This window comes from Oncorhynchus nerka, linkage group LG26 (assembly GCF_034236695.1).
Source record: "Oncorhynchus nerka isolate Pitt River linkage group LG26, Oner_Uvic_2.0, whole genome shotgun sequence".
Lineage (NCBI taxonomy): Eukaryota > Metazoa > Chordata > Actinopteri > Salmoniformes > Salmonidae > Oncorhynchus > Oncorhynchus nerka.
The window spans coordinates 4,025,872-4,097,960 of record NC_088421.1 but is presented as its reverse complement, the minus strand read 5'-3'; the positions used below and the strand labels follow the sequence as shown (position 1 = coordinate 4,097,960).

Here is a 72,089-nt window from a genome sequence, read left to right as displayed (position 1 = left end):
CTCACACGTTTTGCTGGTCTTTTCTCACGGTTATCAAATCGTAGCATTCTTTGTGGTATTGAAAATCGCCCTTCCGCTCTCTGTATCCCAGAGACTACACGTATCCTCGTCTGGGGACCTATACACACCAGCTAAGATTATCAGCCCTATTTAGGCACACAGATCAATCTCATCCATCCTTTTCCAGTTGTCTCCATATTTACGGAAACCCTCCAAATTTGTCATTTCCAGGATGATTTTTTTTCGATGGCTGGTGTAATGAACATGTAGAATGTTGAGGTGGTGTCCTGGGCATGGGCAACTGCATGTCTAGTGGGCCCTGGGGTCGTCCTTATGACATTTTGTGCTGCCATCCTGCCCTGGTTGTCATATGGTGACAAGGACCATGTTATTTTACTATTCTTTGATAAAAATGTCTCTTTCAGCTTGGGGGAGGTCTTCTTCATCTGAAGATGATGCATCGTGCTCTGGGTTGTATTCTTCCCCATCTTCTTCTTCAGATACCTCCTCCTCTTCTAAATCATTGTTCTCTTGTTCCTCCTGGACATCGGAAAAAATCTGATCTCCAACCTGTTGAGTGCTGAAACGTGCACTCATGGCTTCAGCAGAGAGAGACCTGGGAGGACTGTCATCTGCAGCACCTTAATAGCTTCTGACTGTGTTCCCCATTAGTAAACAATGCTGTCAAGAAATGTTTATTTTGTCTGTGAACTTGAGTCTTGTGTGGGGTCGTGGAGGAGAGATGCTGCACATGCACAATACAGTTTTAGTTTTGTCTTGAGTTCAGTCAGTAGCACATAATCTCAATCTCTCACTGTGTGTGTGTGTGTGTGTGTGTGTCTGGGTTTTTTGTGGTGTGTAAATTATTTTATAACTGCCGGGTCAAAAATGACCCTAAGACAATCTTTGTACCCTGGTGGTGTACAGCTTTCATGGAAATATGAACAAAGGCGATGTTTCACTTTGTCTAATGTTGGGGTCAAATTTCAAGTTGAAAAAATATCATTTAATGGGTTTTCTCTGCTGTTAATCATAGTGGGCGGGTCAGTTTTACCCTTAAGACAACACAAGGGTTAAGTAGCAAAAGTAAATGTCATTGCTAAAATATACTTAAGTATCAAAAGTAAAAGTATATATAAATTCCTTATATAAAGCAAACCAGATGGCACCATTTTCTTGTATTTTTAATTTTCAGATGCTGCAACCCTCAGACATCATTTACAAATGAAGCATGTATTTAGTGCGTCATCAGATCAGAGGAAGTAGGGATGACCAGTGATGTTCTCTTGATAATTGTGCGAATTAAACAATTTTCCTGTCCTGCTAAGCATTCAAAATGTAACAAGTACTTTTGGGTGTCAGGGAACATGTATGGAGTAAAAAGTACATCATTTTCTTTAGGACTGTAGTGAAGTAAAAGTATAAAGTTGTCCAAAAAATAAATAATAAAGTAAAGTACAGATACCCCCTCAAAAAATGACTTAAGTCATATTTTCAAGTATTTATGCTTAAGTACTTTACATCACTGCTGAATACTTATGTAAATGTAATATTTTTGTTTTTTAATTTTTAATACATTTGCTAACATTTCTAAACCTGTTTTTGCTTTGTCATTATGGGACATTGTGTGTAGATTGGTGAGGGAAAAAAACAATTTAATACATTTTAGAATAACGCTGTAACGTAAAAGTGGAAAAAGTCAATCTGAATACACTATATGCAACCTAAAAGCTTTTGGACATCAAAGCAATGTTGAGGGAATCCTATTTGAGTTAGAAAAATATACGCATGTGAGACGTAAGATTTACAAAACCTTGCAGAGAGACTATCCGACTCACAATCTATGGAGAAAAAAAGATGAACTATTGGAACTAAGACTTAAAAATAACTGATATTGGCACAAGATGGAGAGTGTGTTGACTATAGACAGAAACAACATAACACAATTTGAAGTCATATGGGGTAGAGTTTCATAAGATTTAGAAACAACACTGGGTGTGGATACATTGGGTCTGAGGAAGTATGATGTCATACATTTTTGGGGAAATATATGTCTATCTGTCACACCTCCATTGTTACGCACACCGGGACTTCATCATCACCTTGATCACCTTTCCTTCATTTAGCCATCAGTAGCCTCAGACTTCAGGCAGTATTAGTTTGTTTTCCTGTTCAGTACATATCCCCTGTTTTGTTATTTTTGCCTTGCCCTCTCTTTCTGCACCTGCTTCTTGACTCGCTGCATATATGCGGCAGGATACTTCCTCTCAATATGGAAGCAGTAGAGAAGAAAAGCATCATCCAGACGGTCCGGGAACAGGGTCATCTACTCCACCGGAACACCACGACCAGCTGGTGCAACTGGGTACGGCCATGGAGGAGGTCCTCTACATTCTCCACTGCCTCGACACCACTAGCATGGCTCTCCATTCTTTTCCAGAGAGCCTGAACCCATGGAGGTACGGGCCACACACCTCTCCACGGCAGAACAGCAGTATTCCATCATCATCGTTTTCCACCAAACCTTTTCTGGTTCCAATTTTACTGGCTGGCTCTCCCTCTGGTGTTGTCTCTACAGCTCTAATGGACTCCAGGGCTGCAGGGAACTTCATCGACCAGGCCCTTGCTTCCTCCCTGACCATAACTTCGCACCCGCTCTCCTCTCCTTTTCCCATCCAAGCCCTGGAAAAGTAACCATTGGGATCTGGCACAATCACACACATTACAGCACCACTTACCTTCACCATAGGACCCATGCATCAGGAAAGCCTTCCCTTCCTTATCATCACTGCACAAAGTCATCATCACAAAGTCATCCTTGGCCCCCCTGTAGCTCCAATGTCATAACCCACCATCTCCTGGTCGAGGATGAAAATCACTGCCTGGGTACCAGGATGCCGGAAGACAAACTTTCCTGTAACCTGTGGTTCCACACTAGTTAAGAGTCTTGAAAGTGCCCTCCAGCCCATCAGTCAGTCCTCCCGTATCATTGGCCCTGTGATTTGGGATATAGATGTGGACATCCGCCAGGCTCTGGAGAAGAAACCCGCTTTTGCTACCTGCACTCTAGAACGCATCTACGTCACCACGGGGGTAAGAGATCGGCTGTTGACCTGGGCACACACATTCTTCACCGCTGGAAACCCAGGTATCACCCATGCTATCCAATCCTTCTCTGAAAAGTACTGGTGGCTCAGCTTGGTGCAGGACGTCGCCTGCTATGTCAACTCCTGCTCCATATGTGCCCGATCCAAATCCCCCGGGCACGCTCCAGCAGGGAAACTACTTTCCCTTCCCGTGCCTCAGCGGCCTTTGTCCCATCTGTCCATAGACTTCGTTACTGATCTCCCCCAGTCTGATGGTTTCACCACTGTTATGGTTGTTGTGTACAGATTCTCCAAATCCTGCCATTTTATCCCTCTTTCTGGTCTCCCTAACATCTCCAGGTCGCTGAGGCACTGTTCAAGCAGGTCTTTTGGCACTATGGCCTTCCAGAGGACATCGTCTCTGACCGTGGCCCCCAATTCATGTAGAGGGTATGGAGAGCCTTCATGGAGAAGATGGGGGCCACGGCCAATCTCACATCCGGGTACCGGCCTCAGTCCAACGGGCAGGTGGAAAGGACCAACCAGGAGCTGGGGTGGTTCCTAGGGAGTTACTGCCAGGACCAACAGGGGGAGTGGGTCCGGTTGTTTCCCTAGGACGAGTACAGCCAGAACTCACTTTATCACTCCTACACCAGGCTGACTCCCTTCCATTGCATCCTGAGAAACCAGTCGGCCCTGGCTCCGTGGACTCTGAGCCAGACCGGGGCCAACTGCAGTTGACGAGTGGTTCCGGCACGCAGTCCGCCATCAGAAGGATCAGGAAGACCACCACCACAGTGTGTGGCTCCTGCGTTCCATCCTGGTGATCCCATCTGGCTCTCCACAAGGAACTCCGCGCTCCGCCTTCCCTGCCGGAAGCTGAGCCCCGAGATTGTGGGGCCTGTCACAGTCCTCCGGAGGGTCAATGAGGTAACTTACCATTTTAAACTCCCCACCAACTACCGGATCTCACCCTGGTTGATGCATCCCCCGTGACACCCCTCCGCCTCGACACCCCTCCGCCTCAACTGAACATTGATGGGACCCCTACCTATGCCGTCAGGTCCCTACTGGACCCCCGACGTCAGCTTCAGTACCTGGTGGACTGGGAAGGGTATGGCCCAGAGGAGAGCTATTGGGTTTTGGCGGCCGACATCTTGGACCCCAACATTGTCCAGGATTTCCATCTCCGCCGTCTGGACCGGCCCGCTCTTCGTCCTAGGGTCGCCCTCCTGGCCGGTACTGTCGGGAGGGGTTATTGTCACTCCTACTCCCGCTCCCTCTCTCCTCCGCTCAACTTTGCTGGTCTACTAACCACGAGCCCTGGCAACCATTATTGCACACATCTATTTCCCATCATTACGCACACTTTCTCCCCATCATTACGCATACCTGGACTTCATCATCACCTTGATTACCTTCCCTTTATTTAGCCCTCAGTAGCCTCAGTCATTAGGCAGTATTGGTTTGTCTTCATGTTCAGTATGCATCCCCTATTTTGTTCATTTGCCTTGCATCATTGTTATTAAACTCTCCTTCTGCACCTGCTTCCTGACTCCCTGCGTAAACATGACAGTATGTAAATGTTACGTTTTTTTGTACATGTTTTTTTATATTAAAAAAAATACCTATAATATATACGATTACATGGACCGGGAGGACCTGATCCTATATCTGCACTCCTATTCTGACAACAGACTTGAAACATTTAAACGCCCTTAGGTTTGTCATAGCCTAGTATGGTAATCCAGTTGTTTGAGAACACAATCCCCTTTTTTCAAGTATGTAACCCAAAACCGGCTCTATAAGTCATAGCTACTATCTAGGTTTATTGTTTGTTAAAAAAATGATAGTGATGCTTCAAATAGGGGAAAGGGTTTTTGAACATAGAAAGCTTGAAGTGTGTGCTCTGCTCTCTGTTACTTTGACTAACTCTTAAACTGAACCTCACTTTATAGCCTAATGTTTTCATTATGAGTGCAAACAAAGTTTTGGAGACAATGAGACGAAGCCCTTTCAGACTTTTGGGAGTGACAGTCTTACTGTATGCTTAAACCGGTGTTGCAAAACATTTACATTACATTTAAGTCATTTAGCAGACGCTCTTATCCAGAGCGACTTACAAATTGGTGCGTTCACCTTATGACATCCAGTGGAGCAGCCACTTTACAATAGTGCATCTAAATCTTTTAAGGGGGGTGAGAAGGATTACTTTATCCTATCCTAGGTATTCCTTAAAGAGGTGGGGTTTCAGGTGTCTCCGGAAGGTGGTGATTGACTCCGCTGTCCTGGCGTCGTGAGGGAGTTTGTTCCACCATTGGGGGGCCAGAGCAGCGAACAGTTTTGACTGGGCTGAGCGGGAACTGTACTTCCTCAGTGGTAGGGAGGCGAGCAGGCCAGAGGTGGATGAACGCAGTGCCCTTGTTTGGGTGTAGGGCCTGATCAGAGCCTGGAGGTACTGAGGTGCCGTTCCCCTCACAGCTCCGTAGGCAAGCACCATGGTCTTGTAGCGGATGCGAGCCTCAACTGGAAGCCAGTGGAGAGAGCGGAGGAGCGGGGTGACGTGAGAGAACTTGGGAAGGTTGAACACCAGACGGGCTGCGGCGTTCTGGATGAGCTGTAGGGGTTTAATGGCACAGGCAGGGAGCCCAGCCAACAGCGAGTTGCAGTAATCCAGACGGGAGATGACAAGTGCCTGGATTAGGACCTGCGCCGCTTCCTGTGTGAGGCAGGGTCGTACTCTGCGGATGTTGTAGAGCATGAACCTACAGGAACGGGCCTGTGACAAAAGGCCTGTGACATAGCTAGCATTCCTTTTCTTTGCGATAAATGACATCACTTTTTGACTAAAGTATGTGTCATGCTTAGGAGAGATAGTATTCCATGATTCAGATCAGGAGGATTGAGATTTTGAGTCATTTTCATATTATCACAAAAGGACAAATGTTCCAGTAATTGCTGTCATCTCAACTGTTGCTCGTCAGCAGCAAACCTTATGAAGTGTTGTTAGTCAGCTGAAACCCTCACTCATTCAAAGTGACCTTGTTTTAGCAGAAGGGTCAACTTCAGGAGTGAACATTATTTATAATAAGGGTTACACACAGAGATAATCGGACATCTCTGAAATGAAAATGGATGTCTCTACCTTCAGCAAATTATATTTATTATTCAACAAATTATATTTGACCTAAACCTTCCCTGAACGCTTGAGAAAAAAACAAGTGACACTCCTCATGCCCCAACAATTATTAAAACAAAGTGGATTACAGAACATCCTTACAGTTTACCCTCACCTCTTGGAGACACCAGAGCCTTAGACATGTTGTTTTAGAAACTGTTCTTCGTCCTGTCAGCATTACATGGCAACGCAGGAATTTTGATAGCGCACAGGGCTGCGGGCCGGAAGGTTGTGTGTTCACAGACCCCTATGGACAAGAGTAAGGGTGGAAAGATCTAATTTCTAGTAAAAGCATTGCATGAATCTATCATTGTATTTGCAGGTCAGAGAAAAATGTGCCTTTATAAACATATCATGCAACTCTGTAATTTTACATATTAGCAGTATATTTTTTAATACTACACAAATTACTAAAATTACAGGCTAAGAATGGACATGGAGATAGCCCTATGTGTTCATCTTATCCAGTGATGACCTGTCATTCTAAGCAGCTTTGTTTTTCAGGTTTAGCTTTGTCTGAGCCTCACCTGTTTTGCATGTTATTTTGGCATTAATAATGTCACATATCAGTTTGCAAACAATGTACAAAAAAGAAAAATCATTAAGTTAATAAAGCCACATACAAACATGGTCTCTTTTTTGCTTTCTTGAGAAAGGCAGCTCCAAAATGCAGGTGTTTCAGCCTAACTCAGTGCTTTCTGTGGTGGTGGTGGGGCAGCCAGGAAATACAAAGCGTAGGGATTGGTAGTGTTCTCTTCTTGCACCGTGATTGGCTTAGTGTTCTGTTAGTCATGGGGACTCTCATGGAAATTCAAGCCCCTTGGGTGCTGCCATATAGTTACACTAGAAGTGCCCATCTAAGAAGGCTCAAGGTCATTGGCCACAGATAAAATGACGTAAAATCACATATCTACCGTAGCTTTGATTGGACTGATCATGTCAACATCAAAATTTCAACATTTTAGTTAGCGAACTAGCAGTCATCGTGAATCAAGTTGACAGTCTACTGGTAAATCCTTTTCATTCCTTGTCATATGAAGGAAATTCTGAGGAGAAATTATAGATAAAACGTATCGGTGCTAATCGGCCATTGGACATTGCACAACAAACATTGCACAACAAATTGGTAATCGCAAATTCAACAATGAGTGGTTTGGAAGGAATCAGTGGCCAACTGCAAGCATTGCAAAGCCATCACTAGCCTACTATTCAGTGGAGTTGGTGTGTGGTCCAAGTTTGTGTTTAAGGTTCTCTTTTCCAAGCTTAAAAGGATAAATATTTAACGTTGGTACACTTCAACTGTGAGAGATGGAATCTAAAACAACAATCCAGTAAATCACATTGTATGATTTTTAAGTAATTAATATGCATTTTATTGCATGACATAAGTATTTGATCACCTACCAAACAGTAAGAATTCCGGCTCTCACAGACCTGTTAGTTTTTCTTTAAGAAGCTCTCCTGTTCTCCACTCATTACCTATATTAACTGCACCTGTTTGAACTCGTTACCTGTATAAAAGACACCTGTCCACACACTCAATCAAACAGACTCCAACCTCTCCACAATGGCCAAGACCAGAGATCTGTGTAAGGACATCAGGGATAAAATTGTAGACCTGCACAAGGCTGGGATGGGCTACAGGACAATAGACAAGTAGCTTGGTGAGAAGGCAACAACTGTTGGCGCAATTATTAGAAAATGGAAGAGGTTCAAGATGACGGTCAATCAACCTCGGTCTGGGGCTCCATGCAAGATCTCACCTCGTGGGGCATCAATGATCATGAGGAAGGTGAGGGATCAGCCCAGAACTACACAACAGGACCTGGTCAATGACCTGAAGAGAGCTGGGACCACAGTCTCAAAGAAAACCATTAGTAACACACTACGCCATCATGGATTAAAATCCTGCAGTGCACGCAAGGTCCCCCTGCTCAAGCCAGAGCATGTTCAGGCCCGTCTGAAGTTTGCCAATGACCATCTGGATGATCCAGAGGAGGAATGGGAGAAGGTCATGTGGTCTGATGAAACAAAAATAGAGCTTTTTGGTCTAAACTCCACTCGCCGCGTTTGGAGAAAGAAGGATGAGTACAACCCCAAGAACACCATCCCAACCGTTAAACATGGAGGTGGAAACATCATTCATTGGGGATGCTTTTCTGCAAAGGGGACAGGACGACTGCACCGTTTTGAGGGGAGGATGGATGGGGCCATGTATCGCGAGATCTTGGCCAAGAACCTCCTTCCCTCAGTAAGAGCATTGAAGATGGGTCGTGGCTGGGTCTTCCAGCATGACAGCGACCCGAAACACACAATCAGGGCAACTAAGGAGTGGCTCCGTAAGAAGCATCTCAAGGTCCTGGAGTGGCCTAGCCAGTCTCCAGACCTGAACCCAATAGAAAATCTTTGGAGGGAGCTGAAAGTCCGTATTGCCCAGGGACAGCCCCGAAACCTGAAGGATCTGGAGAAGGTCTGTATGGAGGAGTGGGCCAAAATCCCTGCTGCAGTGTGTGCAAACCTGGTCAAGAACTACAGGAAACGTATGATCTCTGTAATTGCAAACAAAGGTTTCTGTACCAAATATTAAGTTCTGCTTTTCTGATGTACCAAATACTTATGTCATGCAATAAAATGCTAATTAATTACTTGCTAATCATACAATGTTATTTCTGTATTTTTGTTTAAGATTCTGTCTCTCACAGTTGAAGTGTACCTATGATAAAAATTACAGACCTCTACATGCTTTGTAAGTAGGAAAACCTGCTAAATCGGCGGTGTATCAAATACTTGTTCTCCCCACTGTATATATATATAAGGTTTAATATTGTTCCACAGTTTTTTTTCTAGTCTCTGCTTCTTATAAGAAACAGTCTGAGAGATGTGTGAGTTATGTGTGAGTTATTGCAGTAAAAACAGGGTGTCTGTGAGAAAGCGCCTCAAGGCTAAAAGAGATTCGTAGACACAGAACCCCGCAGGGAAGTGATAGAGATAAGAGACTAGTCAGACATACCACTATAAAGCAACTTGGGGAGTGGAAAGTTACTGCTGAGCCCTTAGAAAACACTGGAACTATGTCTCTCCTGATGCATGGGATTGGTCTCGTGAGTAGAAGGTGTTGATGTAGGCAGTTACATCAGTAGGGGTTGGCTACAAGCATATTAAAGCAACTTAGATCCTTTCCTATTTTACAGAACTTCCTCGGAAACATGTTCCCGTTGTCAACTTCTGTCTGCAATTGTATTAATAAATGAATGATTGATTAACTTAAAGATATTGTCTGATTGCTGATTTCGCAAATAAGCGTATGATTGATAAGGAACCTACCTCAACAAACCACAAATCTATGGATATAGCAGCGTAATTCTGTCTGTCAAACAGGTAGAGCTACCTCTTATTTCTTCAACAGAAATGAAGAAATAGGCTCCAACACAAAGCCCTCTTGTTGTTAGTAAAGTCTAATTAAAATGAAGACGGTTGAAATGAATGATTCCTTCTCCAATTTGCCTATTTTCAGCACCATCAGCTGTCCATTTCCAATTGATTTCCAACTGCTTCAAGTTTCAGCACCACAATGTAAGTAACTCAAATCTGGCTTATTGTGATGTCAATAACTTGGATAAATACATCATGGGCAAGAAACATATGGTTTTTCTTCAATTCAATTATAGTAGTAGCAAGCTATCAAAGTTAAACTCCAGTCCTCCACTTCACGCTCTCCTTCTCAAACTGAACAGAACATAGGCTAGTCTACGGGCAAGATATTGCAATTTTTGGACAATGCCTAATCCAAAATATTTTTCTGAGGAATTCTTTGACTCTCCTCCTGCCACTGTAGGCCTACACAACACAGCATTGTTTAGGCAGCAAAAACGGAAGAGGAAGCGAAAGACGGAAGAGGAAGTGAAATGTTCCACTCCCTCAATGGTTCTGTTTCAATGAAAGTCAAGGACTAAGCAGATCGCTATCGTATTGGTGTCTATGGAGAACCCCACTATCACCATGACAATGGTGGAAGGAGACTAGGTCTCATGACTATTGAAACAGACTTGAGCGGTGATGAGGGCGAAAACGTCCTGAGACCAGGAAAAAAAGGGAAGAAGTAGAGGACAGTAGTAACATACTATGTAACTTACTAAGGCATTTTAAACAAATAGCTGTAATATGGTTGTTTCTGATGAATGATGGAAGGAAAATACACCAAAAACTTTCCTGATCATTTGGCCAATATACCCCAATCACAACTCAAGTAACAATATTTTACAATATTACTTTAAACTGTTGGTTTAACTAACAGTTTAGAATATCACCACCAAAGCACTTGGTTTTTCACACTCAATAGTTTCCTGCGTGTATCAAGAATGATCCACCTCACATAGGGACATACAGTCAATTTAACACAACTGTGGGAAGCATTGTAGTCAACATGAACCAGCATCCCTGTAGAACGCTGTCGACACCCTGTAGATCGAGTCCTTGCCCCAACGAATTGAGGCTGTTCTGAGGGGGAAAAGGGGAGTTTGCAATTCAATATTAGGAAGTTGTTCTTAATGTTTTATACACTCAGTGTATATATACAGTACTGTTAAAAAAGTAAAAATACAGTTTTCAGATTTTCTCTATTTTTGCATGTTTTGTAACTGAATTTGATCAGATCTTCAACCAAAACCTAATATTAGATAAAGGGAACATGAGTTTACAAATCACAAAAAAATGGATACTCATTTATTTATTTAATTAGCCAAGTTACACAACACCCAATTCCTCTGTGTGAAAAAGTATAGGAAATCTTGTACCAGTCCTAACAGGCGGGAAAAATCTGTTATGAATGTTTTATTTTACCTTTATTTAACTAGGCAAGTCAGTTAAGAACAAATTCTTATTTTCAATGACGGCCTAGGAACAGTGGGTTAACTGCCTGTTCAGGGGCAGAATGACAGAACCTTGTCAGCTCGGGGGTTTGAACTTGCAACCTTCCGGTTACTAGTCCAACGCTCTAACCACTAGGCTACCCTGCCACCCCAGAATAAAAGTATTGCGTTGGTCTAGCTGGAAGCAGAGAGAATAATTACTTTGGACTTTTCAGACTGATTTAATTCTCCAAAATGAATTAATATAAAATCATGCTGACACCAACTAAAATAAAATGTTCCCTTCTAAGAAATGAGCCCAATACCATATCGGTCCATATTATCAGACAGGTGTGTTATTTAGCAATAAGATAGATCATAAACTCAAAACATTATTTGTTACTAGCAACATAGACTATTGCTGACTTGACAGTCCCAAACTTTCCACTGGTACTCAGCCAAGGATGTATATACACTGAATAATGTAGGCCTATCTGTTACAACGGACTCCTGTTACTGCCTACCATGCTATGTTGTTGTCTTTAGGTCTCTCTTTATGTAGTGTTGTCTCTCTTGTCTTGATGTGTGTTTTGTCCTATATTTTATTTTAATTAACTTGTAATGAATAATGTGGAAATGTGGATAAGTATCAAGTCGAAACTAAACTTCTGTCATGGTTAAAACATATTGATACAACAGTAGCTAAGATGGGGATAGATCTGTCCATGATAAAGCACTGCTCTGCCTTCTTAACAACGCTATCAACAAGGTAGGTCCTACAGGCCCTTGTTTTGTCGCACCTGGACTACTGTCCAGTCATGTGGTCAGGTGCCACAAAAAGGGACTTTTTAATTTTTTTTTTTTTTACAATTGCCCCAGAACTGGGCAGCACGGCTCACCCTTAAATGTACACAGAAAGCTAACAATATGATGCATGTCAATATCTCATGGCTCAAAGTAGAGGAGATTTATTGACATGTTGAATGCACCCAGCTGTCAGTTTAAACTACTAGCACACAACTCAGACACCACTGCATACCCCACAAGACATGCCACCAGGTCTCTTCACAGTCCCCAAGTCCAGGACAGACTATGGGAGGTGCACAGTACTACAGAGAGCCATGACATGGCTGCTATTCCACATCAAGTAAATCATGATAGCAGTGAAATAAGATTTTTAAATAGATAAAAATACAACTTATGGGACAGCAGGGTTAGACACTTCTCATTAGGCCATTTTCCCCTTTAACGAAATGGCCTACCCGCTAGAAACTCATTTACTATATGGACACCTTAAAATTGTCTAGCAATATTTTCAGTTAAAAGTATTAAAGTTAAGCTTGCCTGTCAATTACCAAAATGAACGACTTCAGTAAATTACCAGTAGCTTTGCAACCATATGACAGCTCCAATAAGCGCCTTATGGTGAACAAGAGGCTTGTAGATGTACTATTTTGAGTATTCAGTTCATAGTTTGCTGTAGCGGACCTTTTGGGTATTACCTGAAGTAAAGACGTGTCAGTAAGAGACGAACTTAATCACTAGCGAAATGCACCATAACTTGCTAACTGATTTACCGAGCAGGACACAAGTGTTTGATTGACCTCTAGGCTGTATAATAACACACTTGTGATGCTCAGATTAAAGGTCTACATCAACTATAGTTACCCATTTCACTCCTATGGACCTAGAGTTAACAGTTGGCTCCTTCATTGACATGGCACTATTACAAGATACGGTAAAGGACACCCTCTGTGGTGAGAGGTAACATCCTTTATAAAACCTCATGTTAAACTTCTATTGTTATGACCCTCAGTCAGTAGGTCTACAATTGTCAGTATTCATCACTGGTATGAAGATGCTCAGTAAAAGAGCAAAGCACCTCAATAGACTGATACAACATCCATTACTACAGGTCAACACTTAGAAAACAGCAACAAACTTGTGATATTTTTTAATTGTTTTACAAGAAGCCTTGCCTCCAAAATACAGTAGTGTTGTCAACAGAAAAACCAATGTTACAGCTGTGTTGCACTGCACCAGTTTAACACTCTCCCCTCCCTATAAATGTAAAGCCAGGAGGATCTATCAGAGAAGCCAGGAGTCCTGGTCTGAGGCTGGAGGCCGTAGCCTGGGGATGGAAGTGGTTTAGCTCTGGCCTCCCAGGGTGTGCTTGTCAAACAGGTACTCTGCCATCTTGTTTTTGACAGCATCCATCTTGGTGAGGTTGGTGATGTGGTCTCCCAGCTTCTTAATGGCCTCCACCTGCTCATTCAGGTAATGGGTCTCCAGGAAGTCACACAGCTAAAGAGGGAAAACATAATGAATACAGACTATTGTAGATAGAGTAACACACAAGAGCCTGGTGGTAATGGCAGATAATGAGGTGCCTGCAGTTTATTTTTTAACTAGACAAGTCAGATAACAAATTCCTATTTACAATGACATTCTAACATGGCACAGTGGGTTAATCAGGGGCAGAACAGATTTTTTACCTTGTCAGCTCAGGGATTCCAGCCAGCAACCTTCTGGCCCAAAGCTCTAACCACTAGATGACCTGCCACCCCCTATGCATTAGCTGCATTGTGTGTGTATTGTGCATCTGTGGACTATTGTGTGCGTGTTAAGAAACAGGTCACCCAATCCTGTCATTAGTTATCAGAGCTACAACAACCTGATCATCTCCTGGGACAGTACCTGTATTCTATGTGATACATACATGTGATTCCACCATAACTTACATGGGGGTCAACCTTTCCAGAGGCAATCTTATGCAGGTCCAGCAGGGCCTGGTTCACATTCTTCTCCAGCTGCAGAGCACACTGCATGGCCTCCAGCCCATTGCCCCACTCATCACGTTCTGGCTTCTACACAGGACAGAGTGAACACAGGAGGGTTAGGGACAACTAGCAAACGTTAAGGTTTGGAGAAAGTGAACGGAGTTACATCCCTCACTGTTTCGGTTCAGTGGTTAGAGGCAGTATGTTTAGGACTACTCTAGGTTCTCTATATCAACACTCCATGGAGTAAAGACATTTATCAGTCTACAATCTACATGTGTTCCTCGATGCTCAGGTGCTCACCTTGATGTCCTGGAGTAAAATGCGTCCACCTCTCTTGTTCTGGAAGGAGAGTAGCTTGTCGGCGTGCTCTCGCTCCTCGTCGCTGTTCTCCTTGAAGAAATGCGCGAAGCCAGACAGAGCCACATCGTCACGGGAGAAATAGAAAGCCTGGGTGGACAAACAAAACAGTGTGGTTAAAATAAAATAAAAAGTGCCGGACGTGACTGGGCATTATGTTCTTGTTGTGGCAACTAAGCTTGATGATATAGGCATGAATCGGTCTAGTCTGTAGTCTGCTTGGTAATTAACCTGTCAAGGAGTTGTTACGCGCTCTGACCAAGGTAGGATAGATTCCCGGCTTCACTTGAATGCTTTACCAACCTGGAGGGTCTTAATAGCCTTGCCAAGTAAAACTCAAATATGTACTTAACGGAGTTGAGGTTATTGGCTACAGAAAAGTCAGGTGAAAAGTGGAATTTAGGCCCAGGCATAATAACAGGTAGCTCAACAAAACGGTCATCTTGGTAGACTCCTTACCATTGAAGTGTAGGTGTAGGAGGCAAACATCTCCAAGTTGATCATCCGGTTGATGGCAGCTTCGCAATCGTGGTGATAGTTCTGGCGGATCTGAGACTCCATTTTGGCAGATTTTCTTTAATATCTAAAGTAACGGTACAAAAATAGGGTTTATTCAACTATTTTGCTATTATAGTTCAGGTAAGTGTTATGTTATCAATCCAGAATGTTATATAATGCGGGACGAAGGCAGAGGAGTTCCGTTCAATCACTGTTGAAGCAAGAACTTCTTCATGCGTCTTCTCAGACTTGTGAACTGGAAGGAGCCTTGTTCTCTCTATTTATTGTTCCAAACGGAATGCGTCAGTGAAATCCACCCTCACAGAGCGTAGCCAATCACCTTTAGAAATTCAACAGGAACTAGGCGGATCATTTGATGACGATCCCATTCCTCAGGAGTGAATGTAACATTGTGTGTTCTCATGAATTCTTGATAATCGTATGGTTGACCGTCATTGTTCAATAATTGTTTAATCCAAATAAATGTTGTTGTCAAACCAGTCTTTTTGATATGGACCCTGATTTAACTTTCATTGTTCATTTGTTTATCTTTAATGGAAGATTCTTTATCCATGAAATGAAGTGGGCAGAGAACAAACCCCTCTTCACATCATTTAAGATATAATTTAAATATTATTTTGAAATTATCAGTAAATGTAAAAACAAAAAAGCAATATTCACCATAAAGAGACATATCTCCCTCACTAACTTTAAACATCAGCTGTCAGAGCAGGTCACATATCATTGCACCTGTACATAGCCAAATCAAAATCAAATCATAGCCCATCTGTAATTAGCCCATCCAACTACCTCATCCCCATATTGTTACTTATTGTTTTGCTCCTTTGCACCCCAGTATCTCTACTTGCACATTCATCTTCTGCACATCTATCACTCCAGTGTTTAATTGGTAAATTGTAATCACTTCGCCACTACGGCCAATTTATTGCCCTACCTCCCTAATCTTACCTCATTTGCACACACTGTATATAGATTTTTTAAAATTGTGTTATTGACTGTACGTTTGTTTATTCCATGTGTAACTCTGTGTTATTGTTTGTGTCGCACTGCTTTGCTTTATCTTGGCCAGGTCGCAGTTGTAAATGAGAACTTGTTCTCAACTGGCCTACCTGGTTAAATAAAGGTGAAGTTAAAAAAATGTAATGAAAAATGTTTAACAAATTGAAAAGGGATCTTGATATGTAATACGGGACGGGTCTGTTAGGTTTATGTACTCTTCTTTGTATATATTTTGTATTGTTGTGTTCATAATAATAAATAAAAATATATATATAAAAAATATAAATAAATGATGACCCCACTCATTCACATCACCTAAAGCAAACATATGTATTATATTGACAAGAGAGCCGAGTGACCCATCTAACAATGGAAATACATGTGCTCAACAATTGGAGACAGGCAAGAGCAGGTGGGACCATTCTAGCCAATGAGAGGGAAGGCACGGTGTGAACAACACACAGGAACTAGACATTTTTTCTCAAAGTTGCCGGAATGCCATGTGCATCCGCATATATTAGTACATTTGTTAAAGCTTAAACATTACGAAACCTCTATATGATCAAAATCCGCAAGTAATTTGACACTGTTATATACCTCCACACAAAAACGGTTTCATCTCACGCGGACTGATTGTGGGTGGAGTAAATGCTCTTGCCTCGACCTCATCTTAATCTGTTTAAAAAATGTTACTTTGTTTATTACGAGAGTGGATGAATTTACTTGTTTTGACTAATTATGACAAGAGTTAAGAAAATGTTGAGCGATGTAATGACTTTTCAAATAAGTTCCGTTACACGTTATGTCTGATGTTGGCTGACAATTTTTTAGCTACGCTATCCTTACGAACCGCATAGCATATCATTACAGCAGTATGTACCAGTATGTTAGCGTAAAGTTAGTTGGCTATTAATACATCAGGATTAGTTAAGTGGTATAGTCATTGTGCGTTCTCAATGGACACTGGAAGTAGCTAGAAAGCTAGCCAAAGTTAGCCAGTTAGCTTGGGTGCTTGACTGCCGTTGTGAGGTCAAAATGCTCGTATCAACCCTACTCCTCGGGCCAGAGCGGCCAGTGTGGGCTCTGAACGCTCCGAGGGCGAAACGCTTTAAATTTACGAATGGACAATCTGACAACGCTCTGAATTTACGAACGCCGAGAGCGTGCTCTGGCACACCAGATTTAATTTACAAACACACCCGAAATCGTACGATGTCTAGCTAGTAATTTGTTATGCTAACAAGCTAGCAAGACGTTGCATAGCAACACCATCTGGTAGACAGGCGAAGCACTAGTAAGCTCATCTAGAAGTTTACAGTTCTTTTACAGTATACTCAAATGTAACTTTATTTAACTAGGCAAGTCGGTTAAGAACAATTTCGGCCTACTCCAGCCAAACCCGGACGACGCTGGCCCAATCACAGCCAGATGTGATACAGCCTGGATTCAAACCAGGTACTAAAGTGATGCCGCTTGCACTGGGATGCGGTGCCTTAGACTGCTGCGCCACTCGGGAGCCCTATGAATTAATAGTATATAGTATGCAGTATGTATGTAGTATACAGTATGTTAGAATGGGTAATCGAACACTACTTAGGTCTTCTGGGGCAGTATGCATCAAGCCTCTCAGAGTAAGAGTGCCGATTTAGGATCAGTTTAGCCTTTTAGATCACATTGAATAACATTACATTGATGGGGAAGCTCCTCCCCCCAGCAGCAACCCAGCCCCTGATCTTTCCTGGCCTAGAATGTAAGGTAGTGCCTCTACTCCAATTGTTTTAGAACAGGACCCCCTTATTCCTAAAATGTAAGCCAAAACAGGCTCTATCTATCAGTTTGTCATAGCTACTATCTAGGTGCAGTGTTTGATGAACAATTATGAAGCTGCTTCAAATGTGGGTAAGGGTCTTCAACATAGATAATCCTTGAAGTATGTGCCCTGCTTTCTGTTACTTTGATCAACTGTTTTAGACTGAACCTCAGTTTATAGTGTAATGTTTTCATTATGAGCACAAACAACGTTTTGGAGACAATGAGACAAAGCTTCTTCAGACTGTTGGGAGTGACAGTAGACGTATGCTTAAACTGGTGTTACAAAAAGGGCTGTGACATACTTGGCATTCCTTCTTTTTTTTGCCAAAAGGGACATCACCTGTTGACTAAATGATGTGTCATGCTTAAAGGATAATTCAGGGTGAGCATATAACGCGAACGTCTAGCATCACAAAGGTTGCCCTTTAACCTAACTCCTAACCTTAACAGACCTAACCTTAACCCTTAACCCCTAGCCTAGCTAATTTCAGCCACCTAGCTAACGCTAGCACCTAGCCATCGAGCTAACGTTAGCCACAACAAATTGGAATTCGTAAGATATCATATATCAAATCGTAACATATTGTAAAAATTGCAATTAGTCAAATATAATACGAAATGTATGATGGACATCCACAAATTAATACATACCATACAAAACATATACTAATGGGAGTTTCCTGAATTTACTTTTACTATGTTACGTCTACCTCTGAGTCCAGATTGTTCTAAGTGACCATATTTTAGCAGAAGGGCAAACATGGCATTAAAAATGAAAATGACATAGAATTGTCTTCATTTTTTAATGCAATTATTTTCTGTAATGTTCAAAACCGACAACCTGTGTTAAGTTGTTAAAGTCATGACAGGGTCCATCATGTGACCAGCTGCACAAAGTTATAAACAGTAAGTCATAATGTAAATGATTAACCATTACATAACTCTTTCTATTTAAGTTCTGAAGGGTGACACAGTGTTTTTAGTCTGTACTCTTTCCCCCTTCCCCTCTCTCCCAATTGCTCCCTCCCACTATTTTTACCAGGGGCGCAAACATTGGTTTTAGATGTGGAGGAGACATATATATTTATATATTTTTTGGGTCGAATAAACACAGCAAACAGCCTACCCGACTGCTTGGAGGCATCCGCATGGTTCTAAAGCACACCGTTGCCTCGTTTTGTATCACAATCCAATGATAAAACTGGGGAGGGGACAAAAATACATGTCACCAGTGAAATTACCAGTGAAATTAGCACCCCTGCTTATTCCTGTCATAACCTTCTGTTGGTTCTACTACAGTATGGACTGACTCAGGCTCTGCCCTGGCTGTATTTCTGCCTTGTCATTGTGACTCAGCATTCTGGAGTCTCAAGCAGAGACAGAAGAGGAAGCAAGATGTTCCACTCCCTCAATGGTTCTGTTTAAATGGAAGTCAGGGACTAAGCAGATCGCTATCGCATTGGTGTCTATGGAGTACCCCCCCTTAAGCAGACAGTGGTAAATGGCCTGAGTGAACATCCTTCATTTATCCACCATCTTTAGCCTGAAAGCCATTCTTTTCCGCTATCACCGTGACAATGGTGGAAGGAGACTAGGTCTCATGACTATTGAAACAGACTTGAGCGGTGATGAGGGTGAAAACGTGCTGAGACCAGGAAAAAAGGGAAGAAGGAGAGAACAGCAGTAACATACTATGTAACTTACTAAGGCATTTTAAACAAATAGCTGTAATATGGTTGTTTCTGATGAATGTTGGAGGGAAAATACACCAACAACTTTCCTGATCATTTGACCAATGTACCCCAATCACAACTCAAGTAACAATATTTTTCAATATTACTTTAAAGTGTTGGTCTAACTAACAGTTTAGAAAATCACCACCAAACGCCTTGTTTTTTCACATTCAATAGTTTCCCGTGTGTATCAACAATGATCCACCTCATATAGGGACATCCAGCCAATTTAACACAACTGCAGGAAGCATTGGATTCAACATGGGCCAGCATCCCTGTAGAATGTTTCGACACCTTGTAGAGTCCTTGTCCCAATGAATTGAGGATGTTCTGAGGGAAAAAGGGGCGTTTGCAACTCAACATCAGGAAGTTGTTCTAAATGTTTTATACCCTCAGTGTACATATACAGTGCCGTACAACAGTATTTTCCACCATTCTGATTTTCACTATTTTTTGCATTTCCAGGTCCTGAGGCATCAAAGCATCTCCAATCCATCATACTACCACCACTATGCTTGACTGTTGGTATGATGGTCTTACTGTGCAATGCAGTGTTTGGTTTTCGCCAGACATAATGGGACCCATCCGTTGTATAGGAAATCATGTCCAGTCCTAATAGGCTGAAGATTATATTATGAATAAAAGTATTTTATTGGTCTACCTGGAAACAGAGAGGCTAATTTCTTTGGACTTTTCAGACTAATTTTATTACTCCAAAATGAATGAAAATAAAAGTATCCTGACACCATCTAAAATATAATTTTCCTTCTAAGAAATGAGCCCAATACCATATCAGTCCATATTATCAGGCAGGTGTGTTATTTAGCAATAAGCATGATAACCTGTTGCATGGGGTTGCCCATCTACATTTACCCCAGTATGCTAATCATTAGCTAGATCATGAACTCAAAACATTATCTTGTTGCTAGCAACACGGGCTATTGCTGACTTGACTGTCCCCAACTTTCCTCTGGTACTCAGCCAAGGATGTATAAACACTGAATAATGTAAGCCTATATGTTACAACAGAATTCTGTTACTGCCTACCATGCTATGTTGTTGTCTCTCTTGTCGTGATGTGTGTTTTGTCATATATTTCTATTCACTTTAGCCCCCGTCCCTGCCTGAGACCTTTTGACTTTTGGTAGACCGTCATTGTAAATAAGAATTTGTTCTTAACTGACTTGACTAGTCAAATTAAGGTAAAAAAAAAATATATATAAATAAAATAAAATACATTTAGCCCTCTGGGGGTGATTACCATTTTTGAACTGGTTGTTCAGATCAGTACCGTGTCCGTTGAATCCAATGCTGCCCACTGTTCCGCCTTACAGAACGAAACCATAGTTAATGCTAATACTTGGCAATATCATGGTGAGATTGACCAATAGAAGCTCTCTATAGTTTACAACCCCTACTGGATTGGCTGTTGAAACCTAACGTGCTGTCAGCTTGCTAACAAACACTTTTACAAGCCATTCTGGGCGATGCTAGCATGGCTAAGCGATGCATTGCTGTATACATATACCCCCTGTAACGTCTAAACCAAGCTGTTTCTAAAAACTCAGGTTTTAAAATGGTGCAGTTCACTTATTTTTAAGAGCAGAAATAAATGTAAGATTAATGGGAAGCTGGGATCTTCCTCTTAACTGTGGCCATCAAAGCTGCTTTCAAAGTGTGTTTCTCCCCTTATTGCATTAAGAATTGTGAAACGACTGCGCACAAGGGCCTCAGGTGGTATTTGTAGGATTTGGAATGTCAATTTTTATCTTTCCATTTAGTATGATACAGTGCATTCGGAAATAATTCAGACCCCTTGACTCTTTCCACATTTTCTTATGTTACAACCTTATTCTAAAATAGATACAACACATTTTCCCCTCATAAATCTACACCCAATAGGACCTAATGACAAAGTGAAAACAGGATTACAGATATTTTTGCAAAAATGAGAAATACCTTATTTACATAAGTATACAGAGCCTTTGCTATGAGACTCGAAATTGAGCTCAGGTGTTTCCATTGATCATCCTTGAGATATTTCTACAAGTTGATTGGAGTCCACCTGTGGTACATTCAATAGATTGGATGTGATTTGGAAAGGCACACACACCTGTCTATATAAGGTCCCACAGTTGCCAGTGCATGTCAGAGCAAAAAAACAAGACATGAGGTCCAAAAATCCGAGACAGGATTTTGTTGAGGCACAGATCTAGGGAAGTGTACCAAAAATGTCGGCAGCATTGAAGGTCCCCAAGAACACAGTGGCCTCCGTCATTCAAAAATGGAACCCTAACTGAGCAATCTGAGAAGATGGGCCTAGGTCCGGGAGGTGACCAAGAACCCGATGATCACTCTGACAGAGGTGTAGTGTTCCTCTGTGTTGATGGGGGAACCTTCCAGAAGGACAACCATCTCTGCAGCATGCCACCAATCAGAACTTTATGGTAGAGTGGCCAGACGGAGACACTCCTCCGTAAAAGTCACATGACAGCCCACTTGGATTTTACCAAAAGGCATCTAAAGACTCTCAGACCATGAGAAATAAGATTCTCTAGTCTGATGAAACTAAGACTGAACTCTTTGCTCTATTTAAAAAAAATGTTTTTTTATTATTTATTGAATATTCGAAACATACAATATACTTGCAGTGAAGCCGCTCAATAACTACATCATACCAGTCATCCAACAGAGTCCCATTCAGAGCGACACACAGAAGCATCCAGGATCAATGCCTTGCTCAAGGGCATGTTGACCGATCTACCTCCAGGCCAAAAAACAGTAACCTGAACCCTCCAATAACCCTCCAATACCCCCCCCCCCCCCACACACACACACACACAGTTCCCCAATAGCTGTCCCTCAACCATTCGTGACCCCTCCCACAGTCCCCCCAGGAAGAAATAAATAAAATAAAAAATACAATTAATTCCAATCCCCACCAATGCACCAACAACCAAAAGAATGAACTAAAGAGAAAAAGGAAAAGACAGAAGAAAACAACAATGAAAAAAAATACAAATAAATAATACATTTAAAACAAAGGACATTAAGGAAAACTAAAATCACAACTTCAATGCCAACTGTATATGTTTGTGTGCATGTCTTGCAATATTATTTGTATGTGTGTGTTCTTGTATATGTTGATTTGAATGATAGTGTGTGTATATGCATGTGAACAAACACCTGCACGGCATCAGCCTCAGCCAAACCGGCATTAGTTGTAAAAACACTGCCACTTAGTGTCATTCAAATGTACTGAATTCCTGAATGACAAGTGTCACGTCTGGAGCAAACCTGGCACCATCCCTATGGTGAATCGTGGTGATGGCAGTATCATGCTGTGGGGATGTTTTTCAGTGGCAGGGACTTGGAGACTAGTAAGGATCGAGGGAAAGATTAATGGAGAAAAGCACAGAGAGATCCTGGATGATAACCTGCTCCAGAGCATGCAGGACCTCAGACTGGGGCAAAGATTCACCTTCCAAAAGGACAATGACCCTAAGCACACAGCCAAGGCAACGCAGGAGTAGCTTTGGGACAAGTCTCTGAATGTCCTTGAGTGGCCCAGCCAGAGCCTGTACATGTACCTGATCGAATATCTCTGGAGAGACTTGAAAATAGCTGTGTAGCTCCCCATCCAACCTGACAGAGCTTGAGAGGATCTGCAGAGAAGAATGGGTCAAATACAGGTGTGCAATACATGTAGCGTCATACCCAAGAAAACTCGAGGCTGTAAACAAAGTTTGGAGTAAAGGGTCTGAATACTTATGAAAACGTAACATTACATTTAGTTCTGATGCATGGTCGTAGGGCTCGGGGGGGGGGGGGGGGGTGTAGCATAGAAAAGCATTCCACGCGATGCTGGTTGAGAGAATATTGATTTGTTTAACACTTTTTTGGGTACTACATGTTTCCATATGTGTTATTTCATAGTTTTGATGTCTTCACTATTATTCTACAATGTCAAATATAGAAAACCCCTTGAATGAATAGGTGTGTCCAAACTTTTGACTGGTCCTATATTCTGGAGACTGAGACAGGGGTGGTCGGGGGTCATTTCCTCACTAACAATCACCTCTTTCTGTTATCGGGTGTTAAGAGCTGCCATGTTCCCACAGATGAATTGAATTCCCAAATAATAATTGTTAGTTTGACCTCATGGCCACAATGAATTATACAGCAAGATGAATATGAGATCCTTTGGTGATGTGCGCCGAGCAACAAATGTCTGTCATATGGGTGTAGGCAAAATAGATCATTCTGCAGGCAGCATAGAGAAGAAAACTATATTGAATGCAATTAATTGATGATTGAATGTTATGATGGACACAGCTTTGTAGAACCAAAACATTAACAGCCTCTGCTCAACAAACTCGAGAACGAATCGTTTGGGGTGTTGCAGTTCAAACAATATTGTGCTGATCACCTTCACGGTAGTAAAGTAATGCATTCTGACAAGAGTTGTTCACAATCTAGTCCGGTTGAAGCCAAACAAGACCTCGTTTCAAATGTACCAAGAAATAATGGTATTTGTATGCCTACCAATCAACAAATGTACATGGTTTAAAGCATGCTTTTACAGTCTCAGTCAAAACTGACAGCTTAGGGTCGCAAAGGTAGGGATTCCTATGTTGAAGATGTAAAGAATATTTGCTGTTCTGTGGTGTGGAATGAGGAGCAACCAGATGCTGCACTTGACGCATTTATGAAATAACTTATTCCAGTTATTAATAAGCCTGCAGCCATTAAGAATATGACTGCAAAAAATGGTTAAATCCCCATGGATTGATGAGGAGTTGGAAAATGGAGGCAAAGGAATGGAAAATAAGCCTGGCTGCACAGCTGACTTGCACATGTACTGTACAGTAAATTGAGAAATCATGTGTAAATTGAGAAATCATGTGACTAAAGTGAATAAAAAGAAGAAAATGTACTATGAAACAAAGATAAATAATATGAAGAATGATAGTAAAAAAGCTTTGGAGCACCTTAAATGAAATGTTGGGCAAAAAGGCAAACTCAGCTCCATCATTCATTGAATCAGATGGCTCATTCACCACAAAACCCACTGATGTTGCCAACAACGTTAATGTTTTTTTCATTGGCAAGATTAGAAAACTTGGGTATGACATGCCAACAACTAATTCTGAACTTACACATCCGTGCATAACTGACCAAATTATAAAAGACAAGCATTGTTATTTTGAATTCCATAAAGTGAGTGTGGAAGAGGTGAAAAAATGGTCTGTCATCAATGACAAGCCACCTGGGACTGACAACTTGGATGGAAAATGACTGAGGCTAACAGCGGACGGACAATCCAATTTGTAAGTCGTTCTGGATAAGAGCGTCTGCTAAATGACTTAAATGTAAATGTAATATTGCAACTCCTATTTGCCCTCTCTTCAACCTAAGCCTACAGGAAAGTGTGCACCCTCAGCCCTGAAGGGAAGCAAAAATCATTCCATTACCCAAGAATAGCAAAGCACCCTTTACTGGCTCAAACAGCCGACCAATCAGGCTGTTACCAACCCTTATTAAACTTTTGAAAAAAATTTGTGATTGACCAGATACAATGCTATTTCACAGTAAATAAATTAACAACAGATTTTCAGCACGCTTAAAGGGAAGGGCATTCAACATGTACGGCAGGATTAGTAACTGAAAGGTTGCAACTTCAAACCCCCGAGCTGACAAGGTACAAATCTGTCGTTCTGCCCCTGACCCTGAACAGGCAGTTAACCCACTGTTCCTAGGCCGTCATTGAAAATAAGAATTTGTTCTTCTTCGAGATAGGGGGCGCTCTTTTAATTTTTGGATAAAAAACATTCCCGTTTTAAACAAGATATTTTGTCACGAAAAGATGCTCGACTATGCATGTAATTGACAGCTTTGGAAAGAAAAAACTCTGACGTTTCCAAAACTGCAAAGATATTATCTGTGAGTGCCCCAGAGCTAATGCTACAGGCGAAGCCAAGATGAAATTTCATACAGGAAATGGTCCAGATTTTGAATGCCCTGTGTTCCAATGTCTCCTTATATGGCTGTGAATACGCCAGGAATGAGCCTGCACTTTCTGTCATTTCCCCAAGGTGTCTGCAGCATTGTGACGTATTTGTAGGCATATCATTGGAAGTGTCTCCTCATTGAAAACATCTGAAGTTCTTCAAAGGTAAATGATTTTATTTGAATGCTTATCTTGTTTTTGTGAAAATGTTGCATGCTGAATGCTAGGCTTAATGCTATGCTAGGCTATCAATACTCTTACACAAATGCTTGTTTAGCTATGGTTCAAAAGCATATTTTGAAAATCTGAGATGACAGTGTTGTTAACAAAAGGCTAAGCTTGAGAGCAAATATATTTATTTCATTTCATTTGCGATTTTCATGAATAGTTAACGTTGCGTTATGGTAATGAGCTTGAGGCTATAAATAGGATCCCGGATACGGGATTGCTCGTCGCAACAGGTTTTAACTGACTTGCCTAGTTAAATAAAGGTAAAATAAATTAAAAATTAAAAAATGGACGCACTTACACAAAATACTGATGATTGGCTGAGAATGTATAATTAAAAGATTGTGGGAGATGTTCTGTTAGGGCTCCCAAGTGGCGCAGGGGTCTGAGGCACTGCATCTCAGTCCAAAAATTAAACTGAGTCCCTGGATCAAATCCAGACTATATTTACATCCAGCTGTGAATGGGAGTCCCATAGGGTGCTGCACAATTGGCACAGTGTTGTCTGGGGTAGGTGTCATTGTAAATCAGAATTTGTTCTTAACTGACTTGCCTAGTTAAATTAAGAGAAAAATAAATAAAGCACTTCTCTGCAGCGTTTGACATTATTGATCATAATCTGCTGCTGGAAAAAGTGTAAGTGTTATGGCTTTACATCCCCTAATATATTGTGGATCTAGAGTTACCTGTCTAACAGAACACAGAGGGTGTTCTTTAAGGTAATCCTCTCCAACATAGTCTAGGTAGAGTCAGGCATTCCCCAGAGAAGCTGTCTAGGCCCCTTACTTTTTCAATCTTTACTAATGACTTGCCACTGGCGCTGAGTGAAGCCTGTGTGTCTATGTATGCTGATGACTCAACACTACACACATCAGCTACCACAGCAGGTGATATCACTGCAACACTTAATAGCTGCAGTCAGTTTCAGAATGGGTGGCAAGAAATAAGTTAGTCCTAAATACATGAATTTCAAAACCTAAAGGCATTGTATTTGGGACATAAAATAAAAACACTAAACCTCAACTAAATCTTGTAATGAATAATGTGGAAATGAAACAAGTTGAGACTAAAATTCTGTCACGGTCAAAACATATTCTTAGCTACTGATACAACAGTAGCTTAGATTGGGATAGGTCTGTCCATATTAAAGCACTGCTTTGCCTTCTTAACAATGCTATCAACAAGGTAGGTTCTACAGGCCCTTGTTTTGTCGCACCTGGACTACTGTCCAGTCATGTGGTCAAATGCCAAAAAGAAGTACTTAGGAAAATGACAATTGGCCAAGAACTGGGCAGCACGACTCACCCTTAAATGTACACAGAGAGCTAACATTAATATTATAAATGTAAATCTCTCATGGCTCAAAGTAGAGAGATTTACTTCCTCACTACTTGTATTTGTGAGAATTATTATTGAATGCACCCAGCTGTCAGTTTAAACTACGAGCACACAACTCAGAAACCAATGCATACCCCACAAGACATGCCACCAGGTCTCTTCACAGTCCCCAAGTCCAGGACAGACTATGGGAGGTGCACAGTACTACAGAGCCATTCCACATCAAGTAACTCATGCAAGCAGTAAAATAAGATTTAAAATTAGATAAAAATACAATTTATGGGACAGCGGGGACTGTGAAGAGACACATATGCCTTGACATCAGCTAATAAGGATCCATAAATACAGATGTTGGTAAATTAAGGATTATGCAATTTAATCAGATGCCAACTAGTGGCCTTTTTGGTACGTCAGATTATCACACAACTCTGGCCCTCTGTATGGCCTTTTCACATGTTTTCAAATAGGATGACAAAGTTAAGAAACGTTGCCCTAAATAACCAACTAGGTGAATACCATTACCATAGAAATGTACTCAATTTTACCATGTCAATACTTAGTTGTAAATGTTGGCGGACGCTGTGAAAAGTAGCCATTATTGAAAATGCAATTTGCTGATTAGACACTTCTCATTAGGCTATTTTCCCCTTTAACCAAGTGGTCTAGACACTCATACTATATGGACACATTAACAATGTCTATCAACATCTTATCCAGTTTAAGCCTGCCTATCAATAATCAAAATGAAAGTCTTCAGTATATGACAGCTCCAATAAGCCCCTTTAGTCGAACGAGAGGCTTGAAGACTAATTACTATTTGAAGCATACAGTTCATAATTTGTTGTAGGGGAACTAGTGGGCATTCAACTGAAATAAACAGAATGAGTACATAATTGTTTTGTATCAGTAAAAGCCAAACTTCCCATCACTAGAAAAATGTGCCATAACAGCTGGCTAACAGTTTTGATTGACCTCTAGGCTGTCTAATAAACTTGTGATGCACAGTAAAGGTCTACATCAACTGTAGGTAACCATTTCAATCCTAAGGACCTAGAGTTCACATTTGGGCCCTTACTTGACATGGCACTATTACAAGGTACAGTAAAGGACACCCTCTGTGGTAAGAGGTTACATCCTTTATAAAACTCTTGTTAAACTTCTATTGTTATGACCCTCAGCCACTAGTAGGTCTACAATTGTCAGTATTTATCACTGGTATGAAGATGCTCAGTAAATGAGCAAAGAACCTCAGACTGATACACCATCCATTATTACAGGTCAACACTTAGAAAACAGCAACAAACTTTAGTGATCTTTTTTAATTGTTTTACAAGAAGCCTTGCCTCCAAAATACAGTATTGTGGTCAACAGAAACATCTCAATGTAACAGCAGTGTTGCACTAAACCAGTTCAACACTCTCCCCTCCCTATAAATGCGAAGCCAGTAGGTTCTAGCAGAGAAGTCAGGAGTCCTGGTCTGAGGCTGGAGACCATAGTCTTGAGATGGAAGTGGTTTAGCTCTGGCCTCCCAGGGTGTGCTTGTCAAACAGGTACTCTGCCATCTTGTTGTTGACAGCATCCATCTTGGTGAGGTTGGTGATGTGGTCTCCCAGCTTCTTAATGGCCTCCACCTGCTCTTTCAGGTAATGGGTCTCCAGGAAGTCACACAGCTAAAGAGGGAAATTTGCATCAAGCCTCTCACAGCAAGAGTGCCAGGTTAGGATCACTTTTGCCTTTTAGATCACATTGAATAACATTACATGGATGGGGAAGCTCCTCCCCCCAGCTTCCACTGATTTATACAGCCCCTGGCCTTTCCTGGTCTAGTATGTAAGGTATTGCCTCTACTCCAATTGTTTTAGAACAGGGACCCCTTTTTCCTAAAATGTAAGCCAAAACAGGCTCTATCTATCAGTTTGTCATAGCTACTATCTAGGTTCATTGTTTGTTGAAAAATTATGAAGCTGCTTCAAATGTGGGTAAGGGTCTTCAACATAGATAATCCTTGAAGTATGTGCCCTGCTTTCTGCTACTTTGATCAACTGTTCTAGGCTGAACCTCACTTTATAGCGTAATGCTTTCATTATGAGTGCAAACAAAGTTTTGGAGACAATGAGATGAAGCCTCTTCAGACTGTTGGAAGTGGCAGTAGACTCATGCTTAAACCGGTGTTACAACAAGGGCTGTGTCATACTTGGCATTCCTTCATTTTTTTGCGAAAATGGACATCACTTTTTGACTAAATTATGTGTCATGCCTAAAGTATAAGTTTGGGTGAGCATATCACGTGAACGTCTAGCATCCCAAAAGTTGCTTGCAACTCGTCACGGACAACTTCAGCTTTTTAGCTAATTATCAACTTTGCAACTATTTACTACTTTTTAGCTACTTTGCAACTACTTAGCATGTTAGCTAAGCCTTCCCCTGACCCTAACCGTAACCCTTTAACCTAACGCCTAACCTTATCTTAACCCTAAAGTAACCTTAACCTTTAACCCCTAGCCTAACTAACTTTAGCCACCTAGCTAACGTTAGCACCTAGCCACCGAGCCACAACAAATTGAAATTTGTAACATATCATATGTTTAGCAAATCGTAACATATTATAAAAATGGCAATTCGTAACATATTGTACGAATTACCATTAGTTTATTATAATACCAATTTGATGGACATCCACAAATTAATACATACCATACAAAACATATCATACTAATTGGAGTATTCCCGAATATACTTTCACTATGTTACGTCTACTCTTCCAGGTTGTTCTAAGTGACCATATTTTAGCAGAAGAGCAAACAGGATTAAAATTGAAATAGTCAAATAATTGTCTTAATTTCTCTATGCAAATCTCTTCTGTAATGTTCAACCCCGGGAACCTGTATTAAGTTGTTAAAGTCATGACCGGGTCCATCATGTGACCAGCCGCACAAAGTTATAAACAGTAAGTAATACTGTCAATGGTTAACCATTACATAACTATTTCTATTGAAGTTCTGAAGGATTACACAGTGTTTTTAGTCTGTAATCTTTCCCCCTTCCCCTCTCTCCCTATTGCTCCCTCCCACTATTTTTTACCAGGGGCGCAACATTGGTTTTAGATGTGGGGGGACATATATATATATTTTGGATGGGTTTAATAAACACTGCAAACAGCCTACCCGACTGCTCGGAGAGATCCGCATGGTCCAAAAGTACACCGTTGCCTCGTTTTGTATCACATTCCAATGATAAATCTGGGGAGGGGACAAAAATGAATGTCCCCCCTGTCCCCAGTGAAATTTGTTCCCCTGCTTATTCCTGTCATAACCTCATGTTGGCTCTACTACAGTATGGACTGACTCAGGCTCTGCCCTGGCTGTATTTCTGCCTTGTCATTGTGACTCAGCATTCTGGAGTCTCAAGCAGAGATGGAAGAGGAAGCAAGACAGCCCACTCCTTCTTTTCCCCCATTGGAAGTCAATTAACTAAGCAGACCACTATGGCATTGTTGTCTGCTTAAGGAGCCACTTCCTAAAGCAGACAGTGGTAAACGACCTGAGTTTAACTATCTTCATTTATCAACCATCATTGGTCTCGAGGTAGTTCTGTTCTGTTATCACAGTGACAATGGTGGAAGAAGGCGGAGTTTTGTGACTGCAGAAACAGACATGAGGGGTGATGAATGGGCGAAGACCGGCTGATACCAGATTTGAAGAAAAGGAAAAGGGGAAGGAGAGAACAGCAGGAACATATACTATACTATGCAACTTACATATCCTGTGTAACTTACTAAGGCATTTTTAAACAAATAGCCGTGAAGGGTTGTTTTTGGTTGAAATTAAGGGAAAATACATCAAATTTCCAGAAAATGTTGTCAATTTAGTCAATCAGAACTCAAATAGCAATATATTTCTTTATTACTTTAAACTGTTGGTCCAACTATAACAGCTCAGAAAGTCACCACCAATGTCAAAACCCATTATTCTATATATGTTCCCTTCACATGTTTGGGTAGTACATGGTCTGGAGATTACTACTTTCTTTATAAATATGAGTATTTTCTCTCTCTTTATTGAGTTATCAAGTCATGAATGAGAGGGGGTGACAGAAAGTTAGATGAATACAGATAGGAAGCATAGGCAGGGTTTGAATCCATTCCACCAAGGGTCATGTGTGGTCCAGAGTCAGCAGCATTACCACTAGACCAGAATATGGCACAAAATGTCTGTCTAATACTCAATTAACTTAATAGGAGTCGAGGAACTCAATGTCAAGAAGCTGCTGACTTGATGACACACTTTAATTGCACTATCAATTAATTAAGTATACATACATACGTACATACATACATACATGGTTGTGAAGGAAATCATGTTCTAATAAGCTGAAGATTCTATAATGAATAAATTTAAACAAGTAGTGTGTTAGTCTAGCTGAAAACAGAGAGGCTGATTACTTTGTTGTAGTCAAAGTTAACTGGGATAGAAATACATTATCAATCCAATTAAAGTGAGTGTCATGATGCCAACCCTGGACCAACTACATTATGTGTAAAGGCTTGGATACGCCTATGGCTCAGAATATGGAATAGAATGTGAATGGTGGGCTACTCTATTAATTTAAAAATGCAATACATTGTGTTGTAGAAGAGTAGTGGCCTGAGGGCAAGCCCTTAATGCGTTGTGAAATCTAATGTAATGTTATTGTATAGAACTGCCTTTATTTTGCTAGACACCATAAAGAGTAACTGCTACCTTGACAGCAGCTAATAGGGATCCATAAATTCAAATGTTGGAAAATGCAAATGACTCAGATGCCATCTAGTAGCCTTCTTGGGTACGTCAGATTATCACAAATATCTGGCCCGTGTGAATTTCACATGTAAAATATATTTTCAAATAGAATGACAAAGCTGCAAAACATTACCCTAAATATAAACCAACTCTGAACACCATTACCATCTTTTAATTAAATGTACTCTATTTACCATGTCAATACTTCCAGGTTGTTAATGTTGGCAGCAGTTGTGAAAAGGGAATAGTTAGTTATTGAAAATAACATTGCTGATTAGACACTTCTCATTAGGCCATTTTCCCCTTTAACCAAATGGTCTACCCGCTAGAAACTCATTTACTATATGGACACCTTAAAATTGTCAGTTCATTATTCAGGTCATAGTTTGCTGTAGGGGACCTATTGGGTATTACCTGAAATAAACAGAACGGGTAACGATGTATTGTGTGTCAGTAAGAGACGAACTTCATCACTAGAGAAATGCACCATAACTTCCTGATTTACCGAGCAGGACGCAAGTGTTTGATTGACCTCTAGGCTGTATAATAACACACTTGTGATGCTCAGATTAAAGGTCTACATCAACTATAGTTACCCATTTCACTCCTATGGACCTAGAGTTGACAGCTGGGCCCTTAATTGACATGGCACTATTACAAGATACAGTAAAGGACACCCTCTGTGGTGAGAGGTAACATCCTTTATAAAACCTCATGTTAAACTTCTATTGTTATGACCCTCAGTCAGTAAGTCTACAATTGTCAGTATTCATCACTGGTATGAAGATGCTCAATAAAAGAGCAAAGAACCTCAAGAGACTGATTCAACATCCATTACTACAGGTCAACACTTAGAAAACAGCAACAAACTTCAGTGATCTCTTTTTAATTGTTTTACAAGAAGCCTTGCCTCCAAAATACAGTAGTGTTGTCAACAGAAACACCAATGTTACAGCTGTGTTGCACTGCACCATTTTAACACTCCCCTCCCTATAAATGCAAAGCCAGGAGGATCTATCACAGAAGCCAGGACTCCTGGTCTGAGTCTGGAGGCCCGGGGATGGAAGTGGTTTAGCTCTGGCCTCCCAGAGTGTGCTTGTCAAACAGGTACTCTGCCATCTTGTTTTTGACAGCATCCATCTTGGCGAGGTTGGTGATGTGGTCTCCCAGCTTCTTAATGGCCTCCACCTGCTCATTCAGGTAATGGGTCTCCAGGAAGTCACACAGCTAAAGAGGGAAAACACAGGTCAGAAAAGATAATGAATACAGACTATTGTAACAGTAATTACAGTAACACACAAGAGCCTGGTGGTAATGACAAGGGCAGATAATGAGGTGTCTAAAGTTTATTTTTTAACTAGACAAGTCAGATAACAAATTCCTATTTACAACGACATCCTAACGTGGCACAGTGGGTTAAGCTCTAACCACTAGATGACCTGCCACCCCTTATGCATTAGCTGCATTGTGTGTGTGTAGTGTGCATCTGTGGACTATTGTGTGCGTGTTAAGAAACAGGTCACCCAATCCTGTCATTAGTTATCAGAGCTACAACAACCTGATCATCTCCTGAGACAGTACCTGTATTCTATGTGATACATACATGTGGTTCCACCATAACTTACATGGGGGTCAACCTTGTCAGAGGCAATCTTGTGCAGGTCCAGCAGGGCCTGGTTCACATTCTTCTCCAGCTGCAGAGCACACTGCATGGCCTCCAGCCCATTGCCCCACTCATCACGTTCTGGCTTCTACACAGGCCAGAGTGAACACAGGCGGGTTAGGGACTACTAGCAAACGTTAAGGTTTGGATAAAGTGAACGGAGTTACATCCCTCACACTGTTTCAGTTCAGTGGTTAGAGGCAGTATGTTTAGGACTACTCCAGGTTCTCTATATCAACTTAACGCTGGACACTCCATGGAGTAAAGACATTTTCTATCAGTCTACAATCTAAATGTGTACCTCGATGCTCAGGCGCTCACCTTGATGTCCTGGAGTAAATTGCGTCCACCTCTCTTGTTCTGGAAGGAGAGTAGCTTGTCGGCGTGCTCTCGCTCCTCGTCGCTGTTCTCCTTGAAGAAATGCGCGAAGCCAGACAGAGCCACATCGTCACGGGAGAAATAGAAAGCCTGGGTGGACAAACAAAACAGGGTGGTTAAAATAAAATAAAAAGTGCCGGACGTGACTGGGCATTATGTTCTTGTTGTGGCAACTAAGCTTGATGATATAGGCATGAATCAGTCTTGTCTGTCGTCTACTTGGTAACCTGACATTTAACCTGTCAAGGAGTTGTTACGCGCGCTGACCAAGGTAGGATAAATTCCCGGTTTCACTTGAATGCTTTTACCAACCTGGAGGGTCTTAATAGCCTTGCCAAGTAAAACTCAAATATGTACTTAACGGAGTTGAGGTTATTGGCTACAGAAAAGTCAGGTGAAAAGTGGAATTTAGGCCCAGGCATAATAACGGGTAGCTCAACAAAACGGTCATCTTGGTAGACTCACCATTGAAGTGTAGGTGTAGGAGGCAAACATCTCCAAGTTGATCATCCGGTTGATGGCAGCTTCGCAATCGTGGTGATAGTTCTGGCGGATCTGAGACTCCATTTTGGCAGATTTTCTTTTATATCAAAATTAACGGTACAAAAATAGAGTTTCTTCGACTATTTTTCTATTATACTTCAAGAAAGTACTATGTCAACAACCAGGAATGTTCTATGATGCGGGACGAAGGCAGATGAGTTCCGTTCAATCACTGTTGAAGCAAGAACTTCTTCATGCGTCTTCTCAGACTTGTGAACTGGAAGGAGCCTTGTTCGCTCTATTTATTGTTCCAAACGGAATGCGTCAGTGAAATCCACCCTCACAGAGCGTAGCCAATCACCTTTAGAAATTCAACAGGAACTATGCGGATCATTTGATGACGATCCCATTCCTCAGGAGTGAATGTAACATTGTGTGTTCTCATGAATTCTTGATAATCGTATAGTTGACCATCATTGTTCAATAATTGTTTAATCCAAATAATGTTGTTGTTAAACCAGTCTTTTTGATATGGACCCTGATTTAACTTTCATTGTTCATTTGTTTATCTTTAATGGAAGATTCTTTATCCATGAAATGAAGTGGGCAGAGAACAAACCCCTCTTCACATTATTTAAGATAGAATTTCAAATATTATTTTGAAATTATCAGTAAATGTAAAAAACATTAAAAATGAAAATGACATAGAATTGTCTTTATTTTTTTTATGCAATTCTTTTCTGTAATGTTCAAAACCGAGAACCTGTGTTATGTTGTTAAAGTCATGACAGGGTCCATCATGTGACCAGCTGCACAAAGTTATAAACAGTAAGTAATACTGTCAATGGTTAACCATTACATAACTCTTTCTATTTAAGTTCTGAAGGGTGACACAGTGTTTTTAGTCTGTACTCTTTCCCCCTTCCCCTCTCTCCCAATTGCTCCCTCCCACTATTTTTACCAGGGGCGCAACATTGGTTTTAGATGTGGAGGGGACATATATATATATTTATATATTTTTTGGGTCGAATAAACACAGCAAACAGCCTACCCGACTGCTCGGAGGCATCCGCATGGTTCTAAAGCACACCGTTGCCTCGTTTTGTATCACATTCCAATGATAAAACTGGGGAGGGGACAAAAATACATGTCACCAGTGAAATTACCAGTGAAATTAGCACCCCTGCTTATTCCTGTCATAACCTCCTGTTGGTTCTACTACAGTATGGAATGACTCAGGCTCTGCCCTGGCTGTATTTCTGCCTTGTCATTGTGACTCAGCATTCTACATTTACATTTAAGTCATTTAGCAGACGCTCTTATCCAGAGCGACTTACAAATTGGTGCATTCACCTTATGACATCCAGTGGAACAGTAGTGCATCTAAATCTTTTAAGGGGGGGGGGGGGTGAGAGGGATTACTTTATCCTATCCTAGGTATTCCTTAAAGAGGTGGGGTTTCAGGTGTCTCCGGAAGGTGGTGATTGACTCCGCTGTCCTGTCCGCTATTCTGGAATCTCAAGCAGAGACGGAAGAGGAAGCAAGACAGCCCACTCCTTCTTTTCCCCCAATGGAAGTCAATTAACTAAGCAGACCACTATCGCATTGATGTCTGCTTAAGGAGCCACCTCCTAAATCAGACAGTGGTAAACGTCCTGAGTTAACTATCTTCATTTATCAACCATCGTTGGTCTCGAGGTAGTTCTGTTCTGTTATCACAGTGACAATGGTGGAAGAAGGCAGAGTTTTGTGACTGCAGAAACAGACATGAGGGGTGATGAATGGGCGAAGACCGACTGATACCAGATTTGAAGAAAAGGAAAAAGGGAAGAAGGAGAGAACAGCAGGAACAAACACTATACTATGCAATTTACATATACTTTGTAACTTACTAAGGTATTTTAAAACAAATAGCCGTGAATGGTTGTTTTTGGTGAAATTAAGGGAAAATACAACACATTTCCAGAAAATGTTGTCAATTTAGTCAATCAGAACTCAAATAGCAATATTTTTCTGTATTACTTTAAATTGTTGGTCTAAGTATAACAGTTCAGAAAGTCACCACCAATGTCAAAACCCATTATTCTATATACACTGCTCAAAAGATTAAAGGGAACACTTAAACAACACAGTGTAACTCCAAGTCAATCACACTTCTGTGAAATCAAACTGTCCAATTAGGAAGCACCACTGATTGACAAATTTCAAATTTAATAGAAATTGCAAATTGAATAGACAACAGGTGGAAATTATCGGCAATTAGCAAGACACCCCCAATAAAGGAGTGGTTCTGCAGGTGGTGACCACAGACCACTTCTCAGTTCCTATGCTTCCTGGCTGATGTTTTGGTCATTTTGAATGCTGGCGGTGCTTTCACTCTAGTGGTAGCATGAGACAGAGTCTACAAACCACACAAGTGAATCAGGTAGTGCAGCTCATCCAGGATGGCACATCAATGCGAGCTGTGGCAAGAAGGTTTGCTGTGTCTGTCAGCGTAGTGTCCAGAGCATGGAGGCGCTACCAGGAGACAGGCCAGTATATCAGGAGACGTGGAGGAGGCCCGTAGGAGGGCAACAACCCAGCAGCGGGACCGCTACCTCCGCCTTTGTGCAAGGAGGAGCAGGAGGAGCACTGCCAGAGCCCTGCAAAATGACCTCCAACAGGCTACAAATGTGCATGTGTCTGCTCAAACGGTCAGAAACAGACTCCATGAGGGTGGTATGAGGGCCCGACGTCCACAGGTGGGGGTTGTGCTTACAGCCAAACACCGTGCAGGACGTTTGGCATTTGTCAGAGAACAGCAAGTTTGGCAAATTCGCCACTGGCGCCCTGTGCTCTTCACAGATGAAAGCAGGTTCACACTGAGCACGTGACAGCCGTGACAGTTTGGAGACGCCGTGGAGAACGTTCTGCTGCCTGAAACATCCTCCAGCATGACCGGTTTGGCGGTGGGTCAGTCATGGTGTGGGGTGGCATTTCTTTGGGGGGCCGCACAGCCCTCCATGTGCTCGTCAGAAGTAGCCTGACCGCCATTAGTTACCGAGACGAGATCCTCAGACCCCTTGTTAGACCATATGCTGGTGCGGTTGGCCCTGAGTTCCTCATAATGCAAGACAATGCTAGACCTCATGTGGCTGGAGTGTGTCAGCAGTTCCTGCAAGAGGAAGGCATTGATGCTATGGACTGGCCCACCCGTTCCCCAGACCTGAATCAAATCAAATCAAATCAAATTTATTTATATAGCCCTTCGTACATCAGCTGATATCTCAAAGTGCTGTACAGAAACCCAGCCTAAAACCCCAAACAGCAAACAATGCAGGTGTAAAAGCACAAATCCAATTAAGCACATCTGGGACATCATGTCTCTCTCCCTCCACCAACAGACTGCACCACAGACTGTCCAGGAGTTGGCGGATGCTTTAGTCCATTTCTGGGAGGAGATCCCTCAGGAGACCATCCGCCACCTCATCAGGAGCATGTCCAGGCGTTGTAGGGAGGTCATACAGGCACGTGGAGGCCACACACACCGAGCCTCATTTTGACTTGTTTTAAGGACATTTAAGTTGGATCAGCCTGTAGTGTGGTTTTCCACTTTAATTCTGAGTGTGACTCCAAATCCAGACCTCCATGGGTTGATCAATTTGATTTCCATTGATCATGTGTGATTTGTCAGCACATTCAACTATGTAATGAAATGTAAGAATATTTTCATTCAGATCTAGGATGTTATTTTAGTGTTCCCTTTATTCTTTTGAGCAGTGTATATACCAAGATATTCAATACCATACAAATGTACTCAATTTTACATGTCAATACTTGGTTGTATAATCAATAAAGTTGAAGAGTAATTGAAAATGCTATTGCTGATTAGACCATCTCACCCCTTTAACCAAGTGGTCTAGCCACCAGAAACTCCTTTACTATATCTTGAAAACAATATTTCTCAGGTCAAGTATTAAAGTTTGATTTGCCTGTTAATTACCAAAATGACAGCGTTCAGTAACTTAAGTAAATTAACAGTAGCGTTGCAACCATATGACAGCTCTAATAAGTCCCTTAAGAACGAGAGGCTTGTAGAATCATTCCTTTTTTGAGTGTTCAGTTCATAATTTGCTGTAGGGGAACTACTGGGCATTAAACTGAAATAAACAAAAAGTTCCCATCACTAGAGAAATGTGCCATAACAGCTGGCTAATGGTTTTGATTGACCTCTAGGCTGTCTAATAAACTTGTGCACAGCGTAAAGGTCTACATCAATTGTAGGTAACAATTTCACTCCTACGGAGCTAGAGTTGACAGCTGGGTCCTTAATTGACATGGCACTATTACAAGATACAGTAAAGGACACCCTGTGGTCAGAGGTAACATCCTTTATGAAACTCATGTTAAACTTCTATTGTTATGACCCTCAGCCACTAGTAGGTCTACAATTGTCAGTATTTATCACTGGTATGAAGACGCTCAGTAAAAGAGCAAAGCACCTCAATAGACTGATACAACATCCATTACTACAGGTCAACACTTAGAAAACAGCAACAAACTTCAGTGATCTCTTTTTAATTGTTTTACAAGAAGCCTTGCCTCCAATACAGTAGTGTTGTGAACAGAAAGATCAATGTCACAGCAGTGTTGGAATTCACCAGTTTAACACTCTCCCATCCCTATAAAAGCAAAGCCAGGAGGATCTATCAGAGAAGCCAGGAGTCCTGGTCTGAGGCTGGAGGCCGTAGCCTGGGGATGGAAGTGGTTTAGCTCTGGCCTCCCAGGGTGTGCTTGTCAAACAGGTACTCTGCCATCTTGTTTTTGACAGCATCCATCTTGATGAGGTTGGTGATGTGGTCTCCCAGCTTCTTAATGGCCTCCACCTGCTCATTCAGGTAATGGGTCTCCAGGAAGTCACAAAGCTAAAGAGGGAAAACACAGGTCAGACAAGAGAATGAAAACAGACTATTGTAACACACAAGAACCTGGTGGTAATGGCATAATTGTAGATAATTAGGTGTCTATTACCTAGACAAGTCCGTTAAACACTTCTTTACAATGGCATCCTAATGTGGAACAACAGGTTAACTGCCTTGTTCAGGGGCAGAACACATTTTTACCTTGTCAGCTCTGGGATTCACCCCAGCAACCTGTGTTACTGGCCCAAAGCTCTAACCACTAGACAACCTGCCGCCCCTTATGCATTAGCTGCATTGTGTGCATCTGTGGACTATTGTGCGCGTGTGAAGAAGCAGGTCAAACAATCCCGTGTCATTAGTTATCAGAGCTACAACAACCTGATCATCTCCTGGGACAGTACCTGTATTCTATGTGATACATACATGTGATGTGCAGTTTCACCATAACTTACATGGGGGTCAACCTTTCCAGAGGCAATCTTGTGCAGGTCCAGCAGGGTCTGGTTCACATTCTTCTCCAGCTGCAGAGCACACTGCATGGCCTCCAGCCCATTGCCCCACTCATCACGTTCTGGCTTCTACACAGGACAGAGTGAACACAGAAGTGTTAAGGACTACTAGCAGATGTTAAGGTAAAGTGAACAGAGTTACACCCCTCACAGTTTCAGTTCAGTGGTTAGAGGCAGTATGTTTAGGACTACTCCAGGTTCTCTCCATCAACTAAACTCTGTAGACACTTTCCTCCATGGAGGAAAGACATTTTCTATCAGTCTACAATCTAACTGTGTTTGATGCTCAGGCGCTCACCTTGATGTCCTGGAGTAAAATGCGTCCACCTCTCTTGTTCTGGAAGGAGAGTAGCTTCTCGGCGTGCTCCCGCTCCTCCTCGCTGTTCTCCTTGAAGAAATGCGAAGCCAGGCAAAGCCACATCGTCACGGGAGAAATAGAAAGCCTGGGTGGATAAACAAAACATTGTAGTTAGAAAAATTAAAAAAATGACAGCATTCTGTTCTTGTGGCAACTAGGCTTGATGATATAGGGATGAATCAGTTGTTGAATCTGTTGTCTTCTTGGTAACCTGACATTTAACCTGTCAATGAGTTGTTACGTGCTCTGACAGAGGTAGGATAGATTCCCAACTTCATTTGAATGCTATATCTTAATAGCCTTGCCAAGTAAAACTCAAATGTACTTCACGTAGTTGAGGTTATTTGCTATTAATTGTCTAGACCTACAGAAAAATCAAGTGAAAAAAAAGCCATTTAGGACCAGGCATAAAAATAATACACAGGTAGATCAACAACAGTCATCTTGGTAGACTCCTTACCATTGAGGTGTAGGTGTAGGAGGCAAACATCTCCAAGTTGATCATCCGGTTGATGGCAGCTTCGCAATTGTGGTGATAGTTCTGGCGGATCTGAGACTCCATTTTGGCAGATTTTCTTTTATATCAAAATTAACGGTACAAATATAGAGTTTCTTCGACTATTTTTCTATTATACTTCAAGAAAGTGTTATGTTATCAATCCGGAATGTTCGATAATGCGGGACGAAGGCAGAGGAGTTCCGTTCAATCACTGTTGAAGCAAGAACTTCTTCATGCGTCTTCTCAGACTTGTGAACTGGAAGGAGCCTTGGTCGCTCTATTTATTGTTCAAACGGAATGCGTCAGTGAAATCCACCCTCACCCCTCACAGAGCGTAGCCAATCAACTTTAGAATTTCAACAGCAACTAGGCGGGTCATTTGAAGACGTCTTCCCACTCATACACATGACCAGAGGCAAATATTATTTATTCTACTGACAAGAGAGCCGAGTGACCACTCTAACAATGGAAATACATGTGCTCAACGAATGAAGACAGTGAAAGGTCAGGTGGGACCATTGTAGCCAATGATAGGGCAGGTACGCGTGTAGCAACATGCACAACTCAACGTTGTTTTTCTCAAAGTTGCCGGAATTTGTAAAAGCTTAAACATTACGAAACTTATATTCTATCAAAATCCTCAAGTAATTAGAAAAAACGGGCTCATCTCACGCGGACAGATATTGGGCGGAGTAAATGCTCTAGCCTTGACCTCTTCATCTCAGACTGTTAATAAATAAAAAAACGTTGTTTATTACAAAGTAACATTCTATTGGAAACAACTATAGCAGTAGTATCAGCTAAAAGCTTAAGCAATGCTACAGTGCAGGTCTAACTACAGAAGTTATTGTTGTAAAATGTGTGTGTGTTATATCCTTAGAAGAAAATAGAAATAATTCTAATATTAGGCTAATTTAGAAATAGTCTACTTCTACGTTTGATTTAGGATATAAAAGGAATTGAACTTTGAGACGCAGTTCTGTAAACTTCTGTTTCATTCTCTAAGTGCACATGTTTCAATAACATATGTAGCTTAATTATTTACCTTTTCCAGAATAGAGCCAAAAGAAAAACTGTATGGTTTATCACACTTTTTTAAATATCAGCTCAATTTTCAATATGAGGTATGGGAATACAGTAGTGGACAGAAAAGAAAGGCTGGCTTTTGCAGAAATGGTATTTGAAGATACACCTTTTGGTTTCAAATTACATATTGAGGTTGACAAATGGTATGTCAGTTGATTACATTAGGCTATAAATAACTACACAAAATCAGTAGCTACATACATCTAACCATACATAGGTTATTAAGCTAAAACTGTGAAGTGGAAACCTTTTTACAGCTAATGAAAATAAAAGACTACAGTAATAAAGTAACCTTCCTAACAACTTCAGTTCACATGACCTGATCTTCCACAACTGTTGACAGGGTGCTTTCAGGGTGCTGGTGTAACAGTATAACTTTAGACCGTCCCCTCGCCCATACCCGGGTGCGAACCAGGGACCCTCTGCACACATCACCCCACAAGTGATCTTATCATATTTCTCCAATGCCAAATCAGTGTGTCTTGTTTGCAACGAAACGGTCCCTGTTAGGAATCTGACTATGGTACTTTCGTTCAAAAGTTAGGCCTACCTTTCCACCCCAGACAGTAGGCCTACCGACGCAGACAAAATGTAAGATTTAACAGACTTCTACTCTTCTTTAACAACAGAAGGTCACAAGGGTTTCCCTAAAAGCTGTCTGGGTTTAAACATCTGTTGTACAGAAAGTAAATAGCTTAATCAATCTAAAGGTACAGAATTAGATTACTTCAAAAGCAAATTACATTGTTTGCCTCCTCCACTATAGGAGATTGTAGCTCAGACTCTGAATGTCAAAGAAACTGAACAATGACATAACCATATGGATCGAAGTCATGTCTTTCCAGGGTATTTTCAAGTTGTTTTTTGCATAAAGCATAACGGACCAAAGTGCTGTTATAGATCACTGTATGTAATCGGATCTGTTTTATGGTAGCCATTTTCTTTTTGAAAATTTCTTCAATAAAAGGTAGGCCTATGTCATACCCTCTCATACCCCCTCAATTCCAGTACTGGTTTTAACTTAACAGTCCTTCACTGACTTGGAGGGAGGCTATTTAAAGAGTGCATGGTGGGTGGAGGAATTGAACGACAAATCTATGGATATAGCAGCCAATAGCCTAATTCTGTCTGTCAAACAGGTAGAGCTACCTCTTATTTCTTAAACAGAAATGAAGAAATAGGCTCCAACACAAAGCCCTCTTGTTGTTAGTAAAGTCTAATTAAAGGAAGACAGTTTAAATGAATTATTCCTTCTCCAATTTGCCTATTTTCAGCACTATCAGCTGTCCATTTCCAATTGATTGTGCTGCGATTGCTGCTTCAAGTTTCAGCACCACAATGTAAGTAACTAAAATCTGGCTTATTGTGATGTCAATAACTAGGATAAATACATCATGGGCAAGAAACATATGGTTTTTCTTCAAATCAATTATAGTAGTAGCAAGCTATCATAGTTGACCTCCGGTCCATAAATGCTCTCCTTCTCCAACTGAACAGAACATAGGCTATAGCCTAGTCTATGCGCAAGATATTGCATTTTTTGGACGAGGCCTAATTAAAAATACTTTTCTGAGGAATTCTTTGACTCTCCTCCTGAACTGCCACTGTAGGCCTACACAGCACAGCATTGGTTAGGCAGCAAAAAAGAAGGTTTTGATCAGCAAGGGCAGAGCAGGCCTCAGGGTTGGAATATCCGTTGCAGTGTGTAATGCAGTCTAGTTTTATTTACGCTATCCCAGCAGCTATCTTAGAAATATAACTTTGCTCTGTGCTTCTCTGAGGATGCACTTTGTAGCCTGTAGCTTATAGGCTATGAATCATTTGATTGAGACCACGCTAAATAACCTATAGGCACACTTAATATTTCACGCCCAACAGAGAATTTCAAATTACAAGACCCTCCCCTGCACTAGACTCCCCTCTTGACTGAAATTGAAAAAGCATGACCCTCCCCTTTTTTCCTCCAGGTACCCACCCTGTACATTTTTATCCATCTCTTAGCATTACAAATTAATCGTACTAAGAATGTTCTTAGGTTAAAGTTATAAACAGAAGTGATAGTAATACTATAAATGATTAACCGTTACAGAACTCTTCTGAAGGGTGACACAGCGTTTTTAGTCTGTACTCTTTCCCCCTCCCCCTCTATTCCTATTTGTCTCCCTCCTTCTCACTCTTTCTCCTGTCATAACCTCCTGTTGGTTCTACTACAGTATGGACTGACTCAGGCTCTGCCCTGGCTGTATTTCTGCCTTGTCATTATGACTCAGCATTCTGGAGACCCAAACAGAGACGGAAGAGGACGCAAGATGTTCACTCCCTCAATGGTTCTGTTTCAATGGATGTCAAGGACTATGCAGACCGCTATCGCATTGGTTTCTATGGAGTTCCCCACTATCACCGTGACAATGGTGGAAGGAGACTAGGTCTCATGACTATTGAAACAGACTTGAGCGGTGATGAGGGCGAAAACGTCCTGAGACTAGAAAAAAAGGGAAGAAATAGAGAACAGCAGTAACATACTATGTAACTTACTAAGGCATTTTAAACAAATAGCTGTAAAATGGTTGTTTCTGATGAATGTTGGAGGGGAAATACACCAACTTTCCTGATAATTTGGCCAATGTACCCCAATCACAACTCAAGTAACAATATTTTTCCATATTACTTTAAAGTGTTGGTCTACCTAACAGTTTAGAAAATCACCATCAAACCCCTTTGGTTTTTCACACTCAATAGTTTCCTGTGTGTATCAAGAATGATCCACCTCACATAGGGACATACAGCCAATTTAACACAACTGTGGGAAGCATTGTAGTCAACATGAACCAGCATCCCTTGCAAATGCTTTCGACACCCTGTAGAACGAGTTTTTGCCCCAACAAATTGAGGTTGTTCTGAGGGAAAAAGGGGAGTTTGCAACTTAATATTAGGAAGTTGTTCTTAATGTTTTATACACTCAATGTATATATACAGTGCCGTACAAAAGTGTTTCCCCCTTTCTGATGTTCTCTATTTTTGAAACTGAATGTTATCAGATCTTCACCCAAAACCTAATATAAGATAAAGGGAACATGAGTTTACAAATAACAAAAAAAATTATACTTATTTTATTTATTTAATTAACCAAGTTACGCAACACCTAATTCCCTGTGTAACAAAGTAATAACTGGTATTGCCACCTTAAGCTGCAATTACTAAAAACAAATGCCAAATACCATATCGGTCCATCATTTGAATCAGCTGTGTAGTGCTAGGGCAAAAACAAAAATGTGCACTTGTTTGGATCCCCAGGACTAGGTTTGAGAACCAGTGAGCAAGATCATAAACTCAAAACATTATCTTGCTGCTAGCAACATAGACTATTGCTGACTTGACTGTCCCAAACTTTCCACTGGTACTCAGCCAAGGATGTATATACACTGAATAATGTAGGCCTATCTGTTACAACGGACTCCTGTTACTGCTTACCATGCTATGTTGTTGTCTTTGGTCTCTTTTTATGTAGTGTTGTCTCTCTTGTCGTGAAAGGCCTTTTGCTTTTTGTAAGGCCGTCATTGTAAATAAGAATTTGTTCTTAACCGACTTAGTTAGCCTAGTTAAATAAATAAAGCACTTCTCTGCAGCTTTTGACATCATTGATCATAATCTGCTGCTGGAAAAAACGTAAGTGTTATGGCTTTACATCCCCTAATATATTGTGGATCTAGAGCTACCTGTCTAACAGAACACAGAGGTTGTTCTTAAATGGAATGCTCTCCAACATAATTTAGGAAGAGTCAGGCATTCCCCCGAGCAGCTGTCTAGGCCCCTTACTTTTTCAATCTTTACTCATGACTTGCACTGGTGCTGAGTGAAGCCTGTGTGTCTCTGACTCAACACTACACACATCAGTTACCATAGCAGGCAAAATCACTGTAACACTTAAGAGCTGCAGTCATTTTCAGAACGGGTGGCAAGAAATAAGTTAGTCCTAAATACATTAATTTCTAAAACTAAAGGCATTGTATTTGGGACATGAAATAAAAACACTAAACCCTGAACCTCAACTAAATCTTGTAATGGATAATGTGGAAATGTAACAAGTTGAGAATAAACTTCTGAAATGGTAAAAGCATATGGATACAACACTAGCTAAGATGGGGATAGATCTGTCCATAATAAAGCACTGCTCTGCCTTCTTAACAATGCTATCAACAAGGTAGGTTCTACAGGCCCTTGTTTTGTCGCACCTGGACTACTGTCCAGTCATGTGGTCAGGTGCCACAAAAAAGGACTTAGGAAAATTACAATTGGCCCAGAACTGGCCTGCACGGCTCACCCTTAAATGTACACAGAGAGCTACAAGACATACCGCCAGGTCTCTTCACAGTTCCCAAGTCCAGGACAGACTATGGGAGGTGCACAGTACTACAGAGAGCCATGACATGGCTGCTATTCCACATCAAGTAACTCATGCAAGTAGTAAAGTCATATTTAAAACCATAACACAATTACATATTCACTATAGATACACACATGGATTTTGTGTAGATATGTGGTGGAGTAGTGGCCTGAGTGGGAACCCTTAATGTTTTGTGAAATCTGTTTAATGTAAGGTTAGTTTTAATGTATCGAACTGCCTTTATTTTGCCAGACCCCATAAAGAGTAACTGCTGCCTTGACAGCAACTAATAGGGATCCATAAATACAAATGTTGGGAAATTAAGGAATATGCAATTTAATCAGAATTCATCTAGTGGCCTTTTTGGGTACATCAGATTACAAATATCTGGCCCTCTGTGGCTTTGTGTAAAATATGTTTTCAAATAGAATGACACAGCTGCGAATCTTTACCCTAAATATAAATCAAGATATTCAATACCATACAAATGTACTCAATTTTACCATGTCAATAATTGGTTGTATAAAGAATAAAGTTGAAGGGTAATTGAAAATTCCATTGCTGATTAGACCATCTTCCCCTTTAACCAAGTGGTCTAGCCACCAGAAACTCCTTTACTGTATCTTGAAAACAATATTTTTCAGTTCAAGTATTAAAGTTTGGCTTGCAGGTTAATTACCACAATGACAGTGTTCAGTAACTTATGTAAAGTAACAGTAGCGTTGCAACCATATGACAGCTCCAATAAGCCCCTTAAGAACGAGAGGCTTGTAGAATCATTACTTTTTTGAGTATTCAGTTCATAATTTGCTGTAGTGGAACTATTGGGCATTACCAACTGAAATAAACACAACGAGTGACGATTTGTCAGTCAGAGCCAAACTTCAGAGAAATGTTGCATAACAGCTGGCTAACGGTTTTGATTGACCTCTAGGCTGTTTAATAAACTTGTGATGCAGAGTAAAGGACTACATCAATTGTAGGTAACAATTTCACTCCTACGGAATTAGAGTTAACAACTGGGTCCTTTATTGACATGGCACTATTACAAGATACAGTAAAGGACACCCTGTGGTCAGAGGTAACATCCTTTATAAAACTCATGTTAAACTATTGTTATGACCCTCAGTCAGTAGGTCTACAATAGTCAGTATTTATCACTGGTATGAAGACGCTCAGTAAAAGAGCAAAGCACCTCAGACTGATACAACATCCATTACTACAGGTCAACACTTAAAAAAACAGCAACAAAATTCAGTGATTATTTTTTATTGTTTTACAAGAAGCCTTGCCTCAAATACAGTAGTGTTGTGAACAGAAACATCAATGTCACAGCAGTGTTGCAATTCACCAGTTTAACACTCTCCCATCCCTATAAAAGCAAAGCCAGGAGGATCTATCAGAGAACCAAGGAGTCCTGGGGATGGAAGTGGTTTAGCTCTGGCCTCCCAGGGTGTGCTTGTCAAACAGGTACTCTGCCATCTTGTTTTTGACAACATCCATCTTGGTGAGGTTGGTGATGTGGTCACCCAGCTTCTTAATGGCCTCCACCTGCTCATTCGGGTAATGGGTCTCCAGAAAGTCACACAGCTAAAGAGGGAAAACACAGGTCAGACAAGAGAATGAATAGACTATTGTAACTAACTACAGTAACACACAAGAGCCTGGTGGTAATGGCATAAGTGTAGATAATGAGGTGTCTATTTGTTAACTAGACAAGTCCGTTAACCAAAATGTATTTACAATGGCATCCTAATGTGGAACAATAGGTTAACTGCCTTGTTCAGGGGCAGAACACATTTTTACCTTGTCAGCTTTGGGATTCAACCCAGCAACCTTTGTTACTGGCCCAAAGCTCTAACAACTACACAACCTGCCACCCCTTATGCATTAGCTGCATTGTGTGCATCTGTGGACTATTGTGTGCATCTGTGGACTATTGTGTGCGTGTGAAGAAGCAGGTCAAGAAGCAGGTCATACAATCCTGTGTCATTAGTTATCAGAGCTACAACAACCTGATCATCTCCTGGGACAGTACCTGTATTCTATGTGATACATACATGTGGTGTGCAGTTTCACCATAACTTACATGGGGGTCAGCCTTGCCAGAGGCAATCTTGTGCAGGTCCAGCAGGGCCTGGTTCACATTCTTCTCCAGCTGCAGAGCACACTGCATGGCCTCCAGCCCATTGCCCCACTCATCACGTTCTGGCTTCTACACAGGCCAGAGTGAACACAGGAGGGTTAGGGACTACTAGCAAACGTTAAGGTTTGGATAAAGTGAACGGGGTTACATACCTCACACTCTGTTTCAGTTCAGTGGTTAGAGGCAGTATGTTTAGGACTATTCCAGGTTCTCTATATCAACTTAACGCTGGACACTCCATGGAGTAAAGACATTTTCTATCAGTCTACAATCTAAATGTGTTCCTCGATGCTCAGGCGCTCACCTTGATGTCCTGGAGTAAAATGCATCCACCTCTCTTGTTCTGGAAGGAGAGTAGCTTGTCGGCGTGCTCTCGCTCCTCGTCGCTGTTCTCCTTGAAGAAATGCGCGAAGCCAGGCAGAGCCACATCGTCACGGGAGAAATAGAAAGCCTGGGTGGACAAACAAAACAGTGTGGTTAAAAGAAGAAAAAAGTGCGTCAGTGAAACCCACCCTCACAGAGCGTAGCCAATCACCTTTAGAAATTCAACAGGAACTATGCGGATCATTTGATGACGATCCCATTCCTCAGGAGTGAATGTAACATTGTGTGTTCTCATGAATTCTTGATAATCGTATAGTTGACCATCATTATTCAATAATTGTTTAATCCAAATAATGTTGTTGTTAAACCAGTCTTTTTGATATGGACCCTGATTTAACTGTCATTGTTAATTTGTTTATCTTTAATTATCCCGTAGGTCACATCCTATTCTAGAACACTATTTACCCATCCCCCTTTTGTTACCTGGCTCTGCCCAGGTAACAAACTTGCCTTATTCTTATACAATGACTTAGATAAGATTTAGTGAATTATCCTTATGTCTGACATTATCATTTAGGAGTGTCCCTTTCATTTTCCACATGTCCAATTCTCACTTTTGTCTCCACTCAGTAACTTATCTACACACTATGTTATCTTTGCTCGTCCTGGCCCCCTTCTAAAACTTCTCTGCTCTCCAACCTTCAAGGTATCTGCAGTGCGGGGGAGGGCTCTTCTGCCTGCCCGTGGCTGTTTTTCACATTCCCAAATTTGAACTACATGCCTCACTGTTTGTCTTTCTAAACTCATGGATTTTCTTTTAGAAAGAACATGTCTATGAGCGGCTTTTCTCTAAAGTCCTTAATCAATCTATCTTAATCCTAACAATAATCCCAACTCCTCATAGATGTCCTATATTCCTGTTAAATATAATACTATTTAAAAACTTATAATCTTAGCAATTTCTTCTTAGCTAGCTACATAGCCGTCGTTGAATCAAAGATAATTGCGTAATTATCGTATTTCGCCGTCCTCCTATCTGCCTAGCAGCTAGCCAGCTAGCATACGTTCACCGGCTACCGTAGCACTGTAGTAACTATCACACTCAACTGAACAACTTGATTAGTGTAGTATTAGCTAGCTACATAGTTGTCTTTGCTGTCTTCGTATCCAAGATAATTGTGTAGTTTAGAGTGTGTAGTCTTAGAGTGATTATCTTAATTTACCGAGGTTAGCTAGCCAGCTATTTTGTCGTCCTTAACGTAGGAGACACTCCTAGCTAGCCAACAGCCAGCCAACGTCTACTGAATAGAACTTTCGCATTCCGGTCGCATTCCGCTTCGCTCCACAGGTAGTATCACATTTTCATTTCATTTCATTACAGTCCCAACGGTGTGATTTGTTTGATCGTAGCTAGCTACATAGCTAGCTACATAGCCGTCTTTGTTTCAAAGATAATTGTGTAGTCTAGAGCGATTTTCTAGGTTAGCTAGCCAGCTATTGTCGTTCTCCTAACGCAACGTAACGTAACCAACACTGCTAGCTAGCCAGCTAGCCCCGAATAGCAGCATTGTAGAAACTTCACTCAACGGAACGACTTGATTAGGGTAGTGTCAACAACGCAGCTAGCCTACCTCAGCAGTACTGTATCATTTTAATCATTTTAGTCAATTAGATTCTTGCTACGTAAGCTTAACTTTCTGAACATTCGAGACGTGTAGTCCACTTGTCATTCCAATCTCCTCTGCATTAGCGTAGCCTCTTCTCTAGCCTGTCAACTATGTGTCTGTCTATCCCTGTTCTCTCCTCTCTGCACAGACCATACAAACGCTCCACACCGCATGGCCGCGGCCACCCTAATCTGGTGGTCCCAGCGCGCACGACCCACGTGGAGTTCCAGGTCTCCGGTAGCCTCTGGAACTGCCGATCTGCGGCCAACAAGGCAGAGTTCATCTCAGCCTATGCCTCCCTCCAGTCCCTCGACTTCTTGGCACTGACGGAAACATGGATCACCACAGACAACACCGCTACTCCTACTGCTCTCTCTTCGTCCGCCCACGTGCTCTCGCACACCCCCCGAGCTTCTGGTCAGCGGGGTGGTGGCACCGGGATCCTCATCTCTCCCAAGTGGTCATTCTCTCTTTCTCCCCTTACCCATCTGTCTATCGCCTCCTTTGAATTCCATGCTGTCACAGTTACCAGCCCTTTCAAGCTTAACATCCTTATCATTTATCGCCCTCCAGGTTCCCTCGGAGAGTTCATCAATGAGCTTGATGCCTTGATAAGCTCCTTTCCTGAGGACGGCTCACCTCTCACAGTTCTGGGCGACTTTAACCTCCCCACGTCTACCTTTGACTCATTCCTCTCTGCCTCCTTCTTTCCACTCCTCTCCTCTTTTGACCTCACCCTCTCACCTTCCCCCCCTACTCACAAGGCAGGCAATACGCTCGACCTCATCTTTACTAGATGCTGTTCTTCCACTAACCTCATTGCAACTCCCCTCCAAGTCTCCGACCACTACCTTGTATCCTTTTCCCTCTCGCTCTCATCCAACACTTCCCACACTGCCCCTACTCGGATGGTATCGCGCCGTCCCAACCTTCGCTCTCTCTCCCCCGCTACTCTCTCCTCTTCCATCCTATCATCTCTTCCCTCTGCTCAAACCTTCTCCAACCTATCTCCTGATTCTGCCTCCTCAACCCTCCTCTCCTCCCTTTCTGCATCCTTTGACTCTCTATGTCCCCTATCCTCCAGGCCGGCTCGGTCCTCCCCTCCCGCTCCATCGGCTGCCTTCGATACTGTGAACCATCAGATCCTCCTCTCCACCCTCTCCGAGTTGGGCATCTCCGGCGCGGCCCATGCTTGGATTGCGTCCTACCTGACAGGTCGCTCCTACCAGGTGGCGTGGCGAGAATCTGTCTCCTCACCACGCGCTCTCACCACTGGTGTCCCCCAGGGCTCTGTTCTAGGCCCTCTCCTATTCTCGCTATACACCAAGTCACTTGGCTCTGTCATAACCTCACATGGTCTCTCCTATCATTGCTATGCAGACGACACACAATTAATCTTCTCCTTTCCCCCCTCTGATGACCAGGTGGCGAATCGCATCTCTGCATGTCTGGCAGACATATCAGTGTGGATGACGGATCACCACCTCAAGCTGAACCTCGGCAAGACGGAGCTGCTCTTCCTCCCGGGGAAGGACTGCCCGTTCCATGATCTCGCCATCACGGTTGACAACTCCATCGTGTCCTCCTCCCAGAGCGCTAAGAACCTTGGCGTGATCCTGGACAACACCCTGTCGTTCTCAACTAACATCAAGGCGGTGGCCCGTTCCTGTAGGTTCATGCTCTACAACATCAGCAGAGTACGACCCTGCCTCACACAGGAAGCGGCGCAGGTCCTAATCCAGGCACTTGTCATCTCCCGTCTGGATTACTGCAACTCGCTGTTGGCTGGGCTCCCTGCCTGTGCCATTAAACCCCTACAACTCATCCAGAACGCCGCAGCCCGTCTGGTGTTCAACCTTCCCAAGTTCTCTCACGTCACCCCGCTCCTCCGCTCTCTCCACTGGCTTCCAGTTGAAGCTTGCATCCGCTACAAGACCATGGTGCTTGCCTACGGAGCTGTGAGGGAACGGCACCTCAGTACCTCCAGGCTCTGATCAGGCCCTACACCCAAACAAGGGCACTGCGTTCATCCACCTCTGGCCTGCTCGCCTCCCTACCACTGAGGAAGTACAGTTCCCGCTCAGCCCAGTCAAAACTGTTCGCTGCTCTGGCCCCCCAATGGTGGAACAAACTCCCTCACGACGCCAGGACAGCGGAGTCAATCACCACCTTCCGGAGACACCTGAAACCCCACCTCTTTAAGGAATACCTAGGATAGGATAAAGTAATCCTTCTCCCCCCCCCTTAAAAGACCTAGATGCACTATTGTAAAGTGGCTGTTCCACTGGATGTCATAAGGTGAAAGCACCAATTTGTAAGTCGCTCTGGATAAGAGCGTCTGCTAAATGACTTAAATGTAATGTAAATGTAAATGTAAATAATCTAATAAATGCTAACCATATTAAAAATCCTTCCTACACTAACAAGCCCTCTCCTTGGGGACCCTCAGTATTCTATCTGACAATAACATGGATTTAATGTGTTGCAAAGTGTGGAATAAAACTTTGGTCCTGGAAAACAGAGTAAAGCAGAACAAAGCATTCTTATAACCCATCTGGTCCTCTCAGCTATTCTTATCCAGCACCAGGTGGGCACCATGCCACCCTTCACGACAGGGAGAACAAACATACATGGGTCATCCTCAGTCAGTCTTATCCTCCCCTGAAAGCATGCTTCACCTCAGCCTCTCCAACTGGAGCATCAAGCAAAGGCATCATGCCTGAAGCCTTCACCACATCTGTAACAGACTTCTTAAAACACGGTATGATGCAAGCAGCAAATCACATCAATAACAAATAATACAAGAATTAGGGTCAGAAATCCAGTAACCACCATACCAGTGTACTTACCTAACCAGGCTCCCAACTCATTTGAACAGCCAGACTCCTCCACCCCCGCCATGGTCCTCATCTTAGCAGATAGTGCATCAAGCCCATTAAGGGCCTTAGATATACTACCATCTGGACTGGTATTATTAGGAATATACGTACAACATTGTTCACCGAACATCTTGCAGGCGCCCCCCTGACTAGCAAGAAGCATATCCTAAGCAAGTATATTCTGTATAAGACAGCCACAAATTGTCCATACCATCAAAACCAGTCTCCGTGCCTAATTGATCAATAGCTGAATAGTCTAACATGAATTACCTGAATGAGATTTTTAACACAGTGGTGGCAGGTTCGGTCCAGGGGTGGTAGAGGAGTGTGTCTGGCCCTGGTTCGTCTGGGAAACACACCCACCGTGTCTGTCCCGGTCCTTTGTAGTCCGGGGGTGTAAGTGCCTGCATCAGAGAGCTTAATAGTTTTGATGGTTAGTAGGATTTCATCACCTTTACAAAGTTCAACAGTGCTCCCAGGTTTCCCCCATATCATGGAAAACCTATCCACCTTTGTGGGATTCCCTATGCCATAAGGATATCCTCTTCTCCAGTCCCAGAACTGTCCCAAGTTGGTTATCATGTAATCCCCATACGGACACCCTCCCCCATTACACAGGTAATGTCCTCCGTCTTTTGACACTCCTGTACACGGGTGTTAAAACCAAACAAAAATACCTCAATTTCTTCCCTGCCCTGTTGGCTCAAAATATGTTATCTTCCCCTATTTATTCTCAATGATGAATATGACTTTCTCTCTGTTACAATACCAACTCCCTAATAGCCCATTCAAAAAACTTCACAGCTCATGTTATAAGACGGAATCCTGAACCCCTTTCTCATTTGTGGCTCAAACAGTAATTCTAAACCCTCAACCAAAACTGCTTCATTTCTAATGAATTTACCTTAAAACTAGTAACTCAATATGACCACATTCATTATACAAATGACTCTCCCCTGAGGCTGATCAGACCTCAGAAGCCAGTCATGATAAGGTCAAAAGGCCATACCATATTAGACATAAAGATCCCTTTATCCTTACAATAAAAATAGTCACCTGTGTGAGCGTGCCTCTAAAACCTAATGATAATTCCCCTTTGACTCAAATCAATAATCATAAGTTTTAAACATCGTCTACGGATATGTTTACTTAAATGACCATGCTACCTTTAGATACAATTAACCCGATAACATTATTATTCAATGCATTACTTTTTCTCTCTGCCGCAAATGTCGTACATTTTGCAGTGTAAGGAATCCGTAATTTAATCCCCGATATTTAATAAATATGCATTCGCATTCTCTCATGGCTCCTTTAATTTACTTATTTTGGGTAACTTTCATCCGTTCCGGAACAAAGAGTTCTACCTAAACCCGCCAGAACACACTGTTCAACTAAGTTAAATCAAACCCTAAAATTGACCATAACCAATAAACAAAAAAACAAAACACTTTTATCTCAACTTCTGAAAGGTTACTCGAAGCCTCGATACACACACTAACAGCCATACAGTTTGCTCCGTTATCCCCAGTCCCTGGTGACAAAAGTGTCTCGCTAGTGACGTCATCATCAAGCGCTCAACCTGCCAATTCGTAGCGACTTCAAATGGATTGTAAATAATTCTTGTTCGATTAACCAAACCTAATTTATCACATCTGTTCAAATCCTGAATTATAATTTACCACCCCAACCAACATCTCTAAATTCGCCAATTTTATAAAAGCTTTTCGATGGGCATAAATCATAATTGTCTCTTTGTTATCATTTAGAATCCATTTTGCCCTAAATACCTGTCTCGTCTTTGACTTAGTATTTTAATTACAACTCTATTCCCAATACGTTATTCACTTGTCTAATTACAAACTCAGACCAGCATTAGTGAGTGCACGCCTTAAAAATGCCTTGTCTCTGGGAACAGGGAAATCCCCTTAACCCAAAATTTCACTCCTACAACGACACCCAATAATTCTTATGATCCCTTCACGTCGTTCGTTTTAAATCTCTTGATGTTTCATGTAACTTATTTTTCTCTCTTTGAATTGTCGTCCCACAATATTTTTTCCCACTGTCATACACTCAAACCACTGTGATTACCGTGCACTGTCCCTTTAAGATAAGACTTTTCATTTGTTCCCCGCAACGAGAACGGAAATCAGATCATTTTTAGAATACGTTACTTTTTGTTCAAATTCACTGGTGTTACCTTAACCAAAAATCAATAATCAGAAAAACAATCACAACTTTTTATGATTAAACTATTCTTACCTAATTTATAGTCCAAAGCGTTACACTATATAGCCCCATTTGAGTGTCTAGCAATTCCGTTGCTTGGCTATAGACACAAATCTGCCCGCCTTTGTAAAATATATATTCCCTATTCAGATTGAGTTCAGTTTTAAATTCTAATCATCAGAGTAAACCCAACCGAACTTCTCAATTTACTATACCCTAACATTAAACGTACCATGTTTTTGTGTTAAACTCCTCATGTCAATTGATTCATAAATAGCCATAACGTCCAGGCAGGCTGGAATTGTACTGTATCTCTCCGTTATCCCCTCCATTTAACTTTAGGTAACTCTCTCTCTTCTATGATACATCTATTTAATTACGACTCCCATCTCAATACATTATTCCACCAGATCATTTTGGGCGAAATAGCGTTTTACATCGAAATTGTCTCGCCATTATTTTTAATGACTTTTTTTAATCAATTCTATCTAGAACACATAATATCCGTTCAGTTATATCTTTTGCAAACACTGGCGACCGTATTTTTCAGGCAAAACATGCAAATAGGTCAATTACGATCTAAAATCTATTTTAGTTAAATACCTCGGCCGGGAACCGAACCGTGGATTACCGTTGGTGAGACTGTTGCGCTCACCACTCCCCTACTAGTACAATGGAATTGACTGAGACTCTCCGCAAATATACCCATTTTCATAGTTATCTGTATTTGTTACTCCGACATCTAGACAACAGAAAATAGCCCAAATTTAAACGCCCAAAGTTTTCCCTCAGTTCCCTTTCTTTACTCGATTGTCGCCTCTGACTTCCCCACAGTTAAATTACAACCTGTTGACGATTTTTTCGTGGGGTGTTACACTCCCGGGCGAAATGTCCAATTTTGTTACAATTAAAACATCTTGTATTTATCTATGCCTTTCTATATAATTTTTAAATTCCATATGTGTGGCTTTCTACGAATTAACAATTTACCGTTACTCAATTGCTTAGTTTTTCTATCTGGCTATGTGTATTTTTATTTGGATATTTCAGTAGTATTAGTTCAATAGGAACGATGATCAATTTTTTTACAAGATTACCGTCCTATTTCCCGGTACCTTATTTAATATCCCGTCTTAATCTCGGGCGGGTGCGTTTCTCACGATTAAGTTTAGCTCTTTTATGGAAATCTTACCAATAGTTTTGACTTTTTAATCAGATTTTTAGGTCTAACCTAACAACTATAAGCCCAGGGTTTGTAAGGCCCTAGTTAAAATCTTATTTTCCAGTTGTGTCAGTAAAGAACTCTAATAATCGTTATCTCACGCCGCTAATTGTTAGATTTCCCTCTCGCATTAGATTTAAGTTACCCTCTCCTCCTTATTCGGCTAAACAATCCTTCCTTTTCTGTCTTAATCTCTCATGATTAAGTTTAGCTCTTTTATGGAAATCTTACCAATAGTTTTGACTTTTGAATCAGATTTTTAGGTCTAACCTAACAACTATAAGGCCAGGGTTTGTAAGGCCCTAGTTAAAATCTTATTTTCCGGTTGTGTCAGTAAAGAACTCTAATAATCGTTATCTCATGCCACTAATTGTTATATTTCCCTCTCGCATGGAAACCTCCTTTTCTATAAATATGGCTTTTATCTAATTTCTTTAGATTTAAGTTTCCCTCTCCTCCTCATTTGGATATTTTCCGTAGTATTAGTTGAATCGGGACGGTGATCAATACTGCCACTATTTAAATGACCCATCCAGTTATCTTGCGCATTCTTGCCGTCTCTCTACGCCCAGTATTTGTACAAGATCACCGTCCTATCTCCCAGTACCTATTTAATATCCCTTCTTAATCTCGGGCTGGTGTGCCACTCATGACTAAGTTTTAGTTTATTTACGGTAGTGCACATTACCACAGGTTATTTTCGAACCTGCTTCCGTGTATATCGGTTCTACAAAACCCATTGTATGATGATCATACATCCTTGTGGGGATAGCAAAGTTCTCACTATTGATGAATTCTCACAACATCAATTAAAAAACTCAATTCCCCAAAATCAAGAATAAAGGCTACTTTACCTGGCTGCCGGCTGGGAAGCACTGTTCGTTTGAATCTAGTCACTCTCTCTGTCCTCTGTGATAATACGCAGGCCTGTTTCAATTTTAACCTCAATTCAGAGGTCAGGTCTTTAGTAAAACGAGTCGAAAACTCGTCCGTGCACGATTTTCAGCGTATTACCTTCAGATAACAGGTAGAGATATTTAGATCCGGCACTCGAAGGACCAAATTGATAGAGGAATTCTAAATTCCTTTATGCTTTAATTGCCAAAACCAATTCGCACTCATTTCTAATTCATTAATGAATTGTAAGTTCATTAATTATGCATGAAGTAGAATGAGACCAGTCTTAAAAGCCAAAAGTAACCGCGTTTATTACAAGAGAGTACTAACCCAAAATACAAAGAACATTACATTTTAAAGAAAGAGAACATAAAATGACATCATCAGTTTCACACCCTCTCCCAGCCTTACAATGGCGTAGTATTCAGTCCTAGAGATTTTTTTACTCCCCTCATAAACTACATTCCAACCTGTCTAAAAGATATACTTCTCTCCACTAATGGAATCCAACCAAAACATTCTTATCTGTTTGAAAAACTATCTTATTCCTCCTCCTAAAACCCCCAGGAGGCACAGACAATTAATTCGTTCTGCTTACATTTTCAGTAACAGCTCAACCAAAAACTCATACTTTTCATATCATAACATAATAGTATTAGAATAAATGGTTCTAATCAATAATGTATACATAGTTAATCATCTCAACTTATAATTTCCTCTAACAACCTGTCATAATTGTTTTATTTACTAAAGTAGAGGTTTATTATTATTATTACTGCTCAAGGTACTGCATAGGTATAAACAATTTTATTTGCAAGAGATAGCACTTGTATAGCCTAAGAAAGTAGCAGAAATGTGCAGAAAGTAGTCTTGAACCTTTTTCGTCAACATAGTGATACAGTGGGGAGAATTAGTATTTGATACACTGCCGATTTTACAGGTTTTCCCACTTACAAAGCATGTAGAGGTCTGTAATTTTTTATCATAGGTACACTTCAACTGTGAGAGACAGAATCTAAAACAAAAATCCAGAATATCACATTGTATGATTTTTAAGTCATTTGCATTTTATTGCATGACATAAGTATTTGATACATCAGAAAAGCAGAACTTAATATTTTGTACAGAAACCTTTGTTTGCAATTACAGAGATCATATGTGTCCTGTAGTTCTTGACCAGGTTTGCACACACTGCAGCAGGGATTTTGGCCCACTCCTCCATACAGACCTTCTCCAGATCCTTCGGGTTTCGGGGCTGTCGCTGGGCGATACGGACTTTCAGCTCCCTCCAAAGATTTTCTATTGGGTTCAGGTCTGGAGACTGGCTAGGCCACTCCAGGACCTTGAGATGCTTCTTACGGAGCCACTCCTTAGTTTCCCTGGCTGTGTGTTTCTGGTCGTTGTCATGCTGGAAGACCCAGCCACGACCCATCTTCAATGCTCTTACTGAGGGAAGGTTGATGGCCAAGAGCTCGCAATACATGGCCCCATCCATCCTCCCCTCAATACGGTGCAGTCGTCCTGTCCCCTTTGCAGAAAAGCATCCCCAAGGAATGATGTTTCCACCTCCATGCTTCACGGTTGGGATGGTGTTCTTTGGGTTGTACCCATCCTTCTTCTTCCTCCAAACACGGCGAGTGGAGTTTAGACCAAAAAGCTCTATTTTTGTCTCATCAGACCACATGCCCTTCTCCCATTCCTCCTCTGGATCATCCAGATGGTCATTGGAAAACTTCAGACGGGCCTGGACATGCGCTGGCTTGAGCATGGGGACCTTGCGTGTGCTGCAGGATTTGAATCCATGACGGCGTAGTGTGTTACTAATGGTTTTCTTTGAGACTGTGGTCCCAGCTCTCTTCAGGTCATTGACCAGGTCCTGTCGTGTAGTTCTGGGCTGATCCCTCACCTTCCTCATGATCATTGATGCCCCACGAGGTGAGATCTTGCATGGAGCCCCAGACCGAGGATGATTGACCGTCATCTTGAACGTCTTCCATGTTCTAATAATTGCGCCAACAGTTGTTGCCTTCTCACCAAGCTGCTTGCCTATTGTCCTGTAGCCCATCCCAGCCTTGTACAGGTCTACAATTTTATCCCTGATGTCCTTACACAGCTCTCTGGTCTTGGCCATTGTAGAGAGTTTGGAGTCTGTTTGATTGAGTGTGTGGACAGGTGTCTTTTATACAGGTAATGAGTTCAAACAGGTGCAGTTAATACAGGTAATGACTGGAGAACAGGAGGGCTTCTTAAAGAAAAACTAACAGGTCTGTGAGAGCCGGAATTGTTACTGGTTGGTAGGTGATCAAATACTTATGTCATGCAATAAAATGCAAATTAATTACTTAAAAATCATACAATGTGATTTTCTGGATTTTTGTTTTAGATTCTGTCTCTCACAGTTGAAGTGTACCTATGATAAAAAATTACAGACCTCTACATGCTTTGTAAGTAGGAAAACCTGCAAAATCAGCAGTGTATCAAATACTTGTTCTCCCCACTGTATATTCTTATCACTAGTCTTCTCCCATTTTTTAACCTTTGCCCCCACCCAGAAAGTGTATTGTTTTTATACCTTTATTTAACTAGGCAAGTCAGTTAAGAACAAATTCTTATTTTCAATGACAGCCTAGGAACAGTGGGTTAACTGCCTGCTCAGGGGCAGAACGACAGATTTATACCTTGTCAGCTCGGGGGTTTGAACTTGCAACCTTCTGGTTACTAGTCCAACGCTCTAACCACGAGGCTACCCTGACGCCCCAGTATAAACAACAACAATATATATGAATGAAATAAGATAATAGATACAAAACAACAACGTGAAGAACATAAATCAATCAACTCTATTTAGCACATGTAGGACAGTATGCAAGTGTGTGTCACGACTCCCACCGAAGTTGGCTCCCCCGCCTGTTCGGGTGGTGCTCGGCGGTCGTCGTCACCGCGTGAGCGTCCTCGTCTCCTGTCTGACGGGGCGAGCCCTGGAGTGGGCCAACGCAGTCTGGAATGGCCAAGACTCGGCGAGGGATCACTACCCCGAGTTCACCTGCCGATTCCAGGCTGTGTTCGATCACCCACCGGAGGGCCGAGCGGGCGGGTGAACGGCTGTTCCACCTGCGACAGGAGACGAGGAGCGCGCAGGACTTTGCCCTGGAGTTCCGGACCTTGGCCGCAGGAGCGGGGTGGAACGACAGGGCTTTGATGGACCACTTCCGTTGTAGCCTCAGGGAGGACGTCCGCAGGGAGCTAGCATGTCGGGACACCACTATGTAATTGGATGACCTGATCGACATGTCCATTCGTCTGGACAACCTGCTGGCTTCCCGCAGGCGTCCGGGAATGGGCCCTGTTGATTCCACCCCCAGGCCCTCCTGCTCCCATCAACCATGGAGTTAGGAGGGGCGGCATCGAGGGGGACCGGAGGAGGAGTCTCCTCCTGCACCAGTTGTGGTCGGCAAGGATACACGGCCTACCGGTGCTGGAGAAGCTCGTCTGGAAGTCGGGAGGGCAGGCGGAGCACTACTCGTTCCCCCAGGTGAGTCCTCACCACTCACCCAGAGCTTCCTGTCGGCCATATGTTTGTGCTAACCTCTTTCCCTGGGTTCTCTCCCTCTCTACAGCATAAGGCTCTAGTCGGCACAGCTGGGAATTTCATGGATCATGGGCTCGCGCTAAGGCTATGGATTCCCCTGGTGTCGTTAGACCAACCTTTCCCCGTACACTCCTTAGATAGCCGACCATTAGGGTCAGGGCTGGTCAGGGAGGCCACGGTGCCACTGGACATGGTAACGCAGGGGGGTCATAAGGAGCGGAATAGTCTATTCCTTATCGATTCACCTGCGTTTCCAGTGGTGCTGGGAATTCCTTGGCTAGCTCATCACAACCCAGTGATTTCATGGAGACAGGGGGCTCTTCGAGGGTGGTCAGAGGAGTGTTCAGGTAGGTGTATAGGAGTTTCGGTAGGAGTGACTACGGTGGAGAGTAAAGACCAGGTTTCCACTGTGCGCATTCCCTCTGAGAATGCCGATTTGGCTATCGCCAAGGCGACCCAATTACCACCCCATCATCGAGGGGACTGCGCGATAAACCTCCTGGAGAATGCTGCACTTCCTAGGAGACGTGTACCCATTGTCCCAGGAGGAGACAGTGGCTATGGAGACATATATTACTGAATCGCTGGGGCAGGGGTACATTTGGCCCTCCACGTCACCCGTTTCCTCTAGCTTCTTTTATGTGAAGAAGAAGGAGGGAGCTCTGCGTCCGTGCATTGATTATAGAGGTCTAAATTCCATCACAGTGGGGTTTAGTTACCCACTACCTCTCGCTACGGTGGTGGAATCATTTCACGGGCTCGTTTCTTCACAAAACTGGACCCGAGGAGTGCGTATAACCTGGTGCGTATCCGGGGAGGAGATGAGTGGAAAACCGCATTTAGTACTACATCTGGCCATTATGAGTACCTCGTCATGCCATATGGGTTGAAGAATGCTCCAACCGTCTTCCAATCTTTCGTAGACGAGATTCTCCGAGACCTGCACAGGGAGTGGTAGTGTACATCGATGACATCCTGATCTATTCTGCCACACGTGCCGCGCACATGTCTCTGGTGCGTAAGGTACTTGGGTGACTGCTGGAGCATGACCTGTATGTCAAGGCTGAGAAATGTCTGTTCTCCAAACTAGACGTTTCCTTCCTGGGTTATCGCATTTCCACCTCCGGGGTGGTGATGGAGTGTGACCTTGTTACAGCCGTTATGGTTTGGAATTACTACCGGAGGTTTATCCTGGGCTTTGGTCAGGTGGCTGCTCCAATTACCTCACTGCTGAAGGGAGGACCGGCGCGCTTGCGCTGGTCAGCAGAGGTGGGCAGAGCTTTCAGTCGTCTGAAGGAGCTGTTCACCAATGTGCCAGTGTTGGTGCCCGAGGCTGGGGTCGGGGCCGTAATGTCCCAGCGCTCAGGCGCGCCACCAAAGCTCAGCCCGTGTGCCTTTTTTTTCGAAGAAGCTCGGTCCGGCGGAGCAAAACTATGACGTGGGGGACACGAAGTTGTTAGCTGTAGTCAAGGCTCTGAAGGTGTGGAGACATTGGCTTGAGGGGGCTAAGCACCCTTTTCTCATCTGGACTGACCATCGTAATCTCGAGTATATCCGGGAAGCGAGGAGACTGAATTCGTGTCAGGCTAGGTGGGCCATGTTCTTTGCCCGGTTCTGCTTCACCATCTCGTACCGGCCAGGCTCCCAGAACACTAAAGCCGATGCGCCGTCCCGCCTATATGATACCGAGTAGCGGTCCATCGAGCCAACCCCCATCATTCCACCTTCATGTCTCATGGCACCGGTGGTATGGGAGGTGGAAGCGGAGATAGAGAATTTCTGACAAAATAATATTATTAATGTATACAATATATTTGTTTATTAGACATTCCCACATATAACACAATATTGAGATATTCAACTCCCCTTCAAAAAGTTCCATGAGGAAGGAAGGATTTCCCCGATTATCGTTTTATCTGTCCTGGGACTGCTGCCTGATGTTTGGAGTTAGGGTAAGGGCGTTAGTACAAAGACGTAGAATAGCATCTGTTTCATCTGCTCTTCCGAAGTCGTTCAGAGTCCCTAATGCTGCATGTATCCCTGTTTGTTGGCTGTCCGCTGTAAACACAAAAATACCTTTTAAAATAGGGTGCACACTTTTTGTTTTCAATGTATAAATATCATTATGGATTTTATTTTTTTGGACTTACACTGAAAATAGTGTGATGGTGAAGGGCTATGTAAGAAGCAGTTTGCTTCTGAGAATCTCCGTCTACCTGTCGCTTCCAAATCAATTTATGTCCGGTAGCCTCTGGATATCCTGCGAACTTTAGATAATATTAACATGTTATACGATATATATACACATTTTTAAAATTACAAGAATATGGGCATTTTACATAAAAAATTGCTGTCATCGGTTTAACCTTTCATGGCCACATGATCCCCTTTGGGATCAAGCCCCACCCCCCCTGAGCTGTAATGTGGCGCAGGGAACGCAAGAAATAATCCTAAAAATATTTAACCTCCACAGAATCGCTTGAAAAATGGCTCAAATGAAAGATAAAGAAGTTATTTATCTACCCAGCAAGTCAGATTTCTAAAATGTTTTACGGCGAAAACATAGCACATATTTATGTCCAACCACCACTGCATACATACCTCATTAGCTTAGCCAAGTAGGAAAAAATATGCAATCAACAAACGCAGGATTAAAAGAAAAATCATTTCACTAACCTTTTGAAATCTTCATCAGATGACAGTAATATAACATGTTACACAGTACATTCATTTTTTTTTCAATAATATGCAATATATATCCATAAATCTCTGTTTACAATTATGCATCGTTCAAAAAATGCTACTGCAATGTCAGGAGAAATAAATAGCTCCGGCAGATAACGTCAGCTAACAAGGAATACACATCATAAACTTTGACTAAATATGCATGGTTTACATATGTATGGCAAGATAAACTTCTTCTAAATGCAATTGCTATGTTACAATTATTTTTAACGTTACATTTGGCGTTTACTAGGCTATAATAGAGAGTCGGCGCTCTCATTTAGCATGCTGACTCCTCTATCATGGAGTCGGCAGAAACCCAAAATGAAGACGTAAATATTCCCTTACCATGGCTGTTCTTGCTTCAGAAGACGTGGAAGGGTTAATACTCACCAAGTTAGCGTTCAGTTTGCAACTCTGTGTCTTTCCGTTCTCAAACTAGACACTTTTCGGTCGAAATGTATGCAAATTTCAAGTGGCTGCGCACCAAAACGTCAAAAGTATACATTATATTTCGAGTAAACTTGTCAAACTATGTTTATAATTAAGCCTTAGCATGTTATAAAGGTCTACAGCAATCGTGAGGGCGAACAGATTAGCACACGTTGTTCAGTCTGTCCTGGGAGAAAGAGAGAGAAATATCCAATCTCCCATTGGTGAAACTTTTTTTTTGCGTCACCGGGACGTTTGGTCACGCTGAACGTCTCGTGAGCACGTGATTCTCACAGTTACTACAGGCCTCATCGAAAGCAGGCTTCACGCTGAAGACATAGAACGTGTTTCCATGGTTATAGCTCTTTGGGAAGTGTGTATACAGTGACGTCAAAGTGATGGCAACTTTTCCCATTACAAGAGAGACTGCTTTAGCTAGAGACAAAATTTAAACGGTTTTATAAGCTTTAGAGTGTTTCCTATTGGATAACAATTTTTAATTGCATATATTAGCAACTTTTGACAAAAATGTATCATGGTTTATATGGGTGCCGAATTCCTCCAGAAGGGGCAGTATTCTGGGGTAGCCTTAAGAGGTTTTAAAACACATATAACTCGTGTTTAATATTACGATAATATCCATAATATTCAAACAATTCCCGAGTCCAAATTTAAAAAATGTTTTTTTCATGAACTCACCTTCAGAAAGTCTGTGAATCCACCCTAATGGAGCTATCTTTTTATCTGTCCTGGCCGATAACTATACGGGGCTGTTGAACTGTGGGCTTATAGCTGCGCTAAAGCGGTGCTAACAGGGTGGGAAAGTATATGCTTCACTAGACTCGTTCGCGGTCATGGCTCAAAAGGAGAGAAAGTACGGAATTTGTTTATGGGGCATTGCGGTGACGTTTTTCGGGCTATATCCTGTATGTAACACCCTGTATATTTGGTTTAGAGAACAAAGGCAGTGAATTCAAACAACAGGAGGGGTGACGAGACATTTTGTATGCATGTATTGCCTTTTTGATTTCCTGTACCGGGGTGGGGGCACCGGGCGCTGATTAGAAATATCAATGTTTAACCCCGGGGGTCGGTCTAGACATACTGTATTCTTTCTGGGGTGTTTGACTTGTCTGTTAATGAATCGAAAGTGCCCATTTTAAGAGACGCCGTCACACTTTTTGATGGTGGGGTAGGCAGATATCTGGACATACTGTATGCATGATAGTGCAAACCTTGGTTTCAAACGATCCCTACAGAGACCCCCCCCCCCTTTTTTGTTTTTGAAACACACACACCTCCTGGCCCGGCACACGCACACACCCGCGCAAGCACATGGCTTTTCCATAAGTCTTTTCCTTCGCGTCAGACTGGGGTGATAGATGGAAAGGACATATTCCTATCGTTAAAAGGTGAGATACTGTTTTAAATTCCTTTTATTTAATTCCAAAATATTTAGTACAAACTTTTTTAAGACATGTTAGAATTAATTACACCTTTTTACTATTCCTTTCTTACAGATAAAGGTCCTGGTTATAGGTGTTGACATCCTGCCGTTTCCGATTTCCCCCTACGCCATGACATTCTTGCACGCTCCATCAAAGCTCCGTAAATTTCCAAGAAACACCTGATTTATCACACAGCATTAATGAATAAGATGGGTAGAAAATGAAACTGTTTAAGTCATAAGTAAAGGCCTTCCATAAAGAGGCTGTCATGATTGACTGTGGCACATATTTAACACGTATTGCTTGTTACAGAAGACTGTTGTACATTCATCCCTGTTACACCTGTGTTGGCTCTCTATGTCTGTACATAGTGTGAAATGCGGTTTCCCTAAAGTTATTACACCCTAAACCTGAATCTGGAATTACCTTAAGGATCTGTCTTACCCCCTATTACTTTGGGGTTCTAATCTCTGAGGTGTACATGCACCGAACATCCATAGGCTGGAGACACCTGGAAGCTCGGTGCATGTACATATAAAGACAACTAAATAGGAAACTCAACAGCGTGTTAGGCTGAGAAACATTATTTACACACACACACACACACACACACACACACACACACACACACACACACACACACACACACACACACACACACACACAATCCCCCTCCCAAACATTCCTGCTTCATAGAAAACACCCCTAAGGGCAATAAAATAGGGGGTGTGGGGCCATTCTCTTTCAAATGTTCAAACACAGACCCCCCAGTTCAACCAGGTACCTAGACATCAATCATCATGACAACTTCAAAGGAATAGATACAATATATGCATAAATTAGCACACCCTCTAACGCGTGGGAACCCGGAACAGGATATCCTGCCAGGATGCCCAAATATGGGCATACACACGTCATCCGGACATAGGGTCATAAATCAAACGTTTGACGTGTGCCGTCGACTTTATTCTCTCTCATAGATTTGTTGTTCAATTCCTCCACCCACCATGCACTCTTTAAATAGCCTCCCTCCATGTCAATTCTGCCCACCAAAGAAGGACTGTAGAACAAATAGTATGTGCTGATTAAATTCAGTCTTTCTGCTGTGTGAAGAGGGAATACCCAGATATTCACAAAGTTTGTGACACATGACAGGTTGTTCCTTTGCCAGTGATTACAGCCTCAAGTCTTCTTGGGTGTGACGCTACAAGCTTTGCACAGCTGTATTTGGGGTGTTTCTCAAAATCTTCTCTGCAGATCCTCTCAAGCTCTGTCAGGTTGGATGGGGAACGTCACTGCACAGCTATTTTCAGGTCTCCAGAGATGTTAGATCGGGTTCGGGTCTGGGCTCTGGCTTGGCCACTCAAGGACATTCAGATACTTGTCCCGAAGCCACTAATGCGTTGTCTTGGCTGTGTGCTTAGGGTCATTGTCCTGTTAGAAGGTGAACCTTCGCCCTAGTCTGAGGTCCTGAGTGCTCTGGAGCAGGTTTTCATCAAGGATCTCTCTGTACTTTGCTCCGTTAAGCTGACTAGTGTCCCAGTCCCTGCCGCTGAAAAACATCCTCACAGCATAATGTTGCCACCATCATCATGATTCACCGTAGGGATTGTGCCAGGTTTCATCCAGACATGGCACTTGGCATTCAGGCCAAAGAGTTCAATCTTGGTTTCATCAGACCAGAGAATCTTATTTGTCATGGTCTAAGTGTCACGCCCTGATCTGTTTCACCTGTCCTTGTGATTGTCTCCACCCCCTCCAGGTGTCAATTATTTTCTCCCGTGTATTTATTCCTGTTTCCCGTCTCTCTGTGTCAGTTCACCTTGTCAAGTCAACCAGTGTGTTTAACTGTCAGGAGAATTTTCAATCCCAAATGATAATAACTAACAATCAATAAGCTTTGCCCAATCCCCGAGATTTGTAAGACCCTGGGTTTAATAATAATTAGGCAAAGACTCAGCTAATGCAAAAGGTCCGTACAGTTTATCTAGAGAATGTTCTGAAATCAAAATGCAAACACAGTCTTTATAACACACACACAAACAAGTTCAAATCTTAAACTACGCCTTGCTCAGACAGGCAGTGTTTTTCCACTATATAGATACATTGTTTCTTTAATCTGCAACATGTTTCATAATTTTCTGCAAGCCTAACAGTTTCTCCCCTCTACGGGTGGAGACAGAATGTCCTGTAAGGAACACAGTAGTACTACTTGTCTGTCGATAGCTTCTCTTATCATTTGTTTCCCACTTGCACCCTGCTTACAAACTAAAAAAGAGCAAAAGGTCCTTGTTCTAATTTGGACTAAAATTACACCCATCATCAGATTATAGTTTTATGATTCTAATAAATTTCATACAATTATATGGTTTCAGGGTGGAATATTTTAATCATTACCTTTAAGCATATAATTCCCTTATCATTAACCCGTGTCCCTGCTTTTTCTTAGCTCTGTTTTGCTTGTCCTCCCGGTTTTGACCCTTGCCTGCCCTGACTGTGAACCCGCCTGCCCTGACCATACTGCCTGCCCTGACCTCAAGCCTGCCTGCCACTCTGTACATCCTGGACTCTGACCTTGTTATGATGTTTTTGCCTGTCCATGACCAATATCTTGCCTGCCCCTTGGATACTAATAAATATCAGAGACTCAAAAAATCTGCCTCCCGTGTCTGCATCTAGGTCTCGCCCTGTGCCCTTAAACTGAGAGTCCTTTAGGTGCCTTTTGGCAAACTCCAAAACTAAAACTAAAACTCAAAGGCTGTCAAGTGCCTTTTACTAAGAAGTTGCTTCTGTCTGGCCACTCTACCATAAATGCTTGATTGATGGAGTGCTGCAGAGATGGTTGTCCTTCTGGAAGGTTCTCCCATCTATACAGAGGAACTAGCCCCCTTAAGATTGATTTTGTTGTTGTTGTTGTCAATATTCTGAACAAATATTGTAATCGATGTTCTGCAACATATGCTTCAACAATTAATGTATTTGCTGTGCCAGACCTAAGGGATAATGTTAGCTTTATAATTGTTATTTCATGTTCAAAATCTAGAAACCATGCCAGATTGCTAGCTAAATTAGCCCTGGAGCATTTAATATGGCAATAAAACAAAACAAAAATGTTTGGAGATGTGTATTACACAGTTATGAATAATCTAATGTTAGCATTAAATAATCAAGGCCTTTAAACACTTTGTTGGACAATAATTGTACAAATGAAATGCCTTTTATGGTGTCTGATGAAATTGACCATATCCACTTAGTTGCATTTAATGAAAAAATAGGAGGTTGTTCCTTTACATGGTGTTAATAGCTGATACTTTGGTGTGTCAAAATATAATCTTCACATTTAGTTAAAATTAAGACAAATATTTGTAGTAAAAAGTTGATTGTCCCATCTTTTAAGAATCACTGAGCTCTAAAACAGCAACATTTTTCTATCTGCCCCATGGCAAATAAATCCATAGATTTTAGCTATGATATAACCAAAGATTGTTGTTAATCCAGCATTTCTGGACATTACAGGCTTTGCCTAATCAAAACACTGCATTAGATTCTATAACTAACCTGGTATTGGCACTACTCTCTTCGTTCCCAATTCTGGAAACCAGTTATCTTATACATGTCCATATCCATTTGAAATCACAGAAAACACAAATAGATAATAAATACACATTTATTTTTGAGGTTTTCTCCAGTGTTTGTTTATTTGCCTGTTGCCTTTTCTTTTCAGGTTTTGCCTTACACACTCTAGTGCAGGAGTATTCAACTCTTACCCTAGGAGGTCCGGAGAACTGGCTTCTAGGTCCAGAGTTGAGTTTGAGGGGTATAGTGCATTTTAAAGTTGAAGAGCACCAACCACAGATACACATGCTCCCTAGACCATCTCGAAGACCAAATTCAATATAGAATCAGTGTGACGAGGTGACAAAGAAATTGTTTTACTATTGTAACATGCAGTGAATAGAATTCTGTTGTCCTCTGGTTTAGAAATCAAACTCTGGTTCTCTTATTGCAGACCAAATTGTATACATTTTCACCAGTTGTTTTATAGAGGACATTGTAATGCAAGGTATGCTACAGTATATGTGTAGGATATGCTGTGTTGGCTAATTTGCATATGCAGCCTAGTTTTTAAACCTCCATTCTAGCATACATGACACACACATCTTTCTATACGCTTTTCTTTGGCTTTCTAATCAAAGTATATGATTGAATGTTTCTTTAAGCCTGCAGCTTGTAACTTGAAATGAGACATATAATCAGACCAAAACATGATAAAAACAAATGTCACTGACAGATAGCTAATGAAACACTAGCCTCATGAGCAGGCAAATGGACAGTTACAGTAGCAGGCCAGGCTAGTCAAACTAACATTGGCTAGCTTTAAAAAAAAAGGCTAAATGGTGAACGGAGTTACCTCTTCATGGGACAATTTGTATTGCATGCTGCACTTTTCAAGTGCACTCAAAAACATGTTTATCTTATTTCCGTCTTTGGGAGTTCATCAAACACATACAGCAAACAGTTTGAGTTTTCAGACCTCACCTGAGGCTGTGTTTACATCCTAGATAGAAGCAGTGTTAAACTATACTATTATGAGAAAATGTGTAAGAATTGAAGGTGCCAACAAATGTTATAGTTATTATAAGAATGTTTAACTGTCATATACAAAAAAATCTGCTCCCCCCTCGATCATTTTTTCAGCTTCCACCCACAACCTATAGTTGCATATTTGAATTAATACTTGAGAGAGTAGCCCACTATTCACATTCTATTCCATATTCTGAGCCATAGGCCTATCCAAGCCTTTACACTTAATGTAGTTGGTCCAAAGTTGGCATCATGACACTCACTTTAATTGGATTGATCATGTATTTCTATCCCAGTTCACTTTCACTACAACAAAGTAATCAGCCTCTCTGTTTTCAGCTAGACTAACACACTACTTGTTTAATTGTATTCATTATAGAATCTTCAGCTTATTAGGACTGGACATGATTTCCTTTACAACCATGTGTGTGTGTGTGTGTATACTTTTTAATGAATTGATACTGCAATTAAATTGTGTAATCAAGTCAGCAGTTAATAGAGTATTAGACATTAGACATTTTGTGACATATTCTGGTCTAGTGGTAATGCTGCTGACTCTGGACCACACATGGCCCTTTGCTGCATGGATTCAAACCCTGTCTACACTTTCATATCTGTATTCCTCTACCTTTCTGTCACACCCCTCTCATTCATAACTTGATATCTCAATAAAGAAAGAGAAAATACTAATATCATTTCGAGACCATGTACTACCCAAATATGATGAAGGGAACATAAATAGAATAATGGGTTTTGACATTGGTGGGGACTTTCTGAACTGTTATAGTTAGACAAACAGTTTAAAGTAATACAGAAAAATATTGCTATTTGAGTTCCGATTGACTAAATTGACAACATTTTCAGGAAATGTGTTGTATTTTCCCTTCAATTCACCAAAAACAACCATTCACGGCTATTTGTTTTAAAATACCTTAGTAAGTTACAAAGTAGATGTAAATTGCATAGTATAGTGTTTGTTCCTGCTGTTCTCTCCTTCTTCCCTTTTTCCTTTTCTTCAAACCTGGTATCAGTCGGTCTTTGCCCATTCATCACCCCTCATGTCTGTTTCTGCAGTCACAAAACTCTGCCTCCTTCCACCATTGTCACTGATAACAGAACAGAACTACCTCGAGATGGTGGATAAATGAAGATAGTTAACTCAGGACGTTTACCACTGTCTGCTTAAGGAGGTGGCTCCTTAAGCAGACAACAATGCAATAGTGGTCTGCTTAGTTAACTGACTTCCATTGGGGGAAAAGAAGGAGTGGGCTGTCTTGCTTCCTCTTCCATCTCTGCTTGAGACTCCAGAATGCTGAGTCACAATGACAAGGCAGAAATACAGCCAGGCAAGAGCCTGAGTCAGTCCATATTGTAGTAGAACCAACAGGAGGTTATGACAGGAATAAGAAGTGGCGCAAATTTCACTGGGGACAGGGGGGGACATGGATTTTTGTCCCCTCCCCAGTTTTATCATTGGAATGTGATACAAAATGAGGCAACAGTGTGCTTTTGGACCGTGCGGATCTCACCGAGCAGTCGGGAAGGCTGTTTGCAGTGTTTATTCAACCCATCCAAAATATTAATATATATATGTCCCCCCCACAACTAAAACCAATGTTGCGCCCCTTGTGAAAATAGTGGGAGGGAGCAATAGGGAGAGAGGGGAAGGGGGAAAGATTACAGACTAAAAACACTGTGTAACCCTTCAGAACTTCAATAGAAATAGTTATGTAATGGTTAACCATTGACAGTATTACTTACTGTTTATAACTTTGTGCGGCTGGTCACATGATGGACCCGGTCATGACTTTAACAACTTAACACAGGTTCTCAGGGTTGAACATTACAGAAGAGATTTGCATAGAGAAATTAAGACAATTATTTGACTATTTCAATTTGAATCCTGTTTGCTCTTCTGCTAAAATATGGTCACTTAGAACAAACTGGAAGAGTAGACGTAACATAGTAAAAGTATATTCGGGAATACTCCAATTAGTATGATATGTTTTGTATGGT

At 41.8% G+C, this 72,089-nt stretch overlaps 2 protein-coding genes and 1 pseudogene across 2 annotated transcripts; all 3 read right to left on the bottom strand.

The window, feature by feature from the left end:
* Nucleotides 1-13,175: 13,175 nt before the first annotated feature.
* Nucleotides 13,176-15,023, bottom strand: LOC115110056 (ferritin, middle subunit-like). The gene is made up of 4 exons (XM_029635386.2): nucleotides 14,711-15,023; nucleotides 14,195-14,341; nucleotides 13,853-13,978; nucleotides 13,176-13,415 (listed from the first exon to the last, which is right to left on the bottom strand). The coding sequence occupies exons 1-4, from the start codon at nucleotides 14,810-14,812 to the stop codon at nucleotides 13,260-13,262; spliced, it is 531 nt and encodes a 176-aa protein (XP_029491246.1). The 5' UTR covers nucleotides 14,813-15,023; the 3' UTR covers nucleotides 13,176-13,259.
* A 17,515-nt stretch (nucleotides 15,024-32,538) lies between these two features.
* LOC115110055 (ferritin, middle subunit-like) lies at nucleotides 32,539-34,494 on the bottom strand. Its single transcript, XM_029635385.2, has 4 exons — nucleotides 34,175-34,494; nucleotides 33,653-33,799; nucleotides 33,294-33,419; nucleotides 32,539-32,895 (listed from the first exon to the last, which is right to left on the bottom strand). Exons 1-4 carry the CDS (start codon nucleotides 34,274-34,276, stop codon nucleotides 32,740-32,742), a joined length of 531 nt encoding a protein of 176 aa, XP_029491245.1. The 5' UTR covers nucleotides 34,277-34,494; the 3' UTR covers nucleotides 32,539-32,739.
* Nucleotides 34,495-38,856: 4,362 nt separating this feature from the next.
* LOC115110054 (ferritin, middle subunit-like) lies at nucleotides 38,857-40,755 on the bottom strand (annotated as a pseudogene).
* Between the last annotated feature and the right edge of the window lie 31,334 nt (nucleotides 40,756-72,089).

Excerpts from the sequence above, each read along its gene's own strand:
- LOC115110056 (XM_029635386.2), bottom strand. The coding sequence starts at position 14,812 with ATGGAGTCTCAGATCCGCCAGAACTATCACCACGATTGCGAAGCTGCC. Across the intron at positions 13,979-14,194 it reads TTTTACTCCAGGACATCAAG|AAGCCAGAACGTGATGAGTG; the intron begins GTGAGCACCTGA and ends TGTCCTGTGTAG. Across the intron at positions 13,416-13,852 it reads CTGGAAAGGTTGACCCCCAT|CTGTGTGACTTCCTGGAGAC; the intron begins GTAAGTTATGGT and ends TTCCCTCTTTAG.
- LOC115110055 (XM_029635385.2), bottom strand. The coding sequence starts at position 34,276 with ATGGAGTCTCAGATCCGCCAGAACTATCACCACGATTGCGAAGCTGCC. Across the intron at positions 33,420-33,652 it reads ATTTACTCCAGGACATCAAG|AAGCCAGAACGTGATGAGTG; the intron begins GTGAGCGCCTGA and ends TGGCCTGTGTAG. Across the intron at positions 32,896-33,293 it reads CTGACAAGGTTGACCCCCAT|CTGTGTGACTTCCTGGAGAC; the intron begins GTAAGTTATGGT and ends TTCCCTCTTTAG.